At 38.2% G+C, this 72,089-nt stretch overlaps 1 protein-coding gene and 1 pseudogene across 1 annotated transcript; both read left to right on the top strand.

The window, feature by feature from the left end:
* Nucleotides 1-36,705: 36,705 nt before the first annotated feature.
* On the top strand, nucleotides 36,706-44,068 carry LOC149821514 (cold-responsive protein kinase 1-like). Its single transcript, XM_089983328.1, has 8 exons — nucleotides 36,706-37,164; nucleotides 37,276-37,320; nucleotides 38,319-38,433; nucleotides 39,017-39,132; nucleotides 39,882-40,092; nucleotides 41,084-41,321; nucleotides 42,721-42,871; nucleotides 43,493-44,068. The coding sequence occupies exons 3-8, from the start codon at nucleotides 38,361-38,363 to the stop codon at nucleotides 43,847-43,849; spliced, it is 1,146 nt and encodes a 381-aa protein (XP_089839454.1). The 5' UTR covers nucleotides 36,706-37,164; nucleotides 37,276-37,320; nucleotides 38,319-38,360; the 3' UTR covers nucleotides 43,850-44,068.
* Nucleotides 44,069-55,909: 11,841 nt separating this feature from the next.
* On the top strand, nucleotides 55,910-56,987 carry LOC149821513 (uncharacterized; annotated as a pseudogene).
* The last annotated feature ends 15,102 nt before the right edge of the window (nucleotides 56,988-72,089 follow it).

Raw genomic sequence — 72,089 nt, 5'->3', positions numbered from 1 at the left:
GGTGGTGCTCGGAGGTGGAGAAGTTGCTGGAAGATGGTTGCCGGTTGGAAGTAGCTGCTACAAAGCTTGAAGATGGTGAAGATGCTGGCTGGAGTGGTGCTTCTGAAGGCTGCTGCTATTGTGGTGATTGGTAATGGCTGCAGCTGAATAAGATAGTCATGGCTGTTGGGGAAAGTGGAGAGAGAATGAGAGAGACCATCGAGAGAAGGTGCTAGAAAGAGAGAGAGTTAATGGGAGATGAGTAGCAACCGTATGGTTACTAGGGTTGTGAAGGGATGTGAAAGGGCCAGAAGATGATGGGCCGCCGTGTGATCCTTTAGCAAAGAGGAGAGAGAAAGAGAGATGAAACGTGATTCCCTCCTTGATATAATAACAAACTTAGGTCTTAATGAAAAAAATGGATTTTTTTAGCAAGAAAGGTCCAGCAGTATGATGGGTTTTTAGAAAGAATGCAAGGAAGAAAAGAAGGAAAGAATGAAGGAAAGAAAAGAAGAGAAGAAGAAGGAAAGAGAGGGAAGAAAGAAGAAAAAGAAAGAAAAGAAAGAAAAAAGGGAAAAAAGAAGAAAGAAGGAAGAAAAGAAGAAAAGAAGAAAAGAAGAAAAGAAGAAAAGAAGAAAAGAAGAAGAAAGAAGGGGATACGTGAATGAGAAAGAGGGAAAAAAAAGGGAAGAAAGAAGAAGAAGAGAGAAGCACTACAAGAAAATTGTTAATTAGCGACGGAAATTTGTGACAGATTTTTTCCGCCGCGAATTAGCGACAGATTAGCTAGAGAAACAATCTGTCGCTAATTCGCGACGGATTAGCGAGGAAACAACTTTTATCGCTAATCCGTCGCTACTTAGCGACGGATTAGCGACTGCAATTTTTTGTCGCTAATTCTTATTACAAGAACACCATTTTAGCGATGGATTTAGAGAGGGAACTCTATCATCGCTAATCCGTCGCTAATTAGCGACAGCGTAGCGACAGACTATATTCCGTCGCTGTTTTGGTATTTTGATTTACGACGTCTTAGCGACGGAATAATTCCATCGCTAAATGTCACGTAAATCCCTAATCCCATTCCTCTTTCTCTTTTTCCTGTTTCGCTGTCTTGCTCCCGCCCGCCGCCCTCTCCCTCCCGCCGCCCGTCAGCTCTCGCCACCGCCTGGCCGCCGCCGCTCGCCAGCCGCCGCTCCCCATCCACCGCTCGCCAGCCGCCGCTCGCCAGCCGTCCACCGCTCGCCAGCCGCCGCTCCCCGTCAGCCTCCCGCCACCACCCGGCGATGCGCAGGTAATCATTTCCGGTACGGTAAGTCATCTTCATTCTTCTTCTTCTTCTTCTTCTTCTTCCTCCGATTCCTCATCTGCATTTTCTTCTTCTTCCATTATTTCTGTATAAAACAGAATAAATAAAAAACAAAAACAAGAGAAATAAAAAGAAAAAGAAAAAAACAATAGATCGAATTAGCATTTGTTTCTCTGTTTCCCTTCTTAAGCATGTGCAAAATTTTTTAATCGGTTCATAGATCTGAGTTTTTATTTTCATTGTTTGTCGATTGTTGTTGTTCATTGTTAATTTTTCTTGTTTTACAGACGTCAATTTCATGTTTTTTTTTATTTCTTGTGTTTTTTTTCTGTATTACACTTTCAGTTTACATTCAATTGTCTCTATTTATTTTTAATTCAGTGTTTCTGCTTTATGATTCAGTCATCGTAATAGATTTGTGTTTCCTAATTCTTGAACTATTCCAATTCCTGTTTTCATCTTTAGCATAAATCTGATTTTCATTTTATGTCTTGTTTGATGTCAATTTTTTATTTTTTTATCATTGTTGAATTTCCTGCTTTTCAATTGAGTCGGTTCCTGTTTGCTTTCTTTTTCAGCATTGTATTACCTGTTTTTCTTTTCTGAATTTTCAGTAATTTTCTGTTTGCTTTACTGTTTACATTAGGTATAGTTTTTAGTTTTTTTTTCTGTTGCTAATTGTTCCTGTTTTTAATTTCTGGTTCTAATTTCCTGTTTTTAATTTTTACCTGTTTTCTTTTCTTTCATTCAAAATTCTGTTTGTCCAGTTTTATGTTTCATGCTTTTATCTGATTTTTTTATGTCTATTTCATTGAAATTTTATTTTCCTGAATTTTTTTACAAGTTCATTTTTCTGTTTTCCTGTATTTCAATTTCCAATTGTGTTTTTCTCGTTATTTTCTTGTTTCATTTTTCTGTGTTTGATTTTCATCATTGCATTTCATGTTTAGATAATTCCTTGTCTGCATTTCTTGTTCTGCTAATTTTTGTTAATCTTTTAGTTTTTCATTCTTGTAAAAGTTCTGTTTAGTCTTTTTGCTTTCTTTGCATAAGTGTTTGTGTTTCCCTAATTAGCTTCAATAGTCATTGTAGTACATTACTTGCACACTTTATTTCATCGCATTTCATCATTAGATATATCATCATCAGTTTAGTTGTTTTTTGCATTGCATAAGTGTTTGTGTTTCCCTAATTAACTTCAATATTCATTTTAACATAGTGTTTTTTGCAGATTTCTCAACGGAACTCGCTTGTGCCCCGCCACCTGTGGTAAGTAAGTGACAAAAACAATGCAAATTGGGTAAATACCCGTGGTGAGTAAGTGATGCAAGCGCATCACATGTTATTTAATTTATTGAATGTAACACTTTATTGTTCACACACTCACTTAGTTGTTGATATATAGGACTGCTTTGTTGGAGTTCGGAGATCATGCTGAGCATGATTTTAATGTATGAATATGGAAGTGTTCTTATTTTTGGAGTACGGAGTCCATGCTAGACATGGTAGTAGTTAGTGGGATATTGAAGTGTGTTTGCTGCAGGTACATGTTTGACATTTGTTTGATATGAATTATTTCGATGTATTGCAATGTTTGATGTGATTGTATCCATGCTTACATGTAGTTACTTTCAATTTGATTATGTCTTCCATGTGAAATTGTATACTGAAAGCATGCTTCAAATGAATGTATCGTGTCATGAATAGTTTGCACATGAAAATATTAAGTTATCAATGCATGCATCATAATTCTTGTGATTGTATGACATCATATATTGCATGATAAATTTAATATTTTCTTCATCATAGCATTCTGATGGTTCTCTTTTAACTGGTTAGGATACTATTTGTAACATCATACAACAAAATGACTGCAAACCGTGAATGGATGTACCGTAGGATAGTGGACAATGAGTTATCGCATGAATATATGAATGATGTTGACAGTTTTATTGAATTTGCAACGGCAAGTGTCAGTACAGTAGATCCCACAGGTCGGATTAGGTGTCTCTGCAAGATTTGTAAGAATAATCAATTTGTAGAACCTCATGGCGTTAGACATCACCTATACAGGAAGGGTTTTGTGAGTGATTATCAGAGCTGGATGTTTCATGAAGAAGAATTTAGAAACGATTTTGATGCACGGGTGAATGTGGTGCACGATAATCCATATACGAATTTGATATTTGATGCCGCAGGAACAGAACTGAGTTCTGCTATGAGTTCTAGTGATGTAAGAACTGTCGTAGATGAAGAATCACCAAACAATGCAGCTAGTAGATTTTATGATTTACTTAGAGATGCTGATGAGCCACTTTGGAACGGTTGTGAGAGTCACACTATCTTGTCTGCAGTTCTTCAACTAATGAATTTGAAGTTTGAGTATAATTTGAGTTAATCATGTTTTGACCGTTTATGCATGATTGTGAAGAGTATGTTGTCCAAAGATGAGAAATTGCCACAAAATTTCTATCGTGCGAAAGTTATGGTCAACGCTCTAGGTATGGGTTACAAAAAGATTGATGCTTGTCCAAATCACTACATGTTGTATTTCAAGGAGCAGGAAAACAACATATCATGCCCGTCATGTGGGCATCCTCGGTTCAAGCCAAAGACAAGAGACAATGGTAGCACGAGATCAAAGGAAGTTTCATACAAGTCGCTCCGCTACTTTCCTATCACTCCTAGATTGCAGTGATTGTATATGTCTTCAAGGATAGCTAAACACATGAGATGGCATGCAAATAAAGTTCGACACAATGAAAACAAGATCACGCATCCTGTTGACGCTGAAGCTTGGAAGCACTTTGATCGTACTCATCAGAACTTCACAATGGAAGTGCGAAATGTTAGACTCGGTCTATGTACAGATGGATTTAATCCATTTGGGGGTAGATCAACTCTATACTCATACTGACCAGTATTTGTAACTCCATACAACCTTCCACCAAGCTTTTGTATGAAACGTCCAAATCTTTTCTTGTCTCTGTTGATCCCTGGTCCGACCTCACCTGGCCAAAATCTTGATGTATATCTAAGGCCATTGATTGATGAACTAAAAGTACTGTGGGATGACGGTGTTACCACGTATGATGCCACAAAAAACAAAATTTCAACATGAAGGCCGTTGTTCTATGGAAAATCAGTGACTTCCCTGCATATGGTATGTTATCTGGTTGGAGCACACATGGGAGGTTGGCTTGTCCGTACTGCATGGAGGATTCCAAAGCTTTTAGATTGAGGCATGGAAGGAAGCCTTGCTGGTTTGAGTGCCATCATCGATTTCTACCCAGCGATCATCCGTTCCGACGTCAAAAGAATGCATTTAAAGCAGGCACAACTGAAACGGAAGGTCCATCCTCAAGATTGTCCGGCATAGAGATTCTAAGAAGATTGCTATACTTTCCAGATGTATTAACAGATGCCCGCAGTCCTACACCCTTTCGTGGATTTGGGAAGGATCACAATTGGACGAAAAAATCTATTTTTTGGGAACTACCGTATTGGCCGACCCTATTGATACGACATAATTTGGATGTGATGCATGTAGAGAAAAATGTGTTTGATAATGTGTTCAATACAATAATGAATATTAAAGGAAAAACGAAGGATAATCCGAAGGCCCGTATGGATTTAAAATTAATATGTAAAAGACCAGAATTGGAACTCAAAGAGTATAATGGCAAAGTACTGAAACCAAAGGCGAAGTACGTGCTCGGACCTGATCAAATAAAACATGTATGTCAATGGTTGAGACAACTGAGATTTCCAGATGGATATGTCTCTAACATTGCTCGGGCTGTGAAGATTGACGATGGACAATTATATGGGTTGAAGAGCCATGATTGTCATATCTTTATGCAACGATTGATACCTCTGGCATTCCATGATATGTTAGACAAACCTATATGCGGGGTATTGTCTGAGTTGAGCGGATTTTTCAGAACATTATGCGCATCGGAGGTCGTTGTATCAGATGTAAAGAATCTCGAGAACTCTGTCATCACCACTGTTTGTCTGCTAGAAAAGATATTTCCGCCAACATTTTTCGATGTTATGGAACATTTGATCATACATTTGCCACATGAACTAAGGGTTGGTGGCCCTGTGCAATATCGATGGATGTACCCATTTGAAAGGTATATGTTTTTTTATATTTGTCTCTTTAATGATAGATATTTAAAATTTGAAATGTATATTCTTGTCAGATGCATGTTCGACCTAAAAAAAAAGGTTCGTAATAAAGCAAGAGTAGAAGGCTCTATTTGTGAGGCGTACACTTTAGAAGAGATTTCAAATTTCTCATCTATGTACTTTGAACCTCATATTCCAACACGTTACACATGCCCGCCCCGTAACAATGATGGAGAACAAGTAACTGTAGCTGACAAGCTGTCGATATTTCAACCACTTGGGCATGCATTTGGTAGTTGCCGATCAAGGCTATTGACAGATCGAGAGCAAGATGCAGCACACATCTATATTCTTTTTAATTGCTCAGCGATCGACCCATACATCGAGTAAGTATATGTATATGCAACTCAATTATAAATCCTTTTATGTTCTATATGTGGATACATGGCTCGGTAATATAAGTATTTGTGGTTTGCAGACGATTTGATCTAGAGTTGCAAAGCGAAGTTTCACATCTCACTGATGCAGAAGTACAAAAGAACGTGAAACTAAGTTTGTGGAGTGGTTGAAACAGTTGGTAAAGAAGCTAACATAAATTTTGTACTTATAAACAACACTAAGTCACTTAATTGATCGTGATCACAATCATTGTTTATGTCTGTGCGTAGGTTCGCCATGGTGATGTTAAAGATCAAGGAATATGTGATTTAGAAAATGGTCCAACCAAAGTTGTGCAATGCTACAACGGGTATATCGTAAATGGTTATCGATTCCATACAAAAGACTACGGTATAAACAAATCAACGATAAATAGTGGCGTGTGTGTCAAGGGTAGCAGCTACGGTGAAAATGAACATGATTACTACGGTGTTATAGAGGAAATAATAGAGTTGACTTACTTAGGCATGAATAACAGGGTTACGATATTCAAGTGCCATTGGTTTGATCCAACTGCAACAAGACTCGACAAATCTTCAGGCATTGTAGAGGTGAATCATAAATCCAGGTTTGGAACATATGAACCATTCATATTAGCCTCGCAAGCTCAACAAGTTTATTATACTTCATATCCGAGTATAAAAAAGTCAGATAGAAATGAATGGTGGGCAGTTTTCAAGGTGAAGTCCAAACTATAACCCGAGTATGATCAGTTACAGGAAGATGAGTTAGCTGAAGACAGCGATTACTATCAATCAGATGATGTCTATGACTTCGCTTATGGTCACGATGTTGCGCATGATATGCATGTCATATCTCCATTGGCCGATGAAACATTCATAGAGGAATGTGATCCAAATGATGTACCAAGTGGATGGGCAAACAATGAAGAAGAAGAAGAAGAAGAAGAAGAAGAAGAAGAAGAAGAAGAAGAAGAAGAAAGTCAAACTAGTGACGAGGAAGAATTCTCAAGCTAGTGAGCAAAATCTTATACTACAAACCTCTATTTAAATGCATTGCAGTACTTGATGTGAGTTGTATTGCAATACTTGGTGTGAATGATTAAAAAATTTATTTGAATATATTGTAATACTTGATACGAATGATTCGAATGCATTGTAATACTTGATGTGAATGATTTGAATTATTTGAATGTATTGTAAAACTTGATACGAATGATTCGAATGCATTGCAATACTTGATGTGAATGATTTCAATTATTTGAATGTATTATAATTTATGCAACGAATGATTTGAATTATTTCAATACTTGATGTGAATGATTTGAATTATTTGAATGCATTGTAATACTTGATGCGAATGATTTGAATGCATTGCAATGCTTGATGTGAATGATTTGAATGCATTGTAATACTTGATGTGAATTATTTGAATGTATTGTATGACATATGTTATTTGTTAGAATATGGTTCGTGGAGGTTATAGTGGTCGCTCATCCAGTAGTAGCCAGGCTCAGCCTTCATCTTCACGGGCTCCTGTGATAGGTATATCATATAACTAATTGGATGCTTGATTAGTTCAAATGCGCATTCTGAGAATTTCTAATGTATTTTTTTACAGATGATGTTGCGCCTGTACACGACCCACCTACACCAGTTGATCAAACAAGTCAAGAGCCAACACAGGAAACAGGGTCTTCTCAGGCTGGCACAAGAAGACTCATTCGAATAGTGTATATCGATAATCGACCGTAAGTATTTTGTTTTCAATTATTGCATATCTTTTAAATATTTTATATTGATATTTACTGTGTAACAATTCATGTGCAGGACGAGGTTTGAGCCACAAGAAGTAGTACGGGAGATTAGGAATTCACTTCTTCAACATCTACTAGGACCAGTTGCTCAATGGAAAGAGTACCCAAAGGAGGTGTTAGACAGATTGTGGTCCTCATTCATGGTATACAGTTGTTTCTCATAGTTAATGTGTTTCATATTTAATTTATTTAAGTAATGTCTACTAACTTTCTGAAAATATTTGTAGGCTTTGAATCGCTTCGCAACTACGGTGGAAGAAAATGATGCAAGGAAGGTGTGGCAGAAGGTGGCTACCAATCGATTTGCAGACATGCTGCACACTATGAAGACTGCAGCAAAAAAAGCATCTGGCGTAGTAGATGATCCATTACTGTGGAAGGGCCATGGTCCTATTACTATCAGGAGAGATTACTGGAATGAAATGTGTGATAAGTGGGCGGGAGATGCATTTAGAAATCGCTCTGCGAAGGCTGCACAAAATCGATCGAAGATGCCCGAAGCCCATCTACACACAGGTGGATCTAGGACATTTGGGAGCCACCTGAAGAAAATGATAACTCATTAATATATAATATTAATTTTATAAGTATTGTTGCAAACTTGTGTACTAAATCTTTTGTTATTTAACTTCGCAGGAAGCAGAAAAAGGAGGCAGTGTACCATATAAGGATGTGGTTGTTGAAACACAAACGGAAGACCACAGGAGTCTTCGTATCAGAGAAGGCGAGAAGGACAACGGTATGTATTAATTCTATTAATAATCATTGCAATATATATGCAAGTTATCATAATGTTATCATTAATTATTAATGAATACTTTAAACATTATTTTGTAGGAGGCATATGAGCAACAGATGGTAGAGCGATATGGTGATGACGCTACTCAACATCCATCATTTGATCCTACAGCATGGGTGACTGCAGCAGGTGAACCCAAAAAAGGTCGCGAGTTCGAGTTTGGGAGTAATATGAACACTTCACCAGTTATTGGTTCTTCCAGTTACGGCTCACCGACTTCTTGCGCCGACATAAGCTCCAAGCAACCGACTATTCTTTCTGGTGATGATGTACGCCAGATCGTTAATGAATCACTGAATAACTACTTCCAATACACCGTCGCCCCCTTTCTTCGAAATGAGATCAATAATCTTGTTCTGAACAGGGGATCTTCGATTCCAGGTCCCTCTCAGGTATAATCACATATTCAGTTTTTTGTCTACCTTAGAAGACATATGAGCATAATCGAATCACATATATAACTTTTTGTCTGCCTTAGAGCACATATGAGCATGATAGAATCACATAGAGTTTTTTGCCTGCCTTAGAGCACATATGAGCATGCTATAATAACATATAGAGTTTTTTTATTGCCTTAGAGCACATATGAGCATGCTATAATCACATATAGAGTTTTTTTGACTACCTTAGAGCACATATGAGCATGCTATAATCACATATTCAGTTTTTTGACTGCCTAAGAACACATATGAGCATGATAGAATCACATATAAAGTTTTTTTGACTGCCTTAGAACACATATGAGCATGATAGAATCACATATAAAGTTTTTTTGACTGCCTAAGAACACATATGAGCATGCTATAATCACATATTCAGTTTTTTGACTGCCTAAGAACACATATGAGCATGTTATAATCACATATTCAGTTTTTTGACTGCCTTAGCACATATATGAGCATGATAGAATCACATATAGAGTTTTTTTATTGCCTTAGAGCACATATGAGCATGCTATAATCACATATAAAGTTTTTTTGCCTGCCTTAGAGCACATATGAGCATGTTATAATCACATATTCAGTTTTTTGACTGCCTAAGAACACATATGAGCATGTTATAATCACATATTCAATTTTTTGACTACCTTAAAACACATATGAGCATGCACAAATCACATATAGAGTTTTTTTACTGCCCTAGAACATATATCATTTATGATAGAATCACATATAAATTTTTTTGATTTGCCTGCCTTAGAGTACATATGAGCATGCTATAATCACATATTCAATTTTTTGACTGCCTTAGCACACATACGAGCATGATCGAATCACATATATAGTTTTTTGCCTGCCTTAAAGCACATCTGAGCATGGTAGAATCACATATAGAGTTTTTCTAGCTGCCTTAGAATATATATGAACATGATATAATCACATATTCAATTTTTTGACTGCCTTAGCACACATATGAGCATGATAGAATCACATATATATATATAACTTTTTGTCTGCCTTAGAGCACATAGGAGCATGATAGAATCACATATAGAGTTTTTTTATTGCCTTAGATCACACATGAGCACATGATAGAATCACATATAGTGTGTAATTTATTTCATTATATTTTGTTTATCAATACTGACTGTTCTTTTCTTGTGTAGGCTGCTAGCAATAATCAGCGTAGTGGAGCTGAAGGGACAGATAAAGACAATGAACAAGAAGACACACAAAATCTTGGCGATGATTAGAGAACTGTGTTGAAGAAGTTCTATTTTTTTATGTTTCCTAATTGTAATTGTTGAATTGTAAATAATTAAACTTGTTAATTTTAAGGTGGAACGATTAATTGTTGTAGATTCTTGTTATATGGAATTTTTTGTGTGGTTTGTTTTTTATTTACAGAAAATATAAATTGTACAAGAAATATAAATTGTACCGTTCTCGGTATTTAATTTTCAAATAATTTTTTTTTTAATTTTTTTTTTGTGTTTGCAACGGATTAGCGACGGAACCATTCGTCGCTATTCATATAAATCTAGCGACGGAAGTAAATCCGTCGCCAAGCTGTGGTCGCCTTTTAGTACCGGCGGATTGGCGACGGAATATAGCGCTCGTTAGTCCGTCGCAATTAGCGACGGACCTGGCGACAAAATAAATCCGTCGCCAGTTAGCATCGAAATATTCGCGACATAAGCATACCGTCGCCTCGTTGTCGCTAATCCGTCGCTAACATGCGTAGCGACGAATTAGCGACGAAATGTGGTCGTCGCTAATCTACTGCTTTGTTGTAGTGAAGGAAAAAGAAGAAAAGAAAAAAAGGGAAGAAAAAAAGAAAGGAAGAAGAGAAAAGAAAGAAGAAGAAAAGAAGAAAGGAAAAAAAAGAAAGAAGAAGAAGGAAAGAAAAGGGGAGGAGAGAGAGTGGATCAACCCCCTGTGGGCCCCACCTCTCTAGGTGGAATATATAAATAAAATGAAAAGAATAAAGAAAATGGGGAAAAAGAAAAAAATAAATGGGGATTTTGAAATTGTTTTCTTTCAAGTGTGGTGTCACATTGGTATGGATCCATATTTAATTTTGAAATCCATTTTGAAAGCCAGAGGGGTAGAATGGTCTTTCAGAAAATTTTCATATGAAATGAGCTCTTTTTGGTAGTTTTTGAAATGAGCTCAGAATTTGAAGTTTTGTACCCCGTTGCGAAGCAAATCCAGTTTAGAATTTGAAAAACCAAGTTTGAAAAGAATCCAAATTGTTTTTTCGGGAAAATATTTCCAAATTTAGAATCCTGGGGGTAAAAATATCAATTTTGGAAACCCAGGGTTTGAATTTGATTTTGAAAAGCTTTAAAACTCAAATCTGGATTGGAATTTTCAAAACTGAAGTTCTGGATCTTGAAAATGAAATGAAATATGATGAAATGTTATGAAATGATGGAAAATGATGAGAAATGATATGAAATGCCATGCGAAATGCTAACCCTGAATAAAGAAATTTGGATACTAAACCCCGATTGACAGTTACACCAGTTCAAAAAGTGGTAAAATTGATAAAAATGGGCAAAATGGTCCAAGAAATGGTTTTTGGTCTCTACCGAGCCAGAGTGACACTAAAAATTAGGGTTTGAACTGAAATGAACTACATTGAGCTGGGTTTTAGGGTTTCAGAACTCAAATGAATTGACAAGACACTGACTCAACTAAACTCCCAGACTAAATTGTCAAGAAAAGTTGCCATTTTTAGAGAAATGGTACGAAATGGTCACTAGAGTGAAGTGAATTACGAACCAGAGCTGGGTTTGAGCTGGAACAAAGATCAGTAATACTGAGATGAACTAAAATTAAAGCTCAAACACTAGCTCAACTGACTGAACTGAGCTCAATTTTAACTGAATGAGCTGAAATGGGCACCTAGACACTTGGAAATAGAACTGAACTAAAACTGGAGCACTTGAACTCCTGGTGATCTCAAGCTAGACTTAGAAGAATATGACTGACTGAGAATAACAGACTCAGAGACAATTAGCTTGGATTCGAGTACAAAATGAGCTCATTTCTGAAGAAATGATCCCATTTTGTTAGGAATGGTCAGAAATGAACATGGTCTGCTCACTGTGAGCTTAGGTGAGCTAAAAATGATTATCATTCTAACTGTTCTGAGCTTGAGAATGAGCTTGGACGACTTTGACTGACTGGGGGTCTGGGATGACCTAGGGGTAAAATAGTAATCTTCCTAATGAAAGTGGGTAAAATGGTAGTTTGCTAAGACAAACTCGGGGTTGGACTCCTATACTGACCTATCAGGGTTGGCACTATACGAGGAGGGTGTCTGAGAATGGATGATGAAAATTTGGGGTGTTTACAGGCGGGCAGACAATTTGCCACCACTCTTGATATTCAGAAGATACATTGTGTCCCAGAAATATAGAAAAAGGAATGAAAGAATCTCAAGTATATTTGGCTGCATGGTATGCTCCGGACCACTGATCTGACTGTAGATCAAATTCTGGCATAATACCTATCAAAAAATGAGTGTTGACATGAATCTGCTGCTGTGAAAACTGCCTGAGACATCTTTCTGGCTAATAATCGACATAGAAGAATAGACCAAGTAATCGGTAGTGCTTGCCACATGCATAGGCGTAGCAAGGAACTGATTCTTGCCGGTTGAAGTAGTTCCAAATGATCTCCTCTTGATGCAGACTTTTGATCAAGGCTTGATATTGAAGAGTGGATTGTGGCTTCTTGTTGTTGAATCTGAATGAACTGGATTTTGATGGTACATGTCGCAGGAATCATGGCTGTAAGGCATAGATGCATTCTTCTACCAAGATAGTCTCTCCGAGAGCAAAGTAAATCAAACCTCGGTAGAGGAAAGCTAAAATGACCATAGAAATTAAGAGACGATGGGTCTGTCGACTTCCCCACCTTCATAGGAGTTGGACAACTTGGATATCAACAAAGTTTTGGCCATCTTAAAAGAAAGTTAATCCCACTGTGAATAGAATCATGGCATGCTGAATCCTTTTCTTGGCTCCTTGGGATAAGGTATCAACTTTCTCGTATGCCTTATACATGCGATAAAGCTCGAATAGATCGATGAACTGACTTCCATTCATTTTAGTGAGTGGCCAAGATCTACTTCTGATTGCTCTGACTAAGGCATCTCGAACATCCACTCCTTTGACATTGATCAGGAACTAATGCTCGACGGGATCATCTGGCTAACCAGCTGGCTCCGGTAGTCCCATGATGTCGTTGAACTCATCCATCAGCAGAGTCATCTCTCCCCATGAAAACCAAAATATGCAGGTACACAGATTCCATCATTCTGCCATAGCTTGAATCAGATTTCCATTGATGGTTTGCTTGCCTACTACCGATGCCAGCTCCAATCTACAGTCATCCAGATGGTTCGGGAATATACGCGAGAAGGTGACAAACCAAGAATAATACCACTGAGGGAAGAAAGGAAGAGTATGAATGGCCCGATGATTTGGAAATCCTTACCTTATCTCATATGAGATATGGTCCTTGGGGAAGATAGTGTCAAGTGAATTGGATGCCATTGAATAATATTGGGGCAGAAAAAAATGAAGAGGATCAGATAAAATGCATGACTTTATGAAAATAGAAGATAAAATATGAAGAAATAGAGATCCAGAAGGAAGAAGAGATATACACCTAGAATTTTGGAAAATCAAGGGAATTTTAGAAAAGGATTTTCAGGGTATTGAGAAAATTGATCTGAAGAGAATGAAGAAAGAAGGAGAAAATATACACCTGGGTTTTGAAAAATAGAGAGAAATTTTTTGAAAGAAATACCCAGGGTTTTAGAAAAAAATTAGTTTAAAAAATACAAGAAATAAGTGAGCATCACAGAATCACAACTGTACAAACAAGGATGCACAAACAACACTCTCTAAAAAGCTGACTCCAAATGCAATATTTAAAAAGGCTTGTAGGACCTTAATCCTAACTCTAAGGTTTAGATCATCTGAATCCAATCAAGATACGCCGATATACTCAAGCCGAAGCTTGAAATACGTGTCATAAGAATATTCCTCCGGTTCTAAGGTAATGGTTTTCCCAACATCCTTGAGTACCTGCCGATATACTTTGAACTATGGCCCTTAGTACATGGCAGGATTTTTTTTAGCCCAAATAAGTGGCCCAGTTGTGAGGCTCTTTCCTGAACTATGGTTCAGTGAGACAACCCAACAACGTGAAGACCAGAACAATATAGGTAGGAGATGTTTTTAGAAGTATGCTCAACATGCAAGAAATCAGATAGCTCTAATGCAAAGTCCTAAAGAAATAGAACTTTGAAAATCATAAAGAAGCACAGACTTGCATACATTGTTTTCATTCCATCCTTAGATTGAGGAGAATTGTATTTCAGACCTAAGTCTAAGTGAGCATGAATAAATCTCCTCAATTTGGTCCTACCAAACCATACTTAATCCTATATGCATAAATGTCAGCTAGATTTGACTCTTGGTTTCTAAAGTTGTATGAAAATGAAGCTGACATTAAAAAAATAATAACTTAGTCAAATTTAGACAAGTCAAAGGCATTAATTTAATCAAATAAAAGACGAGTTTCATCATGGTTGCTAAATCTGTCATCTCTACAAAATTTTCCTTTGAGCGGGATCCTTTCGCATTTCAAACATTTCTCTTTATTTTTGAAAAATGAAAATTAACTCGCCTCCATTTTAAAAAAGATGGGAAATAGGGACTCGCTCATCGATACAAGGTTCAACCATTCCTGGCGTCTTTACCAAGGGTAATCGAACAAAGGATCAAATCAATGCCTTTTGCTTTGCCTAAGTTTGACTGAGAAATTATTTCAAAATCCTAAATGCACATTGAATCATACTTGTGCTATGAACTTTGAAAATGATGGTTTAAAATATGATGCATGCTTTTTGGAAATATTTCAGAAATTTGGATTTTCCAAGTGATTTTGAAATAGGTTTGAAAATATCTTTTAGAAAATGGTTCAGAAATTGAACTTAATTTGAAAAGATTGAAATTTGAATCCAAAAATTTGGGTTTGAAGTGAATTTGAAAAAGGAAATTAGAAGTTTGAAAATGAAATCAAAAGTTGAAATTGCAAGAAGTTGAAATAAACTTTTGAGATTTCAGAGTTTAAAATTTGAAATTTTAAATCTGATTTGAAAATGAATATTTGAAATCGAAAATGGATTTGGAAAAGATTGAACTTGGAAGATAAAAGACTGAATTTGGAACTTTGAAGTTGATGAATCAAAGTTTGAAATTAAGACTCTAAATTTAATTTTGAAATTTGATTTGATGTTTGAAATTAGAGTTGAACTTGGAAATTGAATTGGAATTTCAAAGTGAATTTCAAAAGTTTGGTTTAGAATTTAAGTGGAGAAAATGAAATTCAGAATCTTTAAAATTGAATTTGAAATAAAAATAGAATTCAAAATTTGGGATTTTAAAAAGAAGTAGAAATTCAAAGTTAAAATGTGAAATTCAAAGATGCGAAGTTCATAAATAAGAATAAAAAATGGGAATTCAAAATAAGATTTAAAACTGAGTGGGATTGAAAATAAAAAGATGAATCTGAATTTGTAAATGAAAGTTGAAAAATTACTTTGAATTTAGAAATTAAAACTATATTTTTTTTCAAAATTTGTTTTGAAAATCACTTGAAATTTTTGAAAATAATTTTGAAATAACTTGAAAAAGATGGAAAATAATGATGTAATTCTATATAAAAGGTTTTATTTGAATTTAGAATTTAAGAGCAAATTTTATTCTTTAATAGAATTAAAATAAGATTAAATTATAATACATTCATGACTATGGTCACAAACATATTCTAATCTAATCTTTATTTGAATTCTAGCAAAGAATAAAATAATTTTTTGTGCCTTTATAGGATTTAAAACAAAGTTAATTTTTAATAAATTCATGACTATGGCCACAAATATATCTCAAATTATTTTATATCTTAAATTCTGATAGAGGAAGAAAAAAGGAATTTATTTTAGAAAAAATACGATGATTTTCTAAAGGGACCTAAAGTGGAGGTCAAATTTTATTTCATAAAAGATAAAAATCCTAAGTATTGTTCACATTTTGACTATGTCCGTAAATGTGAATAATTTACTTAGGGTTATTTACCTCTTATTAGAATGGTGTACGTGTCATTCGTGTTATACCATAGTGCTCTTTGAAGAATAAAATAAAATAAAATGCCACAAGCTATTACAAGAATTTAAAGTGCAATTATTACAATATCAAATTGAAATTGAATGTGAAAATTTCCTAATCTAGGAAAAGAAATCAGGGTCTTCCATGTTTCCCTGCAAACACGAGATAACACAAGGCAACATAAATGCAAAATATAGAAAGAAATTGAAAATGCTATGTTAAAACTAATATACATATGATTATGCCTATGTTTTAATGGAAATGCATATGCATATATAAAGATGCAATGCCTATGCATGAATGAGATGCATATGCATTTTTCCAAGTGCAATGTCTAGTCTTTTGAAGAAATGCATGTGCATTTGCCAAAGTGCAATGCTTATGAAAAAATACATATGCATTTGCCTAAGTGCAATGCTTATGCTAACGAGGGAATGCATATGAATTTGCCTGAGTGAAATACTTATGCTTATGAAGAAATCTATATGCATTTGCCTGAGTGCAATGCTTATGCTAATGAAGGAATGCATAGCATTTGCCTAAGTGCAATGCTTATGCTAATGAAGAAATGCATTTGCTTAAGTTCAATGCTTATACTTATGAAGAAATGCATATGCATTTGCCCAAGTGAAATGCTTATGCTAATGGAGATGCATACATATGTATGCAAAAGTACAACACAAACATTATGCTGGAATGAAATGTCTATGCTAATGAGAATGCGTATAATAAAGCTCACAGCAGAACATGAGAATGCTGGGAATGCATATGAAGCTACAGCAGAACTGGAGAATGTTGTGAATGTATATGAAGCTACAACAAATCATGAGAATGTTGTGAATGCATATGAAGCTACAACAGAACATGGGAATGCATATGAAGCTACAACAGATCATGAGAATGCTGTGAATGCATATGAAGCTACAACAGAACATGAGAATGTTGTAAATGCAGATGATGCTACAGCAGATCATGAGAATGTTGTAAATATAAATTATAATGCATGATGATGCTCGAGAAAGACACACTTAATTACCTATAGATTCAGATCAGCTAACATATACATAAATGATGAAATGAATTTCAGAAGTAACACGATTGAAACTGATGTAATGATGCGATGCCATGAAATATGAGTAAGCAAAATGAAAGAAATGTAAGGAGGATGAAGGAAATAAAACATGAGCATATGCTGAATGAGATGCAGGGAAGGAAATATAAGCCTATGCTAGAATAAAGTGCAAGAAAAGAGATGCGCTATGGATGAAACAATAAACATAACAGAAAATGATGCCAAAATATGATATGCAGAGGATGTAAAGAAGATAACATACTCGCAAGCCTACTCATTCGGGTAAATAATGCAGCTGCCATAAGATGCTTGTAAGTGTAGTTATGAAACACACTGGCATAGGTGTAGATTCACGCTTGAAGCCAATGAGGTGTTATTGAATGTGACAAACAGATTGCCGAGTCACAGGTCCAAGCAATATTATGCTGAAATTTGCACATGATGCTTTGGTTTGAGATGCATAACGAGACTCAACTAGGTGAGAACGAAATGTGACTGGAGCAGGATGAGAATGCGACCTTTGATGTAAGCGAAACATGAGTTTTGTACTACATGTAATGAAAATCGGTGTTGTGCTGTAAAGAGAATGTTGATGCATGGGTGATGCCATGCAATGAATGAAGAGGGAAAGGCTAATGAATAGATGTTGCAGAAGTGACTAAAGGACAGATGGTATGAGGCTGGATCGGATGCTAACACACGCAGACTGTAGCAACTCTAACGTGAAAAGAGGATGTAATGCATATATGATGCTACAGACCTGATAGAATATTGATGAATAAGTAAATACATGATAATGTGAAAAGCTTTATTAAGGTGTTGTAATGAAATGTTGATGACAGAAATCGATGATGTAGATAAAACAAGATGATGTTAAAGGATTACAATGAAATGCTGAACTATAGTGGAAGGTTAATGAAATTATAACATAGAATGCATATATTGCTGTTATGAAAATGAACCAAGGGTAGATGTTTGATGCAGTTATGCACAAAATATGATTGATGCAGTAGAATCAATTGATGCAAATGCTGGAGATGAAGATGCATTGAATGCAAACGACACCGTGGGCGATGTGATCAGAAGCAGTCCCATAAGGTTTCAAAAAATTTCAAAAAAAAAGGTTTTAATTATAAGGTTTTTCAAAAGCCTAAAGTTTACTTTTCTGAAATTTTGCCCCCTTTATGTGATTTCTGAAAGAAAATCTAAAATACAAAGAAAAATACGAGGGATTTAAGAGATGGGATCCATATGAGGTTTTTAAAAAAATTACGAAAATATTGAATTTGAAATTTTGAGGATTTTACAAAAGGAGAGTTTGGCGAAATGGCAGAATTAATTTTAAAAATTGGGTTTCAAAATGGATCTGGATCTGAGTTTTTGAGCAAATATCGAGTTTGGATCTCAAACTAAGGAAACATGAGAGGAATGGATCCAAATGGAGATTGAATCTGGATGAAATACCTGAGCCAATACAGAAAATTAATTTTAGATTTTTAGAAGATCTGGGCTCAGAATTTGATTTGGATATCTGATCTGGATCCGAGGTTGAATCAAGTACAAAAAATGAATTTGGATTTTGAATCTTTCACAAGGAAGTGAATTCGAGAAATGATTAGAAATTTACTCAATTACCCCTTCTGACTGACTCAGGTGGGTGCTAGGGGCAAAAAGGAAACATTTTGAAACTTTGAAAAATTTGGGGTGTTTACATTGCCCCATTATATTGCCTTCATGTTCAATATGTCTTGGCATGAAATGAGGCAAAAATGGTATTGGCATATAATTATACATCCTGAATAGGACTGTTTAAGTTCCTATGCTTATCTAGAATTCAACTTCTTCTAGAATCGATGCCTTTTTGGTATATCAAGCTAATTGTAGAGCTTGATAAAGTGAAATCGGGTCATTTATACCAAAAGTTAGGATATCAAATGAATCTGCTAGTTCTTTGAATATCCTATGATATATGGTAAATTGCGGTCATTTAATGCCATTTAAAGCATCGATGTGTGCCCTTTTGACTTGATAATCTCCATGGATGATGAGACACTGAATTTTTTTTTTTTGCAGCCATTTTTAATCCTACTATTAATGCCTCATAGCTTGCTGAAGGGAAATCTATTGCTCATGAGAGTGAAGGTATGTAAATACTCTTTTACCCCAGATAGGATGATGCCAGCATATCCTCCTTGCACATTTATTGCTTTATAATGCAATTTCCAAATAAGTTGTTTTCTAGCAACATCACTCAGGTCTGTGTCATCCACATAAGTGATGATGTTCACAGATGCATTAGGAACATGTTGCTGACTTGGTTATGGAATTTATATTTCTTGATCTTTTGGTAATGTGCGATACAATGCCACCGAGACTTTTTCTTGTATTTCCTTGCTAATATCAAATGATGTTGCTAACTTTGCAAGTGCATCTGCCTGAGAATTAAAACTTCTCAGTATATAAGTAATGTTGACTTCATCAAAAATATTCTATAAACCTTTTACTTTTAAGTAATGAGGCACAATAGTGGGTTTTCAAACCTCATATATGCCTTTCAATTGATTGATTACCAACTGTGAATCACCATAAACTTCAAGTTTCTTTATTTCCATGGTACCTGCAATTGATAATCCTAAAGCGAGAGCAATATACTTAGCCTCATTATTAGAACAAGAGGTAAGAATTGTATATTCATGGGGTATCATAGTGTTTTCGGGCGTAATAAATACTACGCCAACTCCAACTTTGTTGTTTTGTGATGCCCCATCAAAATACAATTTCCATGAAAACTTTTCTTCTACAATTAACACATCTTCATCTGGTAGATCACATAAAGGTGAATTGTTTGGGACTGGATGGTCAGCAAGAAAATTCGTCAATGCTTGCCCCTTTATTACCTTTTGGTAAACAAAGGAAATGCTAAATTCTGATAACATCATTGCCCATTTTGCAAATCTATCAGACAAGACTATTTTTTAGAGAAAATGCTTAAGGGGGCCTATTTTAGAGATTAGTTGAATCTCATGTGCGAGTAAGTAGTACCTAAGCTTTTGAGTGGCAAACACTAGTGCTAAGCAATACTTTTCAATTGTTGAATATTGAGTTTCTGCGTCTAGCAGAACTTGACTAAGGTAATATAGAGCATTCTCATGCTCCTTGTTATTTTGTTGGGCAAGAAGTGCACCCATTGATTTATCCAATGATGTAATATATAGGATAAGAGGTCACCCTTTAATAAGAGCTGACAACACTGGAGGTGATAGCAAGTATTTTTTATGGCATCAAATGAATTTGGCATGACTGATCCCATACAAATGGGACCCCTTTTTTGTCACATATGAGAAGGATTGACACCTACCAGCAAGATTAGATATAAATCTTCTGATATAAGCTAATTGTCCTTGCAAACTTCTTAATTCTTTTATGGTTCTTGGTGGAGGCATGTACATAATAGCTTTTATTTTAATTGGATCAATTTCAATACCTCTATGTCGAACAATAAAGCCAAGAAATTTTCTTGAATTTACTCTAAAAGCATATTTTGATGGGTTCATTCAGAGCTTCATCCCACGAAGTCTACATAAAACTCTACGCAGATGAGCAATATGATCATCTTTATCTACAAATTTGACAACCAAGTCATCAACATGGCACTCAACAATTTTGAAGAAACATGTCATCAAATATTACTTGCATTCTACGCTGATAAGTTGCACCTGTATTTTTTAATCCAAAAGGCATAATTGTATAACATAATATACTTATTGGTGTTCGAAACATTGTCAACACTTCATCGCCTGGATGCATCTTGATTTGGTTATACCCTGAAAATCCATCTATAAAAGATAAGATTTGGTATTTTGTTAAATCATTCACAAGTAATTTAGTAATTGGAAGTGGAAAGTCATCCTTTGAGCATGCAACATTTAGATCCCTGAAGTCAACACAAATCCTAATTTGGCCATTTTTCTTTCTTACAGGCATAATATTTGCCAACCAAATAGGATATTTGACTTCACAGATAAAACCTACTGCAATCAACTTTCTAATTTTAATTTTGACTTTCTCAGCGAGTTCTGGTCTCATTCTTCATTGGGTTTATTTAATCAGCTTTTTACGTGGTAAAACTGATAATCGATGCATTGTAATATTTGCATATAATCCTAGCATATCTTGATAAGACCACACAAACATATCTTGAAATTTCTTTAGTAATGCAATATATTGCTCCACTTCTGTTTCTGTTAGAGATGAACTTATAAAGGTAATCTTTGGATCTTCTTTTGTGCCAAGGTTTACTTCTTGTAATTTATCAATTATTGCCTATGTTCCATCTTTGATGCTAGGAGGTGCTAGTTGTTCTTGAATAAACTCTCTATCCTCCTTTGTATCATCTGCAGAGATGTGATGTACTCCATATTTCTTTTCCAACATGATGGTCTGTTGATACCCTATTCTCATTTTACCTTTTTTATTCAAGACTCCATCTTTGGCTAAGATCGCTTTTTCTCTAGGTCTAAGATAAGATTCTACAGGCTCAATTATTCCTCTAGCCTTTAAGCCTTGAGGTTTATCAAGGTCATATCCCATCTTCTGCATCATCTTTCTAGCATTTTGACTATATTTTTAAGTAGGTATTTTAACTTGCTGATACACTTCTTCTTTTTGGGGGCATTGTATATCTCTTATTGCAGTATTTTTATTTTATTTTATGAAGTAAATTATCTTATCTTTCTTTCTTCTTGGAAGGATCATTATGGCTGGAGACTGAACCATTTCTTTATCCATATCAGTCAATAGACAAACTGCACTCATTGTATTTTTAGATAATGAGGTTTCTTTTATCAATGAGGAGGCAATTTCATAGAACTTTACATCAACAAAGTCTTCTTCAATTCCAAAAAAATGGGTTAGGATCAACCTTCTATGTTTTCATGACTTCATTTTTAAGAAATTTGAAACAATGATGTAGTGAAGATGTCGCCACTCCATTATCATATATCTATGGTCTTCCTAAAAGTTCATTATATGATGTGGTAACATTAATGACATGAAATTTAACCATTGATGAGAGCTCTCCAATGGTTAATTTAAGTTCAATAGCCCCAAGGGATTTTTGACCATCTTGATTAAACCCTTGTATCATGAGTTTGGATCTCATCAACTACCCCACAGAAAATCCAAGATCTGATAAGAATTTTGAAGAGAGGAGGTTTACTTTGGATCCGAAATCAATCATGATTCGGGAAGTGCTTTGTGATTCAACTGTTCCTGTGACAAATAGAGGTCGATTTTGGGGTTTCTTAACATTTTGGAAATCTTTTTCAGAAAATCATAGGCAGGCAAAACAACTTAATATCTTTCCAACAGGTTCATCACCATTTTCTTTAATTTCTGTCATATAGCACTATGGCTAACTAAGTGCTTGTATTAACGATTGACGTATCTCAGGAGATAACATGAAGGCATCATATACACTTAATAATGCCAGTATCTTTTTGAGATGAGCGGTAACATTATACTTGGCAGATGCATCAACATTTTCATGAACTATAGGCAGACACCCTTCGATGTTGCCTTTCTTCTTGAATTGGTTGATGAGTAGGTGTTTCACTTTTTAGCAATTGTCTACTTGACCTTAGTTCCATAGCTCCTACTTCAACCACATCGATATGATTGTATAGTGCTACGGATTTTGATCCTTCATCTTTTGCTTGAATTTCTTCAATCTTTACATTGTGAGGCACCATTTCAATTTCAAATTCTTCTCCCCACTCTGTAGGTACGATGGGTTCAAAATTTTATTTTTGACTTTCTTCAATCCAAGCACGGTCACGCTCTTAGTCTTGCAACTTTTGGGCACATGTTATACACCTTGGATTGTTGCCATACCCATCAGCCAACTCATCCTCTGTATATGAAGTAGTACCAGAACTCTCATAGTATGAGTTAAAATCCCAACAACAATCTCTATTCATTTGAACTTGTTGTGTTACTAAAGAATCTGGTTCTATTATTATTTGAAGTTCAGAGAGAGGAGTTGTTTAGGCATCAAGAGGTAGAATTGGTTTAGCCAGTGTATCTTGTGGCAAGTCTATTGGATGAAGTGAACCAAATTATATGGTGGTCATATTTGCTGATACTTCCTCTTTTGATGGTGCCCATATTTCCAAGCTTAACTCTTTTTTATTGATTTTGTCTTGAATATAAGTCCTTTAGAACAAAATAATCTTGTCTTGTGACTAGTAAGACGATGATATTTATAATACTTAGACTGTTTATCTGTTTCACTTCCCTTGGTCTCTTGCACTCTGGAAACTCAACCATTTTCATCACTAACATGTACTTCAAAATCTCTTTTATATCATCATCATTAAAAGAGTACTTCTTTAACTTTTCTTCCAAGAAAGTCTTGACCTTACCCTCTTTACTATCTTTCTTGTTACCATCATCTTTGGTGTCTTTATTCTTTTCATTCTTAGGTTCACTAACCTTTGGTTTGAGATTCGACACTGTTTCAGCCACATTGCAATATGCATTACCCTTATTGTGAGTATTTTTTCTCTTTTTATTAGTATTTATCTTAGACCTATCTTAGGTCCTTTCAATGTTTTAAGCATTGTCTGAGAGTTCATTAAATGTTTTTGGTTCTTTTGACATCATGCAACATGAGATAAATGGTTGCAAGTTTTTCATACACATCTTTACCACTCGTGCTTCCATCAATTGCTCTTCACATAAGACAACCATATCTCTCCATCTGAATATAAAGTTCATGACTGATTCATTTGGTCTTTGCTTAGTTTCCACTAAATCAGAGGTAGCAATGATTCTTTGTTGACTATAAAACCTAGCCAAGAATTTATCCAGCATTTCTTCTCAACTCATTATCGAGTGTGGACTTAAATGGCTATACCAAGTAAATGCAGGTCCTTCCAAGGACAAGACAAAGTGTCTTAAACAATAATCTTCGTTATTTCTTGTGTCCCCACATTGGGCTATGAAGTGGGCTAAGTGTTCTCTTGGATACCCCAACCCATTAAATCTCTTAAAGACTGAGGGTTGATAATTTAGAGGATAAGGGACCTTATTCACATGTTCTGTATATGGTTTAGAATAACTTTAAGAAGGTCTAGAAGTCATTGTTACCTTAAATTGCTCAAATTTTCTATTGAGCTCTTCTAAGAACCTTTCCTCTATAAGGAAGGATCCTCCTCTGGATTGTGATACTGATGATGATGCATGAAGAGGATTTGGTGTTCCTTCTTTTTCTATTACTTTACTAAGCAAAGCATTTATTTCAAGTTCTTTCTCTTTTAATTTTTTCCTGAGTAATGCCAATTGCTCTTCTGGGGTCACTATTTGCTCTGCTCCAGCCATCATAACAAACACTGCTACTGGACTATTTGGAAGTGAGATTGGATCTTCTTCAAATAGTGGGTTTGAATATTCAGATGTAGGAGTATTTTTCCAAAATTCTTTTTTACATGGCTGACTAGGAGTAAAATAAGGCATGGGATGGAAATTTTTGCCAGTTAATGTATCCTTACATGGTACCTCCAATTGTGCAGGCGTTGAGAGACTTTGGCAAGTAGGTGATGTCATCACTTTGTACATAAGTGTTGTAACACTTTGGCTGGTTGATGATGTCATTATTCTCTAGCCAGAAGTTACATGGCTTTGGCTTATAGATGACATCATATTTCCAACTTATGATCTCATCTATGCTGACACAGGTGCTGATAAAGTTTGGTTGGTTGGTGATGTCACCTTTGCTTTGGGTGATGTCACTTTTTTTAGCACAAGTGTTGCAGGTGATGTCACCTTTGCTTTAGGTGATGTCACTTTTTTTAGCACAAGTGCTGTAGAGACTTGGTTGGTTGGTGATGTCACCTTTGCTTTAGGTGATGTCACTTTTTCTAGCACAAGTGCTGCAGAGACTTGGCTGGTTGGTGATATCACCTTTGCTTTAGGTGATGCCACTTTTTCTAGCACAAGTGATGCAGAGACTTGGCTGGTTGGTGATGTCACCTTTGCTTTAAGTGATGTCACTTTTTCCAGCACAATTGCTACAGAGACTTGACTGGTTGATGATGTTACATTTGCTTTGAGTGATGTCACTTTTTCTCTTGGAGAACTTTGGCTGGTTGGTGATGTCACATTTGCCTTAGGTGATGTCACCTCTAAGCTTTGGTTGATAGGTGATGTCAGCTTTATTGAAAAAAAGTTTTGGCTTGTTGGTGATGTCATCTTTTAAGCTCATGACATTACCCTTTTTTGTATGGGTAAGTTCTGGTTGGTTGGTGATATTATCTTTCCAACCAGTGATGACCTCTGTGCTGACACATGTGTTAAAGGGGTTTGGCTGGTTGGTGATATCACCTTTACCAGCATTGATGTTGATTTCCCTTCTTGCATCACCATAGGAGACATAACACCAGATGCATTTTTGAGAAATCTCTTTCTTAAGGAACATATTTTTTTGGAACCGCCAAAGTCTAACTATTTTCTTCTTTTATGTTAAGGAAATGACTTTTATGTATCTTTTCTTGAATGTAAGGGAAACCTTTCGATATCCTTTTCTTTGAAAATATGTAGGAGCTCTTTGGTATCCACTTTATAGGCGAGTCTTTCGACTTTTCATTTTTGGATAAAAGAGAGGAGTCTTTCGATATCCTTTGCATAGGAGAACCTTTCAACATCTCTTTTTTTTGTGAAAAATGGGAGCCTTCCAGCATCCTTTGCGTAGGAGAGTCTTTCGGCATCTCGTTCTTCGGTGAAAAAGAGGAGCCTTTCAGCATCTTTTGCGTAGGAGAGCCTTTCAGCATCTCGTTCTTTGGTGAAAAAGAAGAGCCTTTCAGCATCCTTTGCATAAAAGAGCCTTTTGGCATCTCGTTCTTTGGTGAAAAAGATGAGCCTTTCAGCTTTCTTTGCATAGGAGAGCCTTTTGGCATCTCATTTTTCACTATAGTGAAAATATTTTTCAGCATTTTTCTCTTTGGAGATGCATCAAATTTCAAGGCTAAGCCTTCCAAGCTATCAAAAGACGTCGATATGGCTCTGGCTTTGCTTTTAGTAAAAGGGCTCTTGTATGTAGGAGTAGGCAAAGTATTGGTGCAATTTAATTGGCTCGCAAGCACCAACTTGATTTTCGGTCTCTTGTTTCTTCCCACCATTGTTGTAGTTCTTAGAGGGAGATGAGAAGCAAGCAAATGTCCCACCGAGCATGCCAAACTGGAGCGTTGATTTTTTTAATATTCAAATTAAGATATAGAAAGTTTAAACTTTATTTCGAGATCTCTTCACTTTTACAGTAGCCTCTGATTCCCAGAGCTTAGATTACAAGTGAGAAGAAGAAGAAAAAAGAAAGATAAAGGGAGAAGAAGATGAGGGCTTGAAAGTTGATTGAATCCTCGTGTCTTCTTGGGCTTCCTTAAATTCACTATCACTTTAGCAATTTGCTTTTTCCTTTTCTCTATCCCTTCCTTTTTTTCTCTCCTTGAACTTACGTAACTTTTCTCTTTTATAGAGTTTTTTCCTTAAGTTTAGCATCCCATGATGGAAGTTATTTCATCATGGATATTGTTTTTGCTGGATGGATGCCATCTGTATTTGTAATCACCTCCATGCTCCTTGCCTTCCTACTTTATGGGTACCAGTCACGACATGGATAACTGCTTAGGAGTTAGAGTGATGCGTGATTGATTTACTGCAACCAACACAAGTTACCCTCCTTTACCATAACCAACACATGTTATCCTCTTTTACTGTAACCTGCAAGGGTGGTTATCATAACCAGCATAGGTTACCCTCTTTTATCGTAACCAACAAGCACAGTAAGAGAGGTTTACCATAACCTGCATATTTATTTTATCATGTGTCAATGAGTGTATATTTGATAATTTTGACACACTTGAACATGGATTTAAATTATTATTTATTTATTTATTTATATTATTATATATTATATTTTATTTATACATATTTTTTTGTGCAAACATTTATAATTTTTTTAATTTATTATGAATTTTTGAAAAATAAGATTTTGCCGATAAAAGTGTTTGTCACTATGATCCACACCTGGATCATGTCTTTCGAGAGGCCTATAGACCCAAAGATTCAATAGAATTCAATGTTTAAATAATTGATTTGATAGCCCTTAAACATAGATCATCGTGGTGGTCTTAGATTTAATCGTACACACACAGATTAATAAGAAAATTTAGTCGATGCCAAAAAATATTAATTTTTAACCTACAATTATGCATAAACTTTGATCGATGATAAAATGCTCAAATCAACACCAATTTGGATATGTAGATAGTCGATTTTGATGCCCTCGAAATGAGAAACATTGAAGTCAACTTTGATTTAATAGGTAAGGCACTGATCAGCCAAATTTTTTTCTAAAACAATAATGACATTGTTCAAAGCGTCCCACCTCATGGGTCTAATCCAATGAGATTGGATCCAAATATCTTGAGTTATGTTCAACCTAATCCATTTCTAATTAGATCCAAATGTCATGGATTATATCCAACCTAATTAGGTTAGATCCAAATATCATGAGTTAAATCTACTACCTAATTTAAGGTTCAAATTCATATTTAATCTAAATCTGAATGCTATGATTTATATCCAAATCCAATATCCATAATCTAAAAATCTTAAAATCATTTACTTTCTTGTTTACTTCACATATTTTAAATTTTATAATTATGCTTGCAATGTTCTTCATAACTTGAAACTTAATTTTATAATAATTCAAAATAAAAAAAAAATAAGAAAATTAAGAATTTCAAGAATTTTTAAAAAATTAAGAAATTGTTCTCATGTCATAAATGCACATAAAGTTCATCATTTATTCATTTTATTTGCCAAAGAAGAATCTCGGGTTTTACATAAGGTGATCCCTGAGAGAATTAGCTCTAACCCATATGCACCCCTCTTGTGCACACCAAATGCTACATGTGAAAACTTATCCAAGTCGAGAGGTACTTAACCAAATCTCTAAAGGCAACATCATTTGATCCACTAGCACATCTTAACCAAAATATTGTACGTTTGTATTGCCATATATCGTTGCATTAATGACAATACTATTGTCCATCACATGTCATGCTACCACCGCATGTCACCGATCAAACTAACGCATATCGCACATTCCTATACTCGATGCATTTTTTATTCAATAGAGCTCAACACTGCACATGCATCATCCTAAAGGCTCAGTTCAGAGCATTTTCCCCCACCCAAGCCATTGTCTTCCTCGACAATGTTGGTGCAGGTAAGAATAGTCTTCACTTCTAATTGTCAATTTTCTATTACACTTATCTTTGGTTTTTCTTTTCTTTATCCTCTTTAACTTGTATTGATTTCAACTTGCCAGCACTGTAACCTTCAACACGCCAAATCGCATTCCTCAACACACCTCAAGTTACTTCGACAATAGTCTTTTCGCTACCTCAATCAATCAAGCATTCTTTCCTCATGGAACCCCAATATAGTCTCATACATAAGAGGGATATCCTTACTCGAACGACAATCTTTGTCGGCTTTATACTCATGGTTGGGGCACCTTCAATCCCAGCAAGGAAAATTCTAAGCCCTTTATGGTCCTTGCAGAGAAGAGCAACCACCTCTTAAGGCCCCAAACTTTACAACTTTCAATGGTCCAAACTAGTCCTCAAGTGGGGGATGCTTACTCGCATAACACCCTGCAATGATCCTTCAAAGCAGTCTTCATGCCCAGTCGTGCAAACAAAGGCAACATTGAAACTCACTTTTAGAGCCAGCACACTGCAACTCACCTCCGGAGCCAGTAAACATGTTCCTGCAAGAACCAAATCGATGAGCTAAGAACAATGACTTCTTCTACATGCACAATCCAAAGAGGAACTGCCAAACATAAGGAACCAACACAAAAGCATCTTTGCTCAAAAGGTGAGTCTCCCATACTCGAAGGTGTAAATCCATCCAGCCAAATTCAATGTGCACTTTTTATGTCGTGCAAAAGGAAAACACCATGCTCCATCTACGAGCTTCACACACAACTGATAAAAATCTTAACTTACCCATGTTTTCTTAGCCAACTGAGCAACAACCTTGTGCTTCTGCTTAACATCGACTAGATGACCCATACCACCCTGCCAATAACTTTCTTCTACGCTCGGTTAACTATGCTTCAATTGTACAAATACACATACACAATAAACCAACTTCTTGGACTCTTCTAAATAACACTACCTTCTTACAGTATTGCACTAACCCAAAGGCATGGTCACCATGAATCTTTTTGCTCTGATACCATTGTCACGGGAATAGAATTTTCTAAGTCTGTGCAATGCCAGACTGCCTGGTCTGGCTAGCCTAATGGCCAAAGGCCTCGCACAAACTCATGTTCATGTGTTAAACCATCATTTACACTGCACACCACCTCATGCATAGCTGCCTAAGTAAAAGTTCATACATATCACTCCATGTGTAACTGCTTGGCCCAAGCCACTGGCTCTATGTATCTTTTCAAGCACATAGCCACTTAAGGTACAAAGGGGTCATTGTCCAAGTTCCACTAAGGGGCGACTCTCACACTCCTCTGAACACAACTGAAATCCATCAACAACATTGCATCTCTCAAGTTGCGACGTGACCTCCTAAAAGCTTCAATAGAAAGGCCTTGCAGATATGTCAATAGATGGGAGAAAGTTATTCCCAAGACTGCTCAGCCTTGCGGCTAGTTGATAGCAGAATGTCCTAGTGAGCAACGCCACCCAAATCACTCATCGACGCTTAGGCATTCATTCGCCTATCCCCGAATCACCATACTCGGTTGGAAACACCTAAGGTGATCCCTAGGAGAATTAGTCATAACTCACACGCACCTTCTGTGTGCACCAAATGCTACACGTGAGAACTTATCCAAGTCGAGAGGTACTTAACCAAATCTTCAAAGGTGATATCCTCTGATCTATTGGCACTGCTTAATCAAAGTACTTCACATTTGTGCCACCATATATCATTGCATCAACAATGATAGCGTTGTCCATCACATGTCATGCTCCCACCACACATCACCGATCGAACCAATGCTTTACTAGTATGCTAACACTTTGATATATAAAGTTAAACACATGCATGCTCCATATAATCCCTTTTTTTCTTTTTATGGTGATCAGGAACTCTCACTGAGAATTGAGTCACTTAATGGCCCTCTAGCGAGGTAAAGTCTAGGTGGAGTCACAAACACCCAAACCCTTAATGGCCCATCCGTTAAAGGCACCCATGCACCTTGCTGCATAATCTAAGAGAAATGCTATGCGGACCCTGTGGGTCCGATTTCCCTGCCCATTACTGGTATTGTATCACGTGGCACACACTTTCATTGAATTCAGACTTCACGTGCAAGGCAGGTGCAAGACGACCCCAACAGTTGTTATTGTCATGTTTTGAGCATGACTTGTGCCTAGGGTATAAATGGGTAGGGTTTGGTTCAGACCCGGTTTGAACCAGACTTAAATCAGATTTTTGGGTATGGTATCGAGTTCAGATCCGGGTCTAATCGAGTCTACTATAAGATAATCCATACTCGGACCCGATAAGAACTACATGAACTAGATCCGAACCATACCTGATAAAATAATATTTTTTTATTATTTTTACATTAAAAATTATGGGTCTTAATCGAAACTCGGGTCGGGCGTAGGTCTGGTATAAAATTTCACAAACTATACTTGAGTCCATGTATTAATTGAACCTTCAGGTCCGAACTCAGATCTTAATTGGGTCTTCTTATTTGTCACCATACCCAAACCCTATAGGGTTTGTTATGAGTCTGATCCGGCTAAACCCACCCCGTTGACACCCATCAGGTGCAATCAACCACATTGCACAAAAGCGTGTGCGCCGCTGCACTTAGCAGCCATTCATCAGCTGTTGAAAAAAAATGGATCAGTCGCAATCTGTATAGGCTGAGCAAATGGAGGGTGATCAGGTGCATTTGTGGAATGTGATTGCACCTGATCTCAACGCCTGACGATTGATAGGCTATCTTAGAATGATGCGTGGCTGTCAGGTGCAGCGACACATGCACAACAAATTGATGTCGGAGCCAAGAAATCAGTATTAATAAATGCGGGTTTAATTGAGCTGAAGCAGATTGACCGGGTCCCAAAACTCCGTGGGTTAACTAGTGTCACGGACTTAGAAGAGAAGGCCCCCGTGATGCAGCTTCGAGCAATCACAAACACCAAAGGCAGGCCTTTTGAGTGCACAAGAACACACAACACACGCGTACGAGCGAAAGCAAGAGTACGCGTATGCCCAAACACAAAGAGAGCAAAGAGACAAGGATGCAAAAAGATTCTTTATAGATACTTGAAAGCAAAGTACATCAAGAGGGGGAGAGAGGGTCCGAATACACGGAGTTCTTAGGCCGTAAGGCCTTGTGGGGCACTCTAGAGTGCCAAAGAGGTATATACATCATAGCAAAAAGGTGAAAAACATGGCGGTCCGGAACATGCTCCCCCACCTAAGTTGGCGCCGTCCTCGACGCCAATTGTTCATGGTAGTCTTCTACAAGCTGTCGATGCTGGAACATGCTGCTGGCCTTCTCCCAGGTGGCTTCACATTCAAGCAATCCCTTCCACTGCACTAAGTACTTTTTGACTTCCCCTAGATAGTTGTTAGAATGGTTGAGGACGATATCTGGATCTCTGTCTGGTACACTGACTGTTGAAGGGGCTCGCTGCGGGATCGGGGCACGTTGAGGCATGCTCCATTGAGGATCTCCTTCGTCTTCGTGGAATGGATTCAAGTTGCATATGTGGAATACCGGATGCACTTGAAAGTTTGTTGGCAAGTCCAGTCGATACGCCAAGTTTCCCACACGTTTGATAATGGTGAAGGGACCATCATATTTGCGAATAAGGCCTCAGTGGTGGCCCTGAAAGATAGTTGTGCGATCAGGAAAGAGCTTGGCCAACACTTTGTCTCTAACTCAAAATTCTGCTGGGCGACGCTTCTCATCTGCCCATTTCTTCATGCGCTTGGTTGCCTTGTTTTGATATACCTTCGCCAACTCTGTCTGATCTTGCCAGTTCCTGACAAACTGGTATGCATAAGGTGCTTTTCCACGTCTTCGCGCAGCAAGGGAGTGTGGAGTCTACGGCTGTTGTCCAGTTGCGCCTTCAAATGGACTATGGTCGGATGATTCGCTCTTTTGAAGGTTATAGCAGAATTGAGCCGCATCAAGTAAATCTACCCAATCCCTTTGGTTGGCACTAACAAAGTGCCACATGTATTCCTCCAGCATGCCATTTATTCTCTCTGTCTGTCTGTCGGTTTGGGGTGGAAACTTGTGCTAAAATGCAAGTTCGTCTCCATTAAGCGAAACACTTATCGCCAAAACTTGCCAGTGAAGCGTGCATCACGATCACTGACGATGCTCTCTGGAATTCCCCAATGCTTAATTATGTTATGCACGAATAGCTTTGCAGTATCTGCGGCTGAGCAGGTGGCAGGGGCAGGTACAAAGATAGCATACTTCGAGAACCTATCCACAACCACGTAGATCGAACTGCAACCTTGTGCTTTCGGCAAGCTTACAATGAAGTCCTTGGTTATGCACTCCCACGGATGGCTAGGCACAGGTAGGGGCTCCAGTAGTCCACTGGGTCTCTGATTGATGGGCTTGTCTTGTTGGCAAATCAAGCAAGTCCGTACATAAGCATCTACGTCATCGCGCATCTGCGGCCAGTAGAATGCGCGTTCCAACAATGCCAACGTCCTTTGTTGCCCTGGGTGACCAGCCCAAGTAGTATCGTGGCACTCATGCATCAAGCGCCTCCTCAAGATATCTTGTCGCGGAACATATAGACGATCGCCCTCAGTGCGGAGCAACCCATCATCTAGCCAGAATCTCCGCGTCTTTCCTTCCTTCACTAATGCAATCAATTGTTGAGCCATTGGGTCACTTTTCAAAGCTTCTCGCACCTGTTCAAGAAGATCGCTCGTCGGTTGGCTCACACTGCCCTCCCAAGCGAGCAAAGCTGCAAGTTTTGCCTTTCGACTCAAGGCATCGGCCACAACATTGGTCCTGCCTGGCTTATACTCGAGGACCATATCAAATTCTGCCAAGCAATCTTGCCAACGCGCTTGCCTTGAACTCAGCTTCTTCTGAGTTTGGAAGTAGCTTGTCGCAACGTTGTCAGTGCACACAACAAACTGCGACCCCAAAAGATAGTGTCTCCAGGTGCGGAGACAATGCACGACTGCCAACATCTCGCGCTCGTGCACCGTGTATCGACGTTCAGCATCGTTCAACTTCCTGCTTTCAAATGTGATAGGATGTCCTTCTTGGAGCAACACCCCACCAATGACAAAGTCAGACGCATCGGTCTGCACTTCAAATGGTTGCCGATAGTCAGGCAACTTTAGCACTGGCTCCTCTGTCAAGGCATGTTTTAACCCATTAAAAGCCTTCTGGCAGCCATCAGACCATAGCCATGGTCTGTCTTTCTTCAACCGATCTGTGAGCGCAGCCGCAATCTGAGAGTATCCCTTGATGAAGCGTCGGTAATAATTTGCAAGCCCCAAGAAAGAGCGCAACTCAGGAACCTTAGAGGGTGGCTCTCATGCTTGAATAGCTTCAATCTTCTTATGATCCATTTTGAGAGTGCATCCTCCCACAATATGCTCCAGGAAATGGATTTCCTTCTGGCCGAATAGGCACTTCTCTCGCTTGACATATAACTTGTGGTCCTTCAGAGTCTGAAACACAATATGAAGGTGCTGAACATGCTGCTCCATCGAGTCACTATACATTACTATGTCATCCAAGTACATGACGACAAACTTGTCAAGGTGCGGGTAGAAGATCTTATTCATTAAGGTTGAAAAGGTAGCGGGCGCGTTCGTCAAGCCAAAGGGCATGGCCAGGAATTCGAATGCCCCATATCGCGTTACACAGGTAGTTTTTGGCTCATCCCCTTCTGCAACTCTGACTTGCCAGTAGCCAGATCTTAAATCCAACTTAGAGAAGACCTTAGCCTTTCCAAGTTGATCAAACAAGTCCGCGATCAAAGGGAGAAGGTACTTATTCTTCACCATCATTTTGTTCAGTGCCCTATAGTCGACGCACAACCGCTTCGACCCATCATGTTTTGCTTGAAAGAGCATGGGCGCTCCAAAGGGAGCTTTGGATGGTTGGATGATTCCTGCTTCGAGCATGTCATCCAATTGTCTGCGTAATTCCTGCAGCTCAGGAATTGCCATGCGATAAGGAGCCATTGCGGGTGGCTGTGCACCTGGTATTAATTCAATCTGATGATCTACCTCACGCCTCAGAGGTAGCTTCTTCGGCATCTCGGTGGGCATAACATCGTCAAACTCCTTCAATACTGGTGCTAAGGCTTTTGGGACATCCACAGCTTCTTCTGCCTCATCCGTAGCGCGGATTGTGACAAGAAAAGTCTCGTCACCACTTTTCATGCCTCTTTTCAACTGGAGCGCAGACACCAAGCGCTCGCAGGGCTTTCCCGCCATCACAATAACCATGCAAGGCTGACTCTCACTCTCAAAGCTAACAACATTGAGGTGGGGTATCGGCACTGCCTTGTTGCTTCTCAAAAATTCCATCCCGAGGATGACTTTAAAATCATCCATAGGTGCGACTGATAACGCGATCCTTCCTGACCAGTTATGAATCCGCACTGGTACATCCTGAGCGACGCCGTAGATGGCCTTAGCCTCTGAATTAACCGCTTTCATGCGGCTCTCTTTCCGTTCCCACTGTAATCCCATCCGTTTCGCTTCTTCACGCGAGATGAAGTTGTGTGTGGCACCAGTGTCTACCAATGCCTTGGTAAGTCTCCCGTTGAGCAGAAGTTCCAAGTACATCAATTCTTTGCATGTTGTAGGTTCCGCAACAGTTGTGACCTTTACTGCACTCATCATCTGCATTGCACCAACTGTTGGTCATCTTCCTCACCCTGAACAGCATTCGCAATTCGAGGTGCGCGGTTGTCTCCATTCCCTTGACCACGGTTTCTATTGGGACATGTATCCTGCCAATGATCCCCATGGCAGATACGACAGTCACATCGACGATAATTGTCACCCTGAAAGTTATTCCAATTTTGGTTATTATTTTGGCCATCTTGCCGTCCATGATTCTGCTGGTTTCCCCGACCAACATTTTGTCCTTGATCGTTCCTTCGATTGTCCCTTCGATTGTTGCGATCATTTCCCTACTGTCTGCCTTAAAATGCAGGGTCATTCCTATCCAGCTCAGTGAGTTTCTTTGCAACTGCAAGCGCCTCAGCTAGTGTGCAGGGTCATGCCAAATGAGTTCTTGGTTTGCCCATCCTTGCAACCCATTGCCAAAGTAAAACAACCGATCCTCATCATCCATTCTCTCCACTTCCAACATTATCGAAGAAAATGCCTTGACATAGTCATGTACTGACCTTGTCTGTTTCAATGCCAATAACCTTTTGCGGGCCATTTTCTCTTGATTTTTAGGTAGAAAGTAGTCTCGCATTTCCTTCTGGAGATCCTCCCATGAGACTATAGCAACTAATCCTCGTCGAACATCACCCAAGCGACGTCTCCACCAGAGGGTCGCTTCATCCGCAAAGTACATTGTTGTGGTCCGCAGTCGATCTGCGTCCTCCTCTATCCTCGCAACTTCTAAAAACTGGTCCATCTCGTAGATAAAATTCTCGAGATCCTTTGAGTCCCATGTTCCTTTATACTTTGCGGGCTCAGGTAGCCTGTAACGCAGTCTATCCACATATGTCGCAACACCGCCAACCGAGGTTGTTCTCAACTGTCGGTCCAACTGTTTATTCTTTTGTCGAACATCCAATTCGGCAGCCATGATGTTGAACCGACCCACCAAATCATCAAACCTGGTGGAAAATCCTCCACCGAGCAGTTAAGTTTAGTGGCAAGACTTTCCACTGAGTCTTCCACTCCCTCTACTGTTGTCTTGATTTCTGCATTGAGATCATTAAAAGCAACACAAGTTCCATTAACCAACTTCTCCATGTTGGTCACTAACCCAGTCAGCTGCGCAACATCGCGCGAGATGACTGACAAACGATCATCGACCATGAAGTCCTCTTCAGCAGGAACCATACTGCTTGAAGGGGTCATGACAATCTTTTTTGGTGTCATTGTCACTCTCAATGTCAACAAGGCTCTGGTACCAACTTGTCACGGGCTTAGAAGCGAAGGCTCCCGTGACGCAGCTCCGGGCAATCACAAACACCGAAAGCAGGCCTTTTGAGCGCACAAGAATACACAACACATGCGCACGAGCGCTCAAACACAAAGAGAGCAAAAAGACAAGAATGCAAAAAGCTTCTTTATAGATACTTGAAAGCAAAGTACATCAAGAGGGGAAGAGAGAGTCCGAATACACGGAGTTCTGGGCACTCTAGAGTGCCAAAGAGTTATATCATAGCAAAAAGGTGAAAAACATGGCTGTCCGGAACAACTAGATTGTCGAACAATAAATATTCAACAAAAAGCCAAAACCATTCTTATCGTACGTGTTCACTGTTCATCAGCGTTTTCGTGAACAGCATGGAGATGATATGAGGTTGGAACAGAGGTGCATATTTGATCATCGTATCCATCGCCCATTTGATCTCGAGCTACTCAACCAAAAGAAGGAGCAAGAGCTCTCGCAGGAAGACTTCTGCTGCTGCTGAGGCGGAGGAGAAAAGGATGATGGATTGAACGAGTGACGACGCAGAGAGAGAGAGAGAGAGAGAGAGAGAGAGAGGTTTTGGTCAATAATAAGAAGACTTATCTTTCTCTCTCCACCGTTCTGGTCAAGAAGAAGAAGGATCACACGTTTTGATTCCTCGTCTTGACTTTTGGCATCCTTATAGTTCCAGAAACACCAGTAATTCAAGGCTGTCCCCTTGTTGAACGGGAACAACAGCATCGTTCTAAGTTCGTCACAGAAGGTCAAACTTCCCTTGTTCAACTCCTGCAAATTCCTCAACAACTCCTCCTTCAGGTGTTTACTGATTCAATTTGAATTCCCCTTGCATCCTTTCTTCCTTCCTTCGAATTGGAATCCTATATAGTTCTTAATTGCGAGTGTCGTCAATTGAATTGCAATTTCCAGGGCCGGTACGCAGATTACCTTGAAGGATCTATTTATTCTGTGACGGTATATACCTCTCTCTCTCTCTCTCTCTCTCTCTCTCGATAAATTTGGGTGGCATATATGCAGAAAATTTGAATATTTAAGATAAAGAGTTTGGAATCTTTTGATGGTACTCGTGTTTGTTGCGGTTAGAGACCGTAGCTGTGACTTGTAACTCTTAGACTATGTATTTGTGTGTTCTCCATCTTTAAGTTGATTCTTGGATTTGGCCTTCTTTGAGGCTGCAATTCTATTTATCGTTTGAAGATGACTTTTTCTGATCAGATTTTACGGTTTCTATGTGCATAACGACTAACCCTTCCACCTCCAGGAATTCCTGAAAATTCCTTTGCAAGATTGGCATTTTTGGAGGTGGGAATTGTTGTATATATATATATATATATATATATATATATATATATATATATATATATATATATATGCAGACTAACCAGAAGTGTTCCACGGGTTGGTTGATGCGGGACTTTCTCATGATAAATTGTAAGACTGTTCATTCTTAGGGGTAAGATTCTTCCTTGCAAAAAATGAAAGATTATTATGCAAAAATTGGGAAATTGTGAAGACGTAGAAAGAACATTTGATCTGACAAATTTCGGGAATTTGAAAAGAAAAATAGAAGAGGGTAAGACATTATATGACATGCCAATTTTGAGTTTTTGAAGTATCTTCTGTAGATAATGTTAATGCCCTTACATTCAAAGATGTGACCACCTGAATGACAAGAAAACCAGTAGAAAGTTTCATTAAACATTCTAACATAATAAAAGATGCGTAGAAAAAGTCTGTGAACAGTGGGTTTGCAATTGCTTCTTCGATACCCACTTTCAGATCAAAGAAGCAATGAAACCATGTCTCGTAATTCATATTGTCATGTAAATCCCCTTGCAGTCCATCCAATTCATCCTTCAAACATGAAATCAGAAGCTTTGGAATCCATCTCCTGCCCATCAAGTATTGATAGAGCCCATGTTTATTGTAACAATCCTTTGTTTGTCTTGCAGTACGGGGCTTTCAGAGGGTTTCCAGGTGTCTCAACAACAGCTATGAGAGTTTGCTGCTTCAAGTTCCTACAGGAAAGAAAAACGAAAAAAGCTGCTGCTGCTAAACAGACAGATGGTAAAAATTTTGCTTTGCATCTCATACTTCTCTTCTATGGATTGTCATCATAACTACTTTCAAAATTGGTTCACAGTCTTGAACTTCTGTACTTGTACAAAGTTTCCATTTCAAAATCAATAACCAACATTTCGACTCGAGTGGTTCCACTTTCACTCATCTAACCAGGAACGTTCAGTTTCATGTCCATTCAATTAAACATTTCATGCACAGTTCCTGCAGATTTATTTCTTATAGAGTTCTATAACCACTAGGAATAATTACTTTTTTTGATAAATTGGGATCCTGTAGTCTTACGGGATGTTTCATTTGCGGGATACCCAAACACTCCCTGTAGAGTTAGTGAGAGGAAAGATGGAACTTTTACACAATGATCTAACCATCTAAGCTGCTGTACAGCATTGGCATTTTACCAGTACAATTAATTGCCATGACAAATAACAATGGTAGAAATTTGATTGTAGTGCCTTTGTTGCACGGTTGTGTGGCATGCACACTGGAAAATTTGGCTTTTTTCCCACTTTTGTGAAAGTTTTAGCATCAGCCTGACGAATTGTGTTGTTGCATTCATTTGGTTGGTCAGAGTTTTCTGATGACAAGTTTATCCAGCTGTACCGTGAAAGTGAAATGAAGCATGCCACAAATAACTTCCATCCATCTAACAGAATAGGTGGAGGTGGATTCGGTGTGGTCTACAAGGTATAATTAGTAATTACTATACTATCTGATGTGCTTTGTGTACGAATGTGATGTGTACTCGTGTGTGTGATAACATGTTTATTAATTTCTTAAATCATTATTATACTATCTTTGTGCCTGAATTCAAAATCATTTTTAGCCTTTATTTCCATCCAAATCTTGTTTAATAATGTAAAACATTGTGTTACCTTTGAAACAGTTGCAAACTCATCACTGAAAGGTAGGCTAATAAGAACAAACCTGCATAATGACGTGGCCCTTTCTGCTCTGCTATTGACTAGTCTAAAATTTGACTCAAGATAGGTGCACTTTTACTTTGGAATCATCAATGTTTACGAGTATTAGGAACTGCAAGCTAGACTTTGTCTTTCCATGAACATTTCCCTTGTTCAAATGTGACCTGTTATGCATTGGTAAAATAAAGTAAAACTGAACCGTTGTCACTAGTAGAATAGAATGAAATCATGCACTTTTAAGTTGTATGTTCTTTTCCAGTAATCCTTAGCAAAAGTTAGGCTAACAGGAGACAGAACCACTACATGCTGCAAAATTTGAACTCCTGCAGCACCAGTTCAAGTATGTACATCTGTTGGCTGTATCATACTTCATAACCAAGTGGCTTTATTTTCTTGGTTTTTTTCTGAAGAAATCCAATATTTCCCTCTTCCTTCTTGCCTTGCATCAGTTGCATCACTGGGCAGCTAATCATTTGCTTTATGGTTGGTTATCATCACTGTGACTACTTGCAGGGAATCCTAAAGGACAACACACAAGTCGCCATCAAGACACTTTCGACAGAATCAAAGCAAGGAGACCATGAGTTTTTGACAGAGATTCATATGATATCAAACATTAGACACACAAACCTTGTTCAATTAATTGGATGCTGTATTCAGGGAGGTAGCCGGATGTTGGTTTATGAATATCTGGATAACAACAGCCTCTCAAATGCCTTACTAGGTAAGGTTTGAGAACCAAAGTACATTATTTTAGTCATTTAAATTTTGAGCAGACGTTAGAAATTTTGCTTAAACCAAGGTTACCGGAAACGCTATATGACTCGGGGAAGCACACTTCCCCGAAACACGTTTTGGAAGCACAAAACACGGCACTTCCAAAAGGTGTGGGGGAAGCGACCATTTTAAATGAGATGCGCGCTTCCCCGCCTCCCACTAATGGGAAGCGCTCGCTTCCCAATATCAAGAAGCGAGTTTCTTTTTTTTTTTTTTTGGGGGGGGGGGGGGGGGGGCTTGTACAGTTTTAGCCTTTGATAATTTTTTTACTGAAAAAAATAAAAGCGACTGGTTTTTTTTAAAGGGTAAAGTAGTAGTTTTTGGTTATTATGAAATATCAAAAACAAAAACCGAGTAGGATTTGGGGTTTTCAATTCTCAAACCCTACCCTCTCTCTCCCTCCTTTTCAGCAAGCTCCGGCTACCTCCATGGGTGTCTTCAGGTACTCTCTCTCTCTCCCTCTCTCTGTCTCTCCCTCTCTCTCTCGCTTTGATTCTCTCTCTCTCTCCCTCTCTCGCTCCGACTCTCTCTCTCTCTAACTCTCTCTCGCTTCGATTCTCTCTCTCTCTCCCTCTCGCTCCGACTCTCTAACTCTCTCTCAGGAAGCGCGGAATGATTTGGAAGCGAACCAAGAATCGTCTTGGAAGCGAGAAGAGAAGCGTCCTAGGAATCAAACTTCCTAAAATTTTAGAAGTGTCGTGCTTTCTGCTTCCTCTTCCCGAATCACTTTTCGCTCTCACTTCCTCGACTGACAACTCGGGCTTAAACTATGCAAAGTATTATTGGCACAGGAAATAGGAAAGTAGCTCATCTCTACTGCACGGAGTCTAGAGAATAATGCATCATGATCACAAAAAATTATCAAATTTTGTGGTTACAAAGATGCATAATTGTAATTTGAATGTTAAATACTAGATTGCCAATATTGCATATTGCAGGTCCAAACAACAAAAAGATTGAACTTGACTGGTCTAAGAGAGCTGCAATTTGCATTGGCACTGCTCGTGGACTTGCTTTTCTCCATGAGGAACTTGAGCCAAGTATTGTACACCGTGACATCAAAGCAAGCAACATTCTTCTTGATAAAGACCTCCTTCCAAAAATTGGAGATTTTGGACTTGCAAAACTTTTTCCAGACAATATTTCTCACATCAGCACACGTGTTGCAGGAACAATGTAAGCATATACTCATTATGTGTTCTTGCAAATTCCAGTTTATTATCCTTCTAGTAAGACATGCATGAACAAGTTTGGAACATGAATCCTCATTTTGTGGCTAGATTCTGCCAATTTAAATATGATCTGCTGAACACAATTATATAAACATTAGTTTGATATATTCTGATATTCTATTGAACACATTGGGTTCTCTGCGTGCATCACTCAAAATTCATGATAAACATGATTCTTGGAAAGTCGGGATGATCTAATGATGCTTTTGTTGAACATCTAAAAAATCCAAAGAAACTTGCACGATTAGGACAAGTGGTTGAGGCTGTACAAAATACTCAATGTTTTGTATTCTGTACTCACACTGCCAACAGATCTTGAGGTTGCAAGTTGAATAAAGGCAAAGGGAAGTTGTACATTGGTTAAATACACATGCACTGTGAATATGTTAAACAGGTGTTTACTGTTTGGCTCTTCATACGTATGAAAAAAAGGCTGCAATCCTAAGTGACAGGTCAGCATTATCTCGTGTAAGAGATAGATGAACAGTTTCTTCAACTGCATGTAGTCATGGAGAAAGTTTATGCTTCTAATTGTACCTAAGTGAGAAGAAATTCCCCAGTTTGAAGACAGTATGTCGTAATGGTGGATGTTTTGGTGGAATATGCAGAATCTTTGTTCCATATATGCATCTTCCTAATCATAAGTCTTCCTGTGATTTGGAGTTGCAGAGGCTATCTATCTACTGAAAGTTGGAAGCTCACCCTCAAGCCAACCTTGGTATTTTGGCATCTGATATCATTCGTAACACCCTAAAAATATTGGCTAGAACTTTTCCTCTTGCCGATTAATCACTAATGTATGCCTGTTCACTATCAGAACGTGGTTGCTAATTCCTCCTCTCAGAAATTTAAGCAAATCGTTGTATTTTCACTTATAAACAGAACCACACATTAACTGTCTAGTTTTTGTATTAGATGATCTGAAACTTTCTCTTTCAAGAATAGTGGTTAAATTTTTCACGTCTTTTGAATTCTGTAGATAGATTTTTGTATGGATTTCTTGGGGCTTGCCTTGTCATTATTTGCTGGTATTTGTTAAATTCCTTGTGGCTCTTCTTACCAGGATTACACTGTCAAAACATCAATTGCAGTGGCTTCCTTTATTGCTTGATACCACTATTGATGCAACACCTTCACATTATGAATTATGGATTTCACTTTGATATGTACATTCATTTATTCTTGTTGATATTGGCATCATTTTCCTCTCTAGGAAGACTTAGATCATAGCCACAAATGAAAAAATAGAATAATGAATTGACATTGTTTCTGAAAAAAAACATTATATTGTTGTAGGCAATGATGAACTCTGTTTCATTTAGTCTGCATTATCTTATTTGCAGTGGCTATTTGGCACCAGAGTATGCGTTGCTAGGCCAGTTAACAAAAAAAGCAGACATTTACAGCTTTGGGGTTCTCCTACTTGAGATAATCAGTGGCAGAAGTATTGCAAAGTCAGACCGGATCGATGATGGGTTGTCTCTCCTGGAACTGGTAAAACTAGAAAGTCTAACCATGCTGTTCATCAATTCTGAATTTTTTCATGCAGAAAATATGTTTGTGATATATGAAAATTAGTAAGTTTAAAATAATTCTGTAATACCTTGTAGAATTTGCTCTAATGGCTCTTGCATTGCAGGGATCTAGGTTTCTATTATTTTTATTTTAGCTAGAAACAGTTTGATGTGGGATCAAATGAAATAGCTGAACCAGTTACAGTCGCACTATCTTAAGCAATCTTGGGTTTGAACCCCATAGGATGCTTCATAAAGGAGAGTGTGGGGCAAAAGAAAAGAAAAGTTTGATGAGGGTAGAAAGTGTTTATGTGCCACTGCAGATATCTTTTTAATTTAGATGTTTCAAGCATGTAATTTGCTAGTGCACCGAGGAAGATTGAAAATGTTCATGCAATATCTACTTAAATTGAATATTATGTTCTCTCATTAACCAAAGTCATTTTTTGATGAATGACTTTATTATTTATTTTATGAAATTGATCATGGAAGCCTCAAACCAGTGGCCTATATCATGGCCTGAATAACCGAGACTTTTAGTAGCAAAAAAAATCATGCAATGATTTTCTGAATCACTGAATGAATGCAAATGCTGCAACAGACATGGAAATTGAGACAAGAAGGCAGGTTGCTGGAGATTGTAGATCAAGATCTGGTGGAATACCCTGTAGAAGAAGTATCACGCTTTATCAAGGTGGCACTTTTTTGCACCCAAGCAACAGCAAGCCGCAGGCCGTCTATGATACATGTGGTAGCAATGCTCTCAAAAAGGATGCATCTTAACGAGGATTTGCTAACCCAGCCAGGCATACCAAGGAATCCTGACCTCCTGTTCAGATCCAATTCAGGGGATTCGTCTCTGAGCACAATGGTTTCTAGAGGAAAGCAGTCCATGCATATATCTGCAATTGTTACTGCCACTTCAAGCAGTTCAATATCACAGCTGAGTCCTCGATGATATGCAAGCAGAGACGTTCATCTAGGCCATGTTTTTTTCTACAGGCAATGACATGCAGCTGCAAATGCAGTTGTTTTGATCTTGGAATTACTTTAGTAACATCTGCTGTATTATGGCGGATAAAAGCTTGGTGAAGATTTTGTTGGATATTTTAATTTATTGTGCATATATATTAATGAATCCAATTGGATACTTTTTTTGGTATCCCGTTGTACTAAACACAAATTTACTTAAAACAGATGAAACTGGAGCCTGGAGATGACTTACATGAGCCTTCTTTTATAAACAATATGTTGGCCCCCTTGCCCTCCATATTTGCTTGGCAAAACATGTGTCTAACCAGACAGTGGAGTTGCAAGTGATACTGACCATAGAAGTTTAAAAAAAAAGGCGCTGTGTGTGTGTGTGTGTGGTTCCCCCAAAATCAGGGAACCGCCTTCCCAAATCGCGTAAAGAAGGAGGGGGGGGTTGAGGTTTATCCTCACCCACCGTGAGGGCTATAAAAACCCTCACGGTGTGCCTCCCCCACCACCGATCGAGCTTGAAAGCAAAAAAAAACAAAAAATTGCAGAGAGGAGGGAGGCTTACCGAAGTCTCGGCCGATGACATTAGGTACTCTTTCTTTTTTCGATCGAACAGAGGACCGGCAGCCATGGCTGCCGGTGGGTTACAGGCACAAAAAAAAAAGGAGAGAGAGAGAGAGGGTTGGTCGGTCGGTGCCGGTGGCCGGTCCCTCTACAACAGAGAGAGGGCCAGCTTCGACAACTAGCCCCTCTATGTTTGAGAAGAGGAAAGACGGAAGGGGCGATACCCCTTTTACCCTGTTATATATATATGGGACCAGACCGGGTCAATCTGGGTGCAGCCCAGACCAAACCAGGTAAGTTAAAAAAAAAGGTTTTGGGTTGAACCAGTTCAGACCAAACCAGTTCAGACCGAATCAGCTCAGACTGAACTGATCTGGATCGAATCAGTTCAGATCGAACCAGTTTGGGTGTGAACCAGACCGAGTTGGATCTGACTAGGTCTCAGTTTAGATCTGGTCTGATCTAGATCAGACAAAATCTAGATCCAGTTAGTTTAGATCAATCCAAATGAAACTGGATTCATATAGATCTAGGTATGGATCATGTTTGACTGATCTGGATCTAGAACATAATTGAATTTGGTTTGGATCAGTACTTGATTCAGATCAAAACTGGTTTCGGATCCAGTTCGACAGTTTTGAATCCAGATCAGATCTGGATCCAACTCATAACTTGATGGACTAGTTCTAGATTCAGATCATAAACGGGTCTGGATCCAGTCAGATAGTTTTAAATCCAGATAAAAAATAGATCTGGATCCAGTTTATGATTAATTTTTGAATTTTGAGAATAATTGTTGAAATGACCAAAGTACCTTTGTGTGTGTACCCAAGATCTGTTTAGGTAAAATGGGTATAACTTTGCACTCCAAACTTGAAATTGAGTGAGGTTTGGTGTGTTGGACTTATATAGTAGAGAAAAATCTCTGTGTACTCTGGTTTTGGTAAAATCAGGGGCACAAAAATCAAAGTCTGATGAGTCAACTTGAGAGGGGTATTTTGATAATTTTGTCAAAATATAAAAAGTTAAGTGTATTAATATGAACATGCATGTATGATTATCAGATCCTACTATTAGAACCTTTTGAAACTCGATTGCGACTAGAGCACAACATTCGTATTCGAGGTAAGGGATATTATAAGTAATTTTAGTTGTGAATAAATCATATTGTGTTGCATGTTATTGTTGATTTTGTGAATTAGCATGATTAGAAATATATCACTTGAGTGTGAACATGATATGCATAAAATGACCACGCATGAAATTATGAGATGATTATATACACATATAGTCGTGATATATCATGCATATTAGAAAGAGATGGTTTTTATGATAGCATATCTATGTATAACATGCATTGTGATGAGATTATGATTAGACTTGAGTCCTTTTATTCTATTCATATCATATGAATGTTTATATTGAGATTAGCATGCATAACCCCTTAAATCTCAAAAGTGGCAACCTGTGGAAAGAGCTACCTGGTTTACGACTAGATTGGAGCCAGCATGGAGAGTATGATTTAATGATGTAGGGACTCTACATCGTTGCATGCTTAGTATGAGATAAGTGTAAACCCTAATGTCATTATGAGATTGAGAGTGAGATCTGTCGTGATCATTTCACGATATCACTTATGAGAGAATGAGTGAAACACAAGCTTGAGAATATAGTTTAATGTATAAACTTAAGATATAACTTAGGCTTATATTCACATAGTGTTTGAGACTCTAGACGACCATGGATAGTTGAAAGCCATCATGGTTAAAATATAGCATAAACCATGCCAAAATTGAGATTGACTCTGACCTCCTGACTAGCTACCGATGGGGTCTCCTTTTTGTTTCATTGCAGTGCGTGGTGGTCTGGGGATCACTGGGAATGTATGGCTCATAGTTTGTCCAACATGTAGAATTGGGGTGTTCTACGCAGGTTGCTACGCTCATAGACGGCTATGACCGGTATAGTCGAGCTAGTGATTTAGTTTGGTGTGAGTGAGTGTTTAAGAGAGTTTAAAAGGAGATAATTAAAACATACAAATCTTGTGTGGTGTGTCAAAAACTAAACTCAGACTAAGAACTTAGAGCTCACTACAATTGTAAGTTAAAGTCTTTATTTACTTATAATTATTTCTTACTAGGTTGTAGATTCACTTCCTGTATAATTACAACTGTAGATTTTAAGCACACTAGCGTAGGCAGGACGTGATCGACTACTTCAACAAAGTATTTGGTAGTTTTTATTTTCTTGTCATTAAACATTTATGTACTTGTTATTTGCTTATATTATGAATGATGAACTTTGTGAAAGAAAGTGAGTTATTAGAAAAAGAATGAAAAAAATAGCCATATTTTCTTTGTATGAACTCTATATGCTTTTCTTCTGGGAAAAATACCAATCGGACTCAAACTCTTGAGGTCCCAGATCGAGGTATTACACTTTTTGCACAAAGAGGATGGAGAAGTAGACTTACAATCTATAATACCAATCCAGTAGAGTACTGCACATACATTCTAAAAGAGAAAAAAATAAAATTTCAATTGAGGAAGCAACTGAAGCATCTTTGACAGTCCCATGAGTTGAGGTTGTCGTAGCTGCAGGTGGAGGCCTTATGTGAACTGGTACATTATGCTTTAATTTTACATGAATCTACAGATTTTTAGATAGATTTGTTAGCTTCCCTATCCGTGAATTACAGTAATTGAATGCCTATTTTCTTGCTCCTTTCAGCACTCCTTATCTACATTTGGTATCTCATATGGAATGAGTTTTGCAAAAGACCTTCTTAGTGAAATTCACGGTGAATATCAATGCCATTAAATCTCAACCATTTCTGCAAAAGAACTTATTGGAGAAGTTATCCAATCTAGGCGCATATGAATCCCATAACTATCAGTGCATATATTGTATACGTTACACAAACTTCAAGAAAGTACCATAAAACCACTGATTAACTTATTGTTTATGCTATGAAATAAACATGATAAACCTTATTGAACATCAAATGAAGAAGGGTAACAGATTAGCATATTAAAAGTCAACCATATGCTAAATATCACCAAAAAACAATAACAAGAAAAACAAAAAAATAACAGCCAGGCGTGTAACAACAATGAAATGAAAAAGGGAACTACTTGGAGTAGCTTATCATGCTTCCAAATTTCATTCACCAAACTTACACTCTGTTACTCCCCCCATCTATAAGCCTCTATGACAAATCAAATTGGGTGATAAGAAATAGCAAATCAGGCAATTTGACACATCTACGACTGAAGGCAATATTAGAAGGAATGTTATTAATAACTCACAAAGGAGAGAGAGAGCCTTAGTGTAATACCCCGATCTGGGACCTCGAGAGTGGACGCCCGATTGATATTACTTCTCAGAGGAAAAACATACAAAGCTCACAAAGAAAAAATATGGCTAAATTATTTTTTTAATAGTCTCAAATTCTTTGACAAAGTTCATTTATAACATACGAAAATAATTACATGAGTGTTCAATGATAGGAAAATAAAACTAACAATATACTTTGTTGCACAGTTGAAATAGCTAATCACGTCTTGCCTGCGCTATTGTACCTGAAACCTACAATTGTAATTAAACAGAGGTGAGTCTACATATCAGTAAAGAATATTTATAAGCAATAAATGACTTTAACTTACAATTATAGTAGGCTCTAAGCTCCTAATATGAGTAGTTTTTGACAAATCATACAAGGTTTTTATATTTTAAATTTTTTCTCTTAACTTTCTTAATCTAAATATTACTCAGAGTAGACTATAACATTAGGTCGGCTATACCGGTTATAGTCGTCTGTGGGCATAACAACTCATATAGAACATTTCAATTATACATTGTTGGCCAAACTATAAACCTTACGCTCCCAGTGATCTCTGGATCACCAGGCACTACAATGCAACAACAAGGGGACCTCACTGGTAGCTAGCCGGTAGGTCAGACTCAAACTCAGCATGGTTCATGTTACACCTTAACCATAAGTGACTTTCATGGTTGTCTAGTGTCTCAGATATTATGCAAATAAGTTCATTACTTTGACCTTACTCTCAAGCTCGTGTTTCCACGAGTGCCATTATGAAATAATCACGACGAGTCTCGTTCTCATTCTCAAAATGGTATTAGAGTTCATACTTTATATCATACGAAGCATGCAATAAGGTAGAATCTCTACATCGTTAAATCACCGGTGGCCCACTCTCTATGATGGTTGCACTCTAGCCGTGAACCAAGTAGCTCTTTTCACGGGTCGACACTTCCAAGATTTAAGAGGTTAAGCATGTTAATCTCAATTTAAATTTAAATAATATGACCAAATTTAAGGAACTCAAGGCTAATCACAATGCATATTATTCAAAGACTATAACATTGGTATGTTGTCATAAGACAATATTTTTTTTAATATGCATGACATATCATGACTGTCATGTGCATATAATCATCTTATTGTAATTAACTCATGCATGATCATTCTATACATATCATGTTCATATTCAAGAGCTTCATCTCTAAACATGCTAGTATACAACAATAATGATAACATGCAACATAATATGTCTCATTCACAACTAAGATTACTTATAATATCCCTTACCTCGAATATAAATGCTGCATTCTGGTCGCAATCGAGTCTTAAGTAACTATAATAATAGAATTTGATCATCACACAAGTATGTTCATATTAATACACATACATTATTCATATTTTGACAAAATTATCAAAACATCCCTCTCGGGGTGACTTGTCAAACCTCAATTTTTGGCCTCTAGTTTGATCAGAACCAAATGACAAGAATATTTTTCTCTATGATATGAGTCCAATGCACCAAACCTCGCTCAATTTTGAGTTTGGAGTGCAAAGTTATACCTATTTTACTTAATCAGATATTAGGTATAAACAAGGGTAATATGGTTATTTCAACTCTTATGATTTGACCCGACTCATCCTAGGTCAAAACGGGATCAGTTTGAGTCTAGAATACTAGGTTTGCTGAACCTAGTCCTGACCCAACTGGGTTTGGGTTTAAACTCAATTGAATTCTCAAAAATCTATAACGGATCTCCTTACTAACAAGTGTGGATCCATATCTAGTTTGGTGTAACTTGTCTGTACCCAACTGTTCCAATTGGCTTTAGTTTTGTCTTAGTCAGGGATAGACTGGACTAGTCCAATTCTTTTTCAGTCAGGAACAGACTAAACTGGATCCAATTCAGTTCCAACTGAATCCATACTAAATTATAAACTGGATCTAGATCAAGAACCATTGGTTCCAGCATTATACATTGTTTGATTTCAACATTAGACGTTAATTTCATTAGTTAGTAAAGGAAATTCGGCTAAGATGAATTTACGTTAATCTATTTAACATAACCTAATTTCTAATGATGTTAAGTTAAGATCAAGATTAATCTAACTAATCTAAAAAAACTAAATTAACGTGAATTAGATTTACTAAATAAACAAAATAATTAACTATTCCTAAATCGGCTACTTCAGAACTATAGATGAATTAAATCTAGTTAATACTAGAAATAAAAGAAAACTTAATCTAAACTAAATCTAACCTAGATCTGACATAGACTGAATTAAAACACACAAAACATAAAGCTACTCTATGCTAAATCTATCGATTTAAATAAAATATTATTATTCTATGCAAAAATCAAGAAAATCGGCTAAACTAAATTAAGCTATTTTATTTTTTTATTTTTATATTTTTAGATGATAAAAATAAAATTAATCTAAACTAGATGTAATGAATATGCAATGATATGATGAACTACATGCAAAACTAAAATTATGAAACTACGAAGAGGTAGGGGAGAAGAAACATACCTTTCAATCGGTTTTCGACGAAGGGGTTGAGAAAAAAAATGATCTTACCTTTGAACTGCACGTACCTTCGATGAGGGAGACAAGGATAAGCCAACAATAGCAGAGATTAGAAGCAAGACGAAACAAGAGAGAAAAAAAGAACCGAGGGAGGAACCAACCAAGAGTGAAACGGAGAAAGAAGAGAAGAGGTGGAGGGAGACAGTGGCCTGTATTTTCTCTTAAGGAAAAAACGTATGCTATAGCTGAAAAGAAGGTTTTTATATTAATTAGTTAGGTCAAAACATGATTTTCTAAAATGCTAATTAATTTTCAGAAATCTCAAATAAGTACTCGTTTAGAAAAACATGTTTTACAAAAAGACACTTCTAGATAAAATAAAATACCATTTGAAACTCCTAAACTAATTACACTATGAATAACAAAAATCCTAAACTAATTAAAACTCTTAAAAATGCAGGGAAGAGCTTGAAATATGTGATTTTGCCTATATTTTTGAATTTAAAGCAATTTCTCAAAAACCTTGACAAGAATGGGTTTTTAATACGATTTTTTGATGAATCATGCATAAAAATGTATGAATAAAATGCAAAATATTATGCATGATAAGATCCGCTTTCTAACAAGTATGGATCCATATCCAGTTTGGTGTAACTTGTTTGTACCCAACTGTTCCAATTGGCTTTAGTTTTGTCTTAGTTAGGGACAAACTGGATTAGTTCAGTTTTATCCCAGTCAAGAACAAACTAAACTGGATCCAGTTCAGTTTTAAACCTGCAACGTCCCAATACAAGATGACATGCATTAACTGCTCCTGCCAGACAAGTGGAGCCCCCCTTAGCCTGGATGTGTTATTATTACTCAACAGTAACATACAAGTTGAATGTATAGTCTTGATAAACCTGAAACAATAAATAGAAAGTTTAGCCCAAACCCGTGTACTAGATATTTTTATAGTAAATTACATTATTTTATTTTTATTTTTTATATTAACAGTATACTGTTTTACTAGTACGTGTGAGGGATTACATAGATTTATCTGGATATGCTTTTTGAGCGACTCAACATAATTATAAAAGAATGAAGTCAATGGAATCCTTATAGAAAAAACCTTTTAAGATGGATAAACTAATTTTCTTTTTTGTCTTCAACAGCATGATTATGAGTCAAAGTATATGGATAACTTTCTGTAAGATTTTTCAAAATATGATGGATTTAGATTATTTAACACTTCTCCCTAAAATTCGTTCATATATAAATAGAAAACAATTTAACAAAAACTTTCACTAGTTTTTCCTTGAACTATTTTAGAAAGCAATTAATCCACTATAAATATTTTTGATAGTTTTCTATTTACAAACATGTGGAAGGATTCTAACATTTTAGTATCTTTTAAAGGTAACTAATGAATATAATAAAATATCAAGATAAACACAACTCTTATAGCAGGATTTCCTCCCAAAATCTCAAAAAGGAAAGAAAATATTGCAAATGAATTTTAAAATATCAAACCCTTAGTGTCTCATTATTTCGCATTACTGTAATAATGATTATCACAACACCCAAGAAAGATAGCATAAAATTTACCTAGAACCTAGATTCTCTTGTTAGACACTTGATAGGTTTGGCACACTACTAAGACTACCTTTGTATGAACCATCACCTAACGTATCACAGTACACCAAAGATCAAATAATCCTCCTCCACTCTATCAGACTTTTAAGGGCACCCAACAACCTGCATTGGGTCTGTAGTGACCATGCTTGAAATAATATGATTTTTCTTGAGTTTTTGTTACATGGAAACACTGCACTCGGAGTAAGCAGTTCACTTCCTCTCATCCCTTGTGTCATCCCCCATCTTCATACCCCTCTTAAATCTTATGGATGCAATTGTTTTTATCAAATCTGAACACTTAGATGAATTCAGCATAGCCTTTATAACAAGAATCGACCCTTGGATCTACTTTTTTGGATGAAAAAATATGATTTTTTTTACAAAAATGTGTTTTGTCAACCATTGATTTTTTGAGTCACCAAAAAATCCTGCACAGAAGTTGGATTCGGATGACTTCGTTGTCGATCTTCACTAAATTAATGATGCAGTATAGAACCCAATTTGATCAAAACAACTTGCATCAATGAAAACCCAATGAGTGGCATGAAGATAAGGATGACTTTGGGGATGACGAAACGATTTGCAGAGTAAGAGATCAGACTTGCTGTAAATTCCTGCCAAGATAAGAATTGCTCAACTGGCGCGGCAGTGTAAACCCCAAGTTAACCCCCTAGCCCCTAGGAGCATGTTGCTTTGGCTTGCGCAATACAGAGTTGGAAAGTGAGCACCCCCATCAGAGTGGAAAATAACTATTAAGAAATTCTTTTAATATGTCAAAAAGCAACAGGTATTATCATACACATGTGACATCATGGTTTCACAAAGCAACAAACACAAAGTTAGTGTATGGTCACCTAAACATCCTTTCTGAGTGATACACCATGGATATTTGCAATTAAGAAATCGAATTAGAACTATTTGACCCTTGGCACATCAAGTTAACTACTTTAGTACACTAATTACATCATTTAAGGGCAAGGGAACACCAACACCAATTCTTGAAATCCTCTCATTTGGGTCATAACCCTTAGCACATCAAGTTAACTAATTGAGTACACTAATTACATCATTTAAGGGCAAGGGAACACCAACACCAATTCTTGAAATCCTCTCATTTTGGTCATATCACAAAATTTGCGTTAGAATAGCATGAGTCTTGTTCCAAAATGTTATGTACAGAATCTATAAATATCATATATTTAGTGAAAGTTACCAAGTTGAAAGGACGTTGGGTGTTTGGAACCATGGTTGCATGTCCCTGGTGTACTTCTTGACGGGGAATTGGGATCAGGTGCAATCACATTTGCACAAATGCAATGTGATTGCACTTGATCCCAATTCCTTTGTGGGTAAGGGAGACTTGGATCTTTACACCAATGAGTTTGCGAGTGAGATAAAATGATAATAGTCTATATGAACATTGTCAGTCATGCCATCAAGAAACTCAATTAGAGAGCATGTACTACCTTAAATTACATTGTCTATTAACAAGAAAAAAACTTAAGATCGACCAATTGTAGCGATATCGTGCAACATTTACGTTCGAATAACATGTAGCAGCGATGGATTTTGTTCCAAATCTTACAGATCGAATATGTAAACAAATAAATAAAGAACACCTTCATGAATGTCGTCGATCATGTAATTAAGAAACTCAATAACAACCTTTTGGTCCATTGCAAGTCATGTCAGTTAATTACTGGCCTAAATTACATCATTTAGGCAAGAGTGCACCAAGACCAGCTTCTCAAGACTTCCAATTTAGGTCATATCCAAGATTAATCACCAAACACATGTTGGACACTGTCTAGATGAATTGCCATGAATTTAGATGAACTCTAATGATGCACCCAACGCGATCTGATTCATTGATAGGCCTAGCTTTGTGTCAGAAATTTAAACATATTTTCAAATTATTACACTAATAACTTTTTTGAGAGATAATTACACCGATAAAAACTAAAAGAAAAGAACAATAGTTTTTATGAAAATCAAAAAATCAAATACCATGTTAACTCATTCAAGAACAGTTAAAGTTTTAGCAACAAACATGACCACAATCGGTAATCTTCATCGGACAGTTTTATGCAACTGCAATACCAACATGTTAAGCTGTCACAATAGGACACCCATACCCACTCACACAAACACATAATGAAACGAATATACATAACACATAGATAAACCATAAATCTTAAGACGGTCACAGATCAAACTTGAAAAACTCGAGAGGATAGAAGGAACTGGTGGTCTGATTACTAAGATAATAATCAGTAACACTATGAGGTATCGGGGTATGAGGGTCAACGCCCCCCATGAAACCGTTGTTGGTATTGGTGATCGGCGTGGTCAAGGAATTGTTGTAGATACCCAAAGAAGAGGTAGAAATAAAAGTGGCCGATGAAGAAGCAGCAGCGGAAAGAAGAAGTGAAGATTGGTGGTGGGAGACGCAAGTGGTGGGGGGAATGTTGGTGATGGCCATTCCCATCACAAGGTCCTCAGTGCGCTTCGCGAGAGCGGATTGCATCTCCTCGAGGGCGGCCATGAACTCCTGGAGTTGGTCGAGGGACATCTCTTCGACGGCAGTGTCCCAGAGAAAGCCTATGCGGCCGCCACCCTCACTGTGGTGCTGCCTCTGCAGCAGGGTGTGACGTTTTTTCTCGGCCTCGATCTGCTGCAAGAGGTCATCGTGCTCACGGTTGAGTTCTTGGATGACGGCCGCACGTTGGCCGTTCGGAGGGGTGGGGGAGTAGGAAGAAGGGTCGAGAAAGCGGTTGATGACGGAGTCGACGGAAGGGTCACCGTAGGAGAAGGCCTTCCCCGCTGGAGAAAAGACGATGATGGCGATCTCAGCCCCGCATAGGATGCAAAGTTCACCGGCCTTCTTGATCAGACCGTTGCGCCTCTTGGAAAAGCACACTTGTCGTGCCTCTTCATTCATTATCTTCTTGATCTCTATCTTTTGCCGACCCATCTTAGACCTGCAGCTATTAGCGTTGTTGTGGCTGTTGTTCTAGCCCATCACACCAGTTTCTTGCCAAAGAGAGAAACGAAGCTACGGGGGCTAATGTTGGGAGTGAGGGGCTCGTGTTCAAAGATGGTTATATAGTAATTAAGAAGAAGGAGGAGTCAGCCAATGGAAGAACCGGACGACGTCATTTTGAAAATGAGCTTTTACTCATCCGAATATTGTGACCGTCCGTTTCGTATTTCGGATGAGCGACACGTAGCGCCTGCTTTATGGGTTCCTCTCTCATCCGTCCGTCTGTCTCTCTCTCTCCCACAGCTTTCTTCTTCCCAGAAAGGGTTTCTCGTCTCGTCTCGTCTCATCTCATCTCTCTCTGTGTTTGTGCATGGTTTCTTTTGTTATCATCTTCGGTTCTCTGTTCAGCTTAATGTAATGATTCATGATCCTTTTGGTTTCGGTTTTTTTATTTGCTTGGGTGTTTTTTTCCCTCTTCCAGGCAGAAAGGGTATCTCCTCTTCTGCTCTGTCGTATAAGAGGACTCCCCCAAGTTGGCTCAAGATTTCTTCCTTCTCATATTTTTGCTGTCCCCATTTGTTTTCTTCGTATTTTTGTTCGAGTTGAATGTGAATGAGAGGATGGGTTTTTTGTTTTAGTACCTAATATTGATATGAGTCGGAATGCTGATGCAATCGAGCAGATGGGATTCTATTTTTTTTATTGCTATTTTGAATCGGCTGGTGTTTGACATGAATGAGAAGATGGGTTTGTGTTTTAGATTCTAATTCGACAGAATTTGGAGTGTAATGTAAATTATAACGGGTCTTTTGTATTGGTCTCTGTCTCTCTCTCTCTCTGCACCATGAAATGCTTATAATTGTCATGACAAAGCAAACCTACCAATATGTTGAGTTCAAGACAATTCTCTTCCACCGTTTGCCGCCAATTCCCTCAAAAGAGACCCTCCCCACCAACCACCATTATATACCTTGCCGCACTTCTTCGCACGCTCGTTCTTACCTTTGCCAAATTCTCAGTCCATGGCATGTATTGGACTCCTGCAAACACACAAAGCGGTAGATTGAGATCCCTTCGGCAGAATCCCCAAACCATCTTGCTCTTGCAACAATAAGAGGGTGGTTGGCAATCGAAATCTGCAGCCAACCCTCATTCTCTTCTTCCCCCTCTCAATGTCTCTGCAGAGGAGAGGATTTCCTGGTTTAGAAAGAACCTTCCCAGGTTTAAGATAATCCACCCAGCATATCGTGCGCCAATTCGAAAAGATTTGCAATGAATTCCTCTCAAGCAAATGTGAAATCCGGTTCTCCATGACATGGATTTTGTCTACGGAATCGTTCGGACAGAGTGAGTTCTTCTCTCTAGAATCCCTCTTCAAGCAACACTCCAAGGCTTGTCTGCTCATCCTCTCCAAGAGCATGGATTCCGACCGTGGATGCCGGATACTCAAACCTCTGTTTGCTAGCAGTTACCGGGTGATGGCATTGGCGCCGGACTTGCGGTTTCTGTTTAACAACACGCCAGCAGGGATCTGGTTTAAAGAGTTGAGGAAGAGAAATATTGATCCCGGTGAGATCCCAATAGCTCATAATCTCTCCAACCTACTAAGGCTGGCAATTCTTTACAAATATGGTGGTGTTTACATTAACACTGATGTCATAGTACTGCTAAAGTTTTCCAGTTTGAGGAATTCCATTGGAGCGCAGACAATGGCTGTGGGGACAGGGGAATGGAGCAGGTTGAACAATGCTGTGCTGGTTTTTGATGAAAACCATCCATTGTTATTCAAATTCATTCAGGAATTCTCCCCCACTTTTGATGGGAACAAGGGGACAGTGGCCCTTATCTGGTTTCAAGGGTAGCAAAGAGGCCTGGTTTTAATTTCACAGGCCTGCCTCCCACGGCTTTCTACCCTGTGGATTGGAACAGGGTTGGCAGGTAATTTCGGCAGCCAACGGTGATGTCGACGTAGGTAGAGGCCAAGCTGGTTCAGCTCCACGAAGAGACCTATGCGATTCAATTGTGGAACAGAGTGACAGAATGAGAATCGAGAATGGAATTATCATTCATAGATTAATTTCTGATCACTGTATTTTCTGATTTAATAGCTGGTGCGTTACACAGGTAATCAGCAGTGATAGCTCAAATTTCGCCAGATACTTAGCAAAATGTTCAAGGATTAAACATAGTTTAAGTTGAACAGTTTCACAGGAACAGGGCACCCAAGCATCATTCAAAATTCTCTTCCAATAACAAAGATTCTTAGGCCTTCCTAGACTCAACAAGTTTCAACACAGTATTTGCATCACCACCAACGAGATCGCCGCAAATGCCTGAATGATTTTGTTCTTCGCAATCTTTGATTTCTTCTTTCTTGAAAATACATGCATCTACCATACTCTGGATCCACCATGGTATTCTTTTGAAGCTCAGACTTCGTGATATCTGTATCTCTCTGCCATAGAGACGGTGGCTTAATTAGGGAAGAACCAGCGTAATCTTTGAAATGCATGGTCAGAGAGGTATCTTCCATGGCAAACAACCTTCCCAAGGATGAATCCCCTCGTTTCATCAAATCCATCAAGTTGGTTCTCTTGGTAGAGGATGAAGAAGAATTTGAAATGAAAGAAGGTGCAGAGAAGCACAGTGAGGAAGCAGAAGACGATGATAAGGAACAGAGGGACTTCTGATACATGAATATCTTTATCCAATTCATTTGAGCCTCCTCAATGTGCTCGTTGATTATATCGGGCATGTTTTTCTCCATGCATTGATGAACCCAATGGCATGAAAGAACACGGAAGAAGGAGAGCAGATCTTACACTGGATTGCAACCACAGAACAAGAACCAACTGTAATATATGGTCCTCGGAGTGACAAGAATGACACATAGGCTAACACAACAGAAAACTGAAAGATAACTAGGTTGGCAATAAAGAATTCCTAATAAACAGACTAATGACGCTGCAGTTCAGACAGGTTCATAGTTGTTCCCCTTAAAAAAGGTGACCGGTTATTTAAATATAGAATATTCCTTGTGTTAAGTCAGTATTCCCTGTCGTTTCATTGGATTAAGATTGAGATAATAAAGGTGATAAGCTAGTTGCTGAAGCCTGAAGCCACACAATTAAATATGTTCTTCTTTTTCACCTTTTTCAAGTTCTGTTTGGGAGCAACACTTGGCACCTCAATTCCATGGCACAACAGAGAAAAAACTAGCTTTTTTATTTGCTGACCAAGCACTCACGCAACGTAACGTGGTTAACTTTCGTAGCAATTGCCTCAATTTCATGTGATGCTCTGTAAGAAAAGGTTAGCTTTTCATTTGCTGACTAGAAAGACTCGTGCTTGGATCCATTCCACAAACTTATCGCTGATGAGATTTGCAAGTTTATCTGATCAATGAAAGTTCATGACATTTTTTTTAGCCAGGTCAAGGAAAATCCTTCAAAACCGACCGCACATTGACAGACCTCTGATTGGTAAAAACTTTGATGTTTCCTGGCTTATCATAAAGTATACTCAACTTCGACCTTTGCATCAAGGGATGCTCCCGTTGATTTAGAACCATGATAGTTTCATGTTAAGTGACAAACCATGATCGGACCTAACCAGAAAGGCAAAGCCCTTGTGAGCATTTTTTTTTTGACAGGAGAAGCGAGAAAATAGTATGACAGCGGAAACATTAGGATGCCTCTCCCTTCTACCATGATCCATTGCTGCAAGAAAACAAACAATCCTTATAAATATCCAGTGATGGCGCTCACATGTGGTTTTGTTCATCTGGGGCATGTATTTTCTTCCTTTGTCAAAAATGGATGGTGCAGATAGCTGGTAGGCTTGCAATACAGCTTCAAGAAATGGATTCTAAAATCCAGACATTTAACTATTTCGATATTATGTACATAATCATGAATGCTTGAATTTGTTTTATCATTACTGGCACTAGTACGTACTACATTCATGATTGTGTACATAATATCGAAATAGTTAAATGTATACATCCCCCACCCATACGACCGGGCTCTAGTACAACAGTGAATTTATGAAAAGGATTTCATTACAGTTTCAGTTAAGATTAAAATAGAATAACTAAAGTCTTAAAATATTTATAAAATAAATTATAGTATTGCTGGAATTAAAACACGCTAATATAAAACAAATTTGACTACAGCAAATAAGTACCCTTCTGTGCTAGCTGTTTGAAATTGGAAAACAAAATACCATACAAAAGAACAGAGAGAGAGATGTTTTTCTTTGTTATGGTTTCCCATGTTCCTACCCACCGTTTTTTTCCCACTTATCCAACCTCTATTATCAAAGTTGCCTGTTTCAGACCAAGGTGGTATCCCATGTGGTAAGCAGGGTCCTGTGCCGAGCTGAAGGCCCAGGTTCGAATCCCTCTGCCACATGGGGCTTAAGAGATATCTGGTAGGGGTATGCCTAACCCCAGCTTGCGTATCAAAAAAAAAAAAAAGTTGCCTTCTTCAGAGGCTACTCTTCTTCCCGTTCCATCATCCTCATCATATGTAGTGCTCTTTTTATAACATTTTCTAAGATAAAATGATAAGTTAGCACAGTTTTGGAAAAACCTCCAATCACTCCATTCACTGACTGCACATTGGCTGGCCTCCTGTTGGTAATCCTTGAGGTACCCCTGCCCACCGCTCAGCTTCAACCTTGCAGCAAGAGATGCCACTTATAGGTTTCGAACTTGTGACATAGTTTAGCACACATTTGACATCAGACTTAACAAAGGAAACTCTAGGTCTTTCTAATTAACAATGAAAACATTTAAGTATGTTTATTGCCAAAACTTATGTGTGTTTTTGAGTAATTCAATTTCTTTTATATATATATATATATATATATATATATATATATATATATATATATATATATATATATATATATGGGAATGAAGCCTACCCTGTGGAAAACCTCTCAAACCTATCCAATAAAAAATATTTATCAGATTTTCTGTGTTTTTTTGAAATTTTGACCTTCCAGATGTGATCTATGAGCTTATTTTTAAAGGTATCAGTACTTGGAGCATTTGATTCCTATGCATGGATATGTTTTTATAAGGTTTCAAAAATTAACAGCCCACAATTTCATAGATTTTTTAGTCGCTAAATACTATTTTTCCAACCAAAATGCATGATTCAAGTGTTCGTGTTGAACACATATCTAAGGTCAGAATTTTGAAAAAATACCAAAAATCCAATAAATATGTTTTATTGGGTAGGATTGGGAGGTTTTCTATTGAGTAGGTTTTCATTTTCTTATATATATATATATATATATATATATATATATATATATATATATATATATATATATATGAAAGGGGGACCATCCAATCAAGGTCCAACATCTACAACCAATCGGGCAGTTCCCCTTCTTCAATGCTTGAGCATCTCAATGATTGGACCTCATATATTTGTTCTTTATAATTTATTTAGTAAGAAATATGCTTTTCACTCCTCCAACAAAAACATGCTTTACACTAAGACTTTACCACATATAAGTATTTTTTTCAAAACATGAAAAATCATCGGTTCACAATGCATTTAAAACTTTACAATATAAAGTATCGTGGGTCATTGACTTTTAGCGCTTTAAAAAATGCACATAAACATCAAAAATTCATATTCCAAAACATGTCGCTCAATAAATGAATGATAAAAATATGAGATTGATGAAAAACTCTATTGTTAGAGAAGGAACGCCATCCATTATCATCGATTATAGATTTTGAACATTCTTTTGGTCTCTCTCTCTCTCTCATATAATTGTCGATATGGTATCTACCATTTCAGCAGTCTCTACTATCATATATGGCTCCTTAGGTCCTTCACTTGGTGTTGTCTTCGATCTAAGGGGTGATTCTTTCGGTTCTTCGAGAGCTACTGAGCATGCGGGGATTATTCGACATCGGCACGTTAGTAGTGGTAGTAGAAGTAGGAGGAGCAAACCACTCAATGTTACGACTTTCGATGACAGGTCTCCACGAAGGTCGGCGAGGCCACACACTCTCTGAATTTTTCTTGATTATATGTCATAAAATCTTTTTATTGGAATATCAGGGGCTTGAATTGTCCCGCCAAGCGTATGTTTCTGGCTAATTGGGTTAGACAGGAAAAGCCCGACCTGATTGCTATTTGTGAAACTAAGATAGATGACGTTTCTCGTTCTGTTGCCTCTGGTATATTGGAGGGGTGTTGACTATTTTTTTAAGCCTGTGGTCAGCCATGCCGGTGATATCCTTATTTTGGGGAAGTAGTTTTTACAAATTTCTCAGTTGAACATGGGTCTTTTTTATTATCTGTTGCCTTCACTTTGCAAGACAGTGAAAAGAGAGTTGTGGTCACTGTTGTGTATGTCTCTAATCACGCCGTCATGAGGCCTGCTTTCTGGAACGACTTAAATAAGAACATCATCTTAAATGGGGAGTATCATTTTCTAATGGGGAATTTTAATTGCCTTTTGTCTATTCACGATTCTAATTACCTCGTTCTTCCCAATCCATCTATACGAGGTTTTCAAGATTTTGTTCATCGGCATCACCTTTACCCTATTCCTTTTATCAGGAAGCGTTTCTCTTGGTCGAACAGGCAGATTCGCCCATGCTGCAGAGTTCTTGACAGGGTTTTTATCACTCCAAATCTGCTGGATCTCATTTCCGATGTCAAGTGTGTCTTGCTAGCTCCTTCTATCTCGGATCATGGTCAGTTAATCACTCTTTGGGAGGATGGTTTTAAATCCGTTAGGAGTTTTGTGTTTAAACAATGGTGGCTCCAGGAGCCAAACTTTCACACGATTATTTCAGACTCTTGGAATAAGCCCTCAAATGAGTAGTGGGCGGCTATTCGGTGTCATGAGAAGTTATCTCGTCTCACTAAGGATATCAAAGCTTGGCTCCATAATCGAGACATAGGTTAAATTTTAGCAAATGACTGCTTGGGAGCAAGCGATTTCAGCGTTGCATCAAACTATGTCTTTCCTGGAGTCTCTATCTAATTTGCACCTGCAGAGTTTGCAGGCCAGATCCATTAAGTTATCAACGCTTTTGAAAAACTGGAAGGTCAAGGAGGAAATTAGATGAAAGCAGAGGACAAGGGTGAAATGACTTGCAGTTGGAGACGATAATACTAATTTTTTTCACTCATATGCTTCTCATCGTCATAGGAAGAATGTTGTCCCATCAATCACCATTGGGAGTGTTTCGTACTTTAATCAACACGTTATTTCAGCTCACTCAGTATTTTAAAGATTTATATTCTGTTTCACTTACTGCGGAGGGTGTCATTGGTCTTGTTTTTGTTGGTTCGATTCAGCAAGATCAAGCCAGATCTATGCAAATGAAGTTCTCTGAAGACGAGATTTTTAGGGCCATCAAAGGTTTGTCGGGATGGAAAGCTCTAGGTTCTAATGGGTTTCATGTGGATTTCTTCAAAAAAATTTGGTTTTGTGTCAAGCCTGATGTTATCAACATGTTTGATGAGTTCTATCGTAACTCCATATTGCCTATTAAAACCCACTTGGCAATTATTTCTTTAATTCAGGAAGATGATGTTGCCACTGATATCTTTAGGTTTCGCCTGATTTCTGTTATGAGTGTCCTTTATCGGATGATTGCCAAGGTGTTGGCTAATAGGTTAAGGTTGTGGCTCACCAAATATTTTCAAACTTTCAGTTCACTTTTATCCACAATAAGAGGATTCATCATTCTTTCATCTTGGCCTCTAAAGTCATTCACTCCTTACATCTTAGTGGTCAGTCCTATTTTTCTCTTAAATTAGATTCTCATAAAGCCTTTGATTCTGTGCATTGGCCCTTTTTATTTCAAATGTTATCCAATTTTGGCATTGATCATCATTTTTCTGGGTGGGTGAGAGAATTGGTCTCTAATGCTCAGGCCATGATTAAGATTAACGACATTAGAGGTGGACAGATCAAGTTGGGGCATGAATTACGGCAAGGCTAACCTCTCTTGCCTTTGTTGTTCAAAGTCATTGTTGAGGGTCTCATGGTGTTGCTCAAGCGTACTGCGGAAAAGCACCTGATAGATCCTTTAGAAGTTCTGGATTTCTCGGACCATATTCTCATATTCTTATTTATGCTGATGATATGATTATTTTTGGGTGAGCAAACGTGCAACGAATGCTTAGAATCAAACTTATTCTCTAATTCTTTCTCTCTCTTTCTGAGCTTTTCCTAAATGATAGGAAATGCTCTCTTACCATGTTCAATGTTGAGTCTTCTATGCTTGCAACGAGTTAACAAATTTTTAATTGTGCAATCTCTGAGTTGCTGATAACGTATTTGGGCCTACCATTACAAGTGAAGCGGATCTCTTCCGTTGCTTGGGCTCCAACTATTCAAAAAGTGAAAAAGAAGCTTTTTTTGTGGCAGGCGTCTTATCTCTCCACTTTAATCAGACATGTTCTTTCTTCTATTTCTGAATTTTTCATGTCAATGTTCGTGATGAATGTGGGTGTTGAGAAGCAGATTTGTCATTTAATGGCGAATTTTCTTTGGTTTGGGTGTCAACTCTAGGGTAAGCGTCATTTGGTTGGTTGGCGAACAGTGGTGTTATCTAGGCGTATGACTGACTTATGTGTTTTTGCTCCAAGACAGAGGAGTATTGCTCTTGTTGCCAAGCAATGTTGGATGGCTCGTCAACCAGGTTCTTCGTGTGCTTGTTTGCTTCATACTAAATATGGTGATCCTGATTTATCTCTTTCTCATCATGAAACTCGAAGGTTGGCGATCTCACACTTGCGAATCATGTGGCTGAGAGCCTTATCGTTCTTCAGATATCATACTGGAGATGCGAAAAATTACAATCATTGGTAGCAATGGCAATTGCGCCAAATGGTGCATTCCATACCCACAAAAGTGTATAGATTGTTGCTCCCCCAGGAGCAGATTGGTTCCCTAAGTGTGTTATGGGCTAAGGGCCCTTTTCTAAGATCTCGGTTCTTGGCTTGGTTAATTTTGCATGACTCAAAGTTATTTAAAGAAGTTGAGTTTTCAGTTTCCTAGCTGGTGTGTGCTTTGTCAAGCTACTGAAGAAACTACCTCTCATTTATTCTGGTCCTGCCCAATCTTTGTGGTCCTATTTAATAGGATGTAAAGATCTCTAAGCGTAATTGTCAAAAAAGAGTCTTAAGCGCTTGATCTGCCCCTAGGCCCTGTTGAAATTAGATGATGCAAGCGGTGGAGACTGATCTGAAAGACATGGTTGCTTACTATTTGGTGGCTTGTTTGAATGACAAGTAATGATGCTATTTTTCGTCAAATTTCGATCGTTCTTGATAATCTTGTCCATAAAATCTTGATTGATGTATATGTGATTCTACATATGAATCTTAGAGACCGCTCTTTTCCTCAGAACAACGTTCACTCATAGGTGGTTCTTTCTAATCTTTTGTTGTGTGTTGCTATTTGTCTGTAGTTTCTTTTTCTTTAGTTTTTTATTTTTCTATATTTTATTTTTGTTTTCTATCGTGTTCGATTCATGGGATCAACCTTTTGTTGATCTTCGTGAGTGGTAATGTTGATCTTCTTTAGGACAAAACATTCTCCATTGACAAATGCAAAACAGAGAGTAGTAGAGAACGATTAGGCACAGGACAAACTAAAATTTTAGCTAGAGAACAAAGACTCACCGAACCGATCCTTCTTCAGCAGGAAAGGCAGGATGGGTGGCCTAGCAAGCCTCTACCTTTCTTTTTGTTTCTGGTTCTCCGGTGACCTATGTCACAAAGATTCATGGATAAGAGGATAATTACATTACAAACTTCATCTTCATGAAGAATAGGGCATGGATGAAGGTGATACGGAAGGGGACGAGAGAGGATGGCCAACTTTGAAGGCCACCAACGTCATCTCTGCTACCACATCAATGCAAGTGAAATGCAGCAATGGAGTGACAAGCTTACCTACTCAACAAAACACAGTGGTGAGCATAGTAGAAGGTGAGAAGCAAAACTTAAATCAATGGGTGACAGACACGCAAAACGCCCAAAGATTCACATTCCAAGGAGCAGAAACAAGGCTCTATTGGAACCATTAAAATTGACTGTAGTTACAGGGTTTTCCGGCGGTCTGGGGGATCGTCCTTTAGCATACAGATTCACAATCGAGGCGTTACAACTATAGTGGCCAACTATGCTGGGATTAACCATCTCAACTCTTAAAGATGGTTTGTTTATGATCTTTGCAACATCGGAAGAGAATTACTGCATCATCACTAGAAGGGGAGCTTGAAGGGTTGCAGGCAAGTCCCTAGCGACAAGAAGATGGCAACCTGGCACGTCGATTAAGCTAAAAGTTAACTCATTCATCCCCATCTGGATCCAGCTACTTGACCTATCTCCTGAACTTTGGTGAGACGATATCTTCATCGGTTTGGCAGAAGCAGTTGGCGGCGAATTTGTAGGGGTGAACGTGCACACACGCACGAAAGAACAAAGAAATTTCTCATGTATTCGAATGCATGTCCCTCTGAACTTCAGGCTCCAACCATCGATGAAAATCTCGGTAGGAGGGGGTTTTCTACTGCAGGAGGTATTCAATGAGCAGTCCATCCGCTACTACTCGGGATGTGGATCGATAGTACACCCCATGAAACGTTGCGGACAAAATCCGTCGGTGGCAACTTCTCAGGCTGCAAATGACCAGGGATGAGCACAAGTGAAGATAAGCAGAAGGAAAACCATGAAAGTCAAGAACCAGATGTTGTTGTAACAGAGCATGAGAAAGAGAAGATGATGAAGGAGAAGCCCCTGCCGACTTACTGAATCAATCTGAGATGACAAAGGAGATTTGACAAAAGGAAAAAAAGAAGAGCAGAGGAACTCGGAGTCTTGGAGGCAATGGAGAAGAGAGAGATCTCTAAGAAGAAGACCTCTGGTACCACAGGGACTAAGCAGAACCTTAGCGAGAAGCAGAGTTGTCGAGACCCCTCTAAAAGATCGATGGTGGATGGCGGGATGGACGAGCATCCCAAGAATGCGTCCACAATTAACACAAGTGGCACCCAGAGGATGACACGTGGTAAAGAGGTACTGCCCTCATTAATCTTTCCCTTAAAAGATGGACCATTGGTCTGGTTCAGTCTAGTTGAAATAGAACCAAAAACCTCCTGGTTTCTAGTTATCAATTTTGGTTCATCTTCACACAAATGGTTTCGATTTTATAGACTCTGGCCGGGTTATAACTTCTATTATCCAAGCAAGATCCCGAAACCCCATCAAAGCAACAGGGAACGTCTTCAGTGCAAAAGGAAATGTTGGATTAGGAAGAAGCCCCATGTTCCCTTCAAACGTAAACTACTTGGAAGCATCAAGAACCTGCAACTTGAAGAACTCAAAAATGGAGGCAACAGGTGGTGTAAGTGGAGCGGCAATAGAAAGCAAGACAGAAGGAGTCTCATACATACATACGAAGACAAGAGATCTTTCGAAGGAGCAAAGGGAGCGTAACAAAAAGAAACAAGGACAAGGCGCCTTCCCTGTGTGTGTTCACTTATCCCCCCAACCATTTTCCAATGAGAATATTTACGTAGAAAGCAAGAGGGAAGACAAACCGAACTTATTTAAGTTTTCTGTTGAAAACGAAAATCACAAGAAACAGAATGAAAGAAGTGACAAGTCATTACATAGCAAAAAATGTTAGCAAATTTAGTCAAGGGGGGGATATGTAAGTCTTGGAAGGATAAACCCCGTACTGGTTCCCTTTTGTTTTTTGGGAGATTCATAACACCATCAACCTGTAGTTGTATTAATTTTTTTTTTTGAAGTAATGATACCGGTAGGAGTCTGCCTAACCCCAGCTTGCCTTTCAAAAAAAAAAGAAAGAAGAAATTGTCTTTTCCAAAAACACTCCTAAAATTAATACCAGGAGCTAAGTCTCTCTCTCATACTTTCTGATAGTCTAGATTCTTTGCCAAGTGAAGAAAAAATTGAGAAGGCTGAAGGTGTAATTAAGGAGAGGGTTGTGTATGTTCGCCCCCGATGATTCACTGAATCCCACGTCCGTGTTCGGGGGATCGAATGAGCGCCACGTATTTATGCACATGGGGCTCGTATTCCCGTGTATGTTGACATAACTTTGCATCGGACTCTGGTGTTGTTGCAAAGACTTAATCACCTTTACTTGCTTTTCTTGCCCTGAAATGACGGTTCGAGGAAATGACAAAAATATCCTCCATTCAAAAGTTGTGAAGCGACGGGTGGGAAAAAAGACAAAAAAGTCCTCCATCCAGAAAGTTTGATGTTAACCATTTAAAGTGGAGACGTTCGCCTGCGCCATCTGTTGTAACAGTTGCTCCCATTATCAACGCAAACTTTGCCTTCGTCTTCAGTTGAGCTTTCCGCCTTGTTTTTTATCCTGTTGTACAACACAATGTCGCCTTCTCGTGCCTGCCTTGTGTTACAAAACATTCCAGTGTCTTCTCTTCATTTCTGCTGTCGTTAGGCATCATGGAAGAAAGCAATGATTCACAAACATTCCAACCAGTGCCATTAAGGCAACGTGAGTAGCTTTTCATCTCATCATGCTATCGATGAAGAAGGCATGTCATCTTGTGTGCCATTAAGGCATTGTTTGGTTATTGCAGATAGATCTTGTTATTACGAAGGTTGGAAACTTATCGATATTTGTAAGACGCTGGGACCTGTTGACAAGAACGCTTGTTTGCAGATGCTAGGAAGGGCCTCTACCCCATCAGGTATCCTACAGTCACTCATCATATGCATTGTATCTCAAACCGCTGTATTAGTAACAGACTCTCATTTTTGTGAGATACATTTTTGTTAGTTAATATCGATTTGTTTGCTATTATGTTCAAGTTCTTCCTTATCGATTTGTAATTTATTGTGCGATATATTTATCGACCTTTTAGATAGTATGTTTTTGTATCGTCGAGTTGTAAGTTATAAATACTGAACTGCCGTATCGATTTTCAATATCTGACAAATCGCTATACATATCGTTTTGTAAGATATTATATGTTTTGTAATATGTATTTGTAAGATATTTGTACACAGACTTTGAAAACGTTTGGGTGCAGAAACACATCTTGACGCGCATGGCGGGGCAATTTTCGCATGCATATCGTTGCTCTCTCAGCGACTTCTATTGAACTCGCTTTAGACACACATGTACGACATGTTTATTTTATTGGCATGGTAAGCGACACGTCGATGCTCAGCATAAGCAAACATCAAACCACACTTGCTTTGATACTTTCATTCATTAAATCATTGCTTTGACTTGCGCAACCCTAGTGGTATCCGTTCTTATATGCATCTTGATTAAATCGTAGTAAACCTATGCCGCTTGCTAACGGAAATTGATATATTGCTTACAAAACATTCCACTGTCTTCTTTTATTTATTGTTGTTAGGCATTAAGGAAGAAAGCAATGATACACAAACATTCCAACCAGTTCCATCAAGGCGGCGTGAGTAGCTTCCCAGCATCATGCTATCGATGAAGAAGGCATGTCGTCTTGTGTGTCATTAAGGCTTTGTTTGGTTATTGCAGGTAGATCTTGTTCTTACGAAGGTTGGAAACTTATCGATATTTGTAAGACGCTGGGACCTGTTGACAGGAATGCTTGTTTGCAGATGCTAGGAAGGGCCTCTACCCCATCAGGTATCCTGCATTCACTCATCATATGCATTGTATCTCAAACCGCTGTATTAGTAACAAACTCTCATTTTTGTGAGATAATATTGACTTGTTTGCTATGTTGCTGCAAACACAAATTGATATATTGCTTAAAACATTATTGAGCTTATCATCAGGTTGTAATAAAGATGATGTAGCTCAATCAATATAAAGATCTGGAGAATTGAATATCTATACTTATGACCCAACTGAAGAATTGAACATCTGCACTAACGATGCACATGAAAAGAAGGGTGCAGGCATTAGACCCACTATTGACTTGAATGTTCCAGTGGAAGAAATGCAATTCAATGATGAGGTAGACTACCATGACAGCGCACATAATAAAAGTGTATGCACCGGGAATGTACATGGAAGTACACTTGACTTCAATGTTCCAGGAGAAGAAATGCAATTCAATAATGATCCTGATTTTGATGTCAGTACACTTAATAAAACCGTAGGAACTGGGAATGTACATGAAATTGCACTTGACTATGTTCCTGTAGAAGGAATGCATTTTAATAACGAAGAAGATGCATATAAATTTTACAATGATTATGCCTTAAAAGTTGGCTTCAGTGTGAGAAGGTTTTCTTGGTCAAAAAATGCACAGGGTGTCTTGGTTAGAAAGACATATGTCTGTTCCAAGCAAGGTTGGAAGAAATCAATGGGAAATCCAACTAGGAGCACGCCAGAATCAAGATGTGGATGTCAGGCGAGATTGGTTTTGAGAAGACATCCGAATGGGAAATTTGTCGTGCGTACTTTAATCAGTGATCATAATCATGATTTATCTGCATCATTTATGACTCCTATACTAAGGTCACGTCGTAAAGTAACTGTAGCGCATGCTGCAATGGCTGAAATAGCCGATAGCGTCGGCATTGCACCAAGGAAGACATACAATTTGTTTACCCGCATAGATGGTGGTCGCGAAAATGTGCCATTCACACCTTTGGATCTTAGAAACCACTTGAGCAGGAAGAGGACAGATAATATGAAGAACGGAGAAATATGTTGTTTGGTTCGTTACTTACAGAATAAATCAAGCAATGAACATGGTTTCTTTAGTGCAATGCAAGTAGACGCAGATGGATATGCTGTGAATATGTTTTGGTCAGATTCAAGGTCTAGATTAGATTATGAATGCTTCAATGATGTGCTTGTGTTTGATACTACAGTAAAGATTAACACTGAACAGTGGCCATTTGCGCAGTTTGTGGGAGTGAACCATCACGCACAAAGTTGTATATTAGGCAGTGCTTTTGTGTATGACCAGACCAAGGAAACCTTTGAGTGGTTGTTCAGAGTATTTACACAGGCAATGAATGGAAAGCATCCTGAAACTGTACTTACAGATGGTGATCACGCAATTGCGGCTGCAGTGCTTCATGTGTGGCCAGATGCATATCATCGCCTGTGTTTGTGGCATATCTTTCAAAATGCAGCAAAGAACATAGGACACATATTTAATCAGAATACAGGGTTTGACAAACATTTTACAAGGTGTGTACTTCATAGCGTAGACGATGTCACCTTTAAGTCAGATTGGGACAAAATGATTAAGACATACGACCTTGCTGACTGTCTGTGGTTACAAAATTTATATGCAGAAAAAGAGAAGTGGGCATTGGCATATGGAAGACAATACTTTTGTGCATGTATGATAAGCACACAAAGAGCTGAATCTATGCATGCCACGCTGAAGAAAACCCTGTATTCATGTTTAACAATGTTTCGTTTCATGGAACAATATGAATTATTTGTAGACGGTCTAAGACAGAATGAGCTTGAACAAGACGTGAAATGCTTCAATACACGACCTCTAACTTTTGGCATGAAAATATTGATGCGACCTGCAGCTCTGTATACACTAACTGTATTTGAATGGATCAAGAAAGAGGTGTTGCATGTCATGAATTGCAAAATAGAAGAACTGGTGCAAACCGAGAATATGCACAAATACCATATTTTTTGTCAGGGCGAAAAGCATCAGGAAAGGCAAGAAGCACATGTCACGTACAATGTCGACAACGGAAGGGTAGAATGTTCGTGCAAAATGTATGAATTCAAAGGTATCCTATGCTGTCATGCATTAAAGGCACTCAATCAAGAGAAGATACAAGAAATACTTGAGTCTTACGTAATGCGAAGATGGACGAGACGCGCGAAGATTGAAATGCTCGTTATGGACAATGCGAGTAAATCTGGTGTTGACGAGAAGTGCCACATAGCCTCCCGTTACCAACAACTGTGTAGGTCATTCATGCATGTTGCTGATTTGGCATCGAGAAGCGAAGAAGGCTATGCATGTGTGAGACAAGCTGCAACGGAGTTACTTGAAAACGTGGAGTTAATTCACATTAAGTCTGTTGCAGCGAATGAATACCAGCCGAAGATAATGGGATCGAACAACGTAGGTCAAAATCATGTCTCGCTTGACACTCCCGAGAAGTTGCGCCGAAGCGTAAACATTATCTTCAACAAGTCAGTAGTGAACGTTGTTGATTATGATAGACATATTCATGAAGCGCAGGGTATCAAAAGAAAATCTGCCTCTGATCGCAGTCGTCGGAGGGCAAAGGGTGCACTAGAATTGGTTGGTAAGAAAAGGACTAAGAAACAACCAACCTGTAATAAAAAACAACATAGCCCTTCGAATGAACAGGTATGTAAAACATTACATTGCTTCCCATTGCGTGAAGCTTGTCAAATAGCTAACTCGTGTAATGTCCATCATGCAGCAATACCCTGCAGAAGTACCAGCAAGCGTTCAAACCTACATTTCTCCCGATCAGATTTCCGGCAACGATCGCTACAGTTTTACAAGGCTTTTGGTATGTAATCGATGTTGCGAGGAGGTATGCATTTCTTGTGAAACTTAATTCAGTGTCTAATATTTTCTCTTTCATGACAGGCTATGATGCAGTCGACAGATAGGTTTGGGACACATGAATCTCGTGTGGGCTATTAACTTAGTTGTCATGCCTCTTTGCATGACCCGATCTCCACAACGCCGGATTTTTTGAGTGTTTATAGTCGTTTGTCATTGACGACTTGCGGTTCGTGGTTGAATTTGTTCAAATCGATAGATAGCGGGTTTTTGCTTCTGCAGGAAGGCGAATGATGACATCACTGTATGGCGATTTGTGGTTATCGTTGAATAGAGATATGTGGTATCGCAGCGTAGAACGTTGTTGATTATTGTTGAACTGTCAATCTTAGCGTGATGCGAAGGATTGTTCAAGTGTGCTGCGATGTGTGGCATCGCAGCGTAGGACTGTCAATCACTGTGCTGCGATGCCACAGATCGCTATTCAACGATAACCACAAATCGCCATACACCTCCAGTCAACTTCTTCTCCAGCAAATCTTTCGCGTTCCCCGACACCTCCACTTGCCTTTTGAAATCATTATTGTTATCTTGTGAAAAGTTGTATCCATATATGATAAATAAAAGACTACTCAATGTGTATTTTCCAACGGATACCCATAAATGTTTGAGTTGTCGTA

Source organism: Nuphar pumila, chromosome 12, assembly GCF_984573655.1.
Source record: "Nuphar pumila chromosome 12, dmNupPumi1.hap1.1, whole genome shotgun sequence".
Classification (NCBI taxonomy): Eukaryota; Viridiplantae; Streptophyta; class Magnoliopsida; order Nymphaeales; family Nymphaeaceae; genus Nuphar; species Nuphar pumila.
Note: the sequence above shows the minus strand (reverse complement) of the source record. Positions and strands in the feature narration are given on the sequence as shown.

Excerpts from the sequence above, each read along its gene's own strand:
- LOC149821514 (XM_089983328.1), top strand. The coding sequence starts at position 38,361 with ATGAGAGTTTGCTGCTTCAAGTTCCTACAGGAAAGAAAAACGAAAAAA. Across the intron at positions 38,434-39,016 it reads TGCTGCTAAACAGACAGATG|AGTTTTCTGATGACAAGTTT; the intron begins GTAAAAATTTTG and ends TTGGTTGGTCAG. Across the intron at positions 41,322-42,720 it reads ACACGTGTTGCAGGAACAAT|TGGCTATTTGGCACCAGAGT; the intron begins GTAAGCATATAC and ends TCTTATTTGCAG.